At 38.2% G+C, this 72,089-nt stretch overlaps 4 protein-coding genes across 7 annotated transcripts; 2 read left to right on the top strand and 2 right to left on the bottom strand.

Annotated features, from left to right (window-relative positions):
* Window positions 1-2,607: 2,607 nt before the first annotated feature.
* On the bottom strand, window positions 2,608-9,201 carry LOC131684981 (chymotrypsin-like protease CTRL-1). Of its 4 annotated transcripts, none has more exons than XM_058968292.1 (4): window positions 9,100-9,201; window positions 3,993-4,282; window positions 3,552-3,937; window positions 2,608-3,491 (listed from the first exon to the last, which is right to left on the bottom strand). In XM_058968292.1, the coding sequence occupies exons 2-4, from the start codon at window positions 4,203-4,205 to the stop codon at window positions 2,705-2,707; spliced, it is 1,386 nt and encodes a 461-aa protein (XP_058824275.1). In that variant the 5' UTR covers window positions 4,206-4,282; window positions 9,100-9,201; the 3' UTR covers window positions 2,608-2,704. The 4 variants fall into 4 exon arrangements, with proteins under 4 accessions (XP_058824275.1, XP_058824274.1, XP_058824276.1 ...); XM_058968291.1 differs by lacking the exon at window positions 9,100-9,201 and adding an exon at window positions 8,743-8,954; XM_058968293.1 differs by lacking the exon at window positions 9,100-9,201 and having other exon boundaries at window positions 3,552-3,650; window positions 3,684-3,937; window positions 3,993-4,361.
* Window positions 9,202-18,879: 9,678 nt separating this feature from the next.
* On the top strand, window positions 18,880-34,803 carry LOC131684980 (serine protease gd-like). The gene is given in 3 exon segments (XM_058968289.1): window positions 18,880-19,608; window positions 33,232-33,755; window positions 33,819-34,803. Coding segments are annotated over 3 exon segments (1,551 nt in total). The 5' UTR covers window positions 18,880-19,368; the 3' UTR covers window positions 34,606-34,803.
* An 8,279-nt stretch (window positions 34,804-43,082) lies between these two features.
* Window positions 43,083-53,257, top strand: LOC131684979 (serine protease gd-like). Its single transcript, XM_058968287.1, has 3 exons — window positions 43,083-43,705; window positions 51,561-52,066; window positions 52,124-53,257. The coding sequence occupies exons 1-3, from the start codon at window positions 43,487-43,489 to the stop codon at window positions 52,908-52,910; spliced, it is 1,512 nt and encodes a 503-aa protein (XP_058824270.1). The 5' UTR covers window positions 43,083-43,486; the 3' UTR covers window positions 52,911-53,257.
* A 3,675-nt stretch (window positions 53,258-56,932) lies between these two features.
* Window positions 56,933-71,715, bottom strand: LOC131684978 (uncharacterized). The gene is made up of 2 exons (XM_058968286.1): window positions 71,380-71,715; window positions 56,933-57,617 (listed from the first exon to the last, which is right to left on the bottom strand). Exons 1-2 carry the CDS (start codon window positions 71,620-71,622, stop codon window positions 57,054-57,056), a joined length of 807 nt encoding a protein of 268 aa, XP_058824269.1. The 5' UTR covers window positions 71,623-71,715; the 3' UTR covers window positions 56,933-57,053.
* Between the last annotated feature and the right edge of the window lie 374 nt (window positions 71,716-72,089).

The raw sequence follows: 72,089 nt of genomic DNA, 5'->3' as shown, positions 1-72,089 counted from the left end.
TTGTAATTGTTGTCCAAAAATCGATAACATAAAAACAGCTTCATATAGCACACTATAAGAAAGGACTATTTTCATTCTTTACAGAACTGTTAAAAATTCTAAAATCAGCTAGAAAATAACAGCATTGCATTTTTTTTAATGCCGAGAGTCCCAACAAATGGTTTTTGTAATAAATCAAGATTTTGGGGGTATATTAAACTGGCTAAACGTGGATTTATGTTGCATTTAGCCATACAACCTTGTTTGTTGGATTTTTTGTAGCAGTGTGTAGTGCATATTTTTTTACCATGTTCATAAAATTATATTATACATCAGAGCTTACAATCACTTCAGAGCTCTGAAATATTGAAATTCCCTAGTCAGCTTGAAAGAGGAACGAAACTCAATACATGCCCGCAGCCCTGAAGGGAATATTTCAGTTGGTTGAATTTTTCTTCATTCGTTCGAAGCAGTGCATGCATTCAGTTACTTTCTGCTCGAATTCAACTTCAGTGGTAGACTGAATTTTGTTTCTGTGCTACCTATGAGTGGGATTATTGAGTAAAAATACATCAGACAAGAATTACACATTTCACTTATGCTCCAAAATACAATAAATGTCACTTTTTGCCCTTAATTTGTCCACATGTAACAAATAAATACTTTAGTTGGTGAATGAATTTATATTTTCTCTGAGCTGAAGGCATTGGATTCTGCGTACTACTTCCTGTTCCAATTTTGAATCAAACCAGACAAATCTTGCTACTGCGAGTAAAAATAAGAAAGAAAATTTTATTGTCCATAACTTTGTCGAAGACTGCAAATGAGTCCAACTTGCTTAAAAGAAGTTATTCAAATGTTTAATGAAGTGATGTCCGAGTCAGCTTTATATGGGGCCTAACAGCACATGGTGGTGAATCAGTAGTCGATTTCCACGAACTTTATTTTTTTTTGCAAAATAATGGTTTTGTTTAACTGAATGGTATGTTTGAAAGTATTTTAGTACATGATATAAATCATCTTTTGAATACAAAAGTATTGTTTCATATTTCATTGCGCTCATGATATGGTTCATAAAATTATAGAATATTTTTTGTGGATTCGTGAGCTGCTTCATGATAATAAACTTGACTCACCATTCGTGCTGGTGAAACATAAACTATTGTTCGTATATTCGCGAATTGGTTCTTGATTCATAGTATATTGTTCACTATCTATCATGCGTGCTTGCGATATTTAGAAGATCTCCCTAGTCATGTTCACTTTCATGCAATTCTACACACGGTTTTTAAATATTCACGTGTACTATTTCACAAAATTTGGTATATTTTTCGTGGCATCATATTTGTTCCGTGGAATGTTTCATGAAATATTACCTACGTTGGTTTGTCCAGTTACTAGCGTCCAGTCATAGCTTTGAGCAGTAGATATAAGAAAACTGATAGGACCACAAACATCGTTTTTCTTTATGCTGTCTAGAAAGATATAGAAAGCAATGCTGAGGGTCAAAAATACATCAAAGAGTCAAAAATCGTATTCGTGTAATAGTTAACAAAACAAAATACCGTCAATCAGTTACACTTTCATGACCTAGTTCATATAATCACGTTCGTAAGCCCAACAATACATATATTATGACAACGCGAAGAGAAATTACGAATCTTGTAATGAAACTGTTGATATCTTGGATCGTATTACTACACATCTCCAAATCGATAGTAAGCTCAAGAATAAAATATCACGATAGCGTGAATAGAAATCACGAAAAACGTGACTAAACGCCTGAAATCATGAACTTTATATGATTGTCGTCACTTTTAGTTGATATAAATAATACAGTCTATCTCCTAATTAAGAATAAGAATCATAACAAGAAGTAAACATATCCAGGGTACAACCACATTAATCCAAACATACATTCCAATGAACGCCATGTCTGCTGCTAGGAGTCAAGCATTAGCATGTTCGAGAAGTTAGCACAATTTATTACACTGTATCACGACGTCGATGATAAGAAGCTTATTTTTAAATCAAGAATCACAGTACTCAATAAAAATTAAGGAGATGAAGGTAAAACTGTCTAAACTTTGTTCCTTCTCCTCCTTGCTCTTTCTTGAATACTATGGCTCTTAATATCAAACAATACTTCATACCTTCCAATTCCTTGCTAATTGAATGTTGTTATAATATGAAAAAAATTGATCTTCAAAAAATTCTTTGAAAATTTTCAAGATTAACGCAAAAAAAATGTTTCAAAGAAGCCGGCGTCGGCGGTAAAACATGATGATGAGTTATGTTCTACCATAGACCATGCGGTAGACTTGGGTGCAACGCCCAACTCCTACTCTGCAGAAGGCAAAGAATTCTTCACATTTCCTTTCGATCATGCCCATATGAGCCTGCCTAGTTCTAGTTTTCCGTTCTAAGTTTATAACTGATTCGCTCTAGAATACCTATCCGTATTTCAATTTCATTGCTTTCGTTTCTCTTAGTCTCAAATTTGCCGAAAATAGCCAACAAAATCGATACAGTAGAGAAGCCCTAGCACAAGAGATTATCCGAAAACAATGGACTTCAGCGTATTTTCATTATGCATTGTATTGATCCACATACATTGCACAACTTTCTGAATAACAAAACAATTGATCGTCAACATTGTCGATATGAATTGTAACAATTACATTCTCTCATTTGTCCACTTGACACCAGACATGCATTTCTTTCTCTAGCTCATCACACTTTTCATCCAAAACCGGAACGGTGCAATGTCCGTATAGACTGCATACTTTGTAGCATCACACTTGAGCGTTATTTTATCGACTTTACCCCGGGAAACTACACCTCGCAAGTAGAACTGGTTTCCTCGCTTCATTACCAATCCGCTTCCAGAATCTCCGTTGCAAGGTACCGATCCATGACCATCGCCACAGAAAATCCGTGCTGTGCTGGTATACATCCGGGACCAATTTTCGTTGCACTGCTGTCGGTCCATAATTGTGGTTCGAATGTACGTAGGAACCGTGGATGGACCCTGCTCGGTATATCCCCAGCCAGCAACGATACCTTCTTGACCAACGATTTTGAACAGGTCATTATCACCTCGCCACAAACAAATCGGTATAATATAGTCGCTGTATTCTAACGATTCCTCCAAACGAAGCACGGCCAAATCCGCATCGGTTCCGTCATCATCGTACACATACTCGTGGTGTGGTATCACCTTCTCAATAGTAACAAATTCTGCGTTCTCTTCTAAGAAGTTGTCAGTGTTGTACATCCCGGGAACGGCTAGGATTCGCTCCGCTGGCATGAAGTCATCAATCCCGTATACACAGTGAGCCGCAGTGACGAGATATTTCTTAGTGATGATAGTACTTCCACAGATGTACTTCGGGTTTTGCGGCTGCATGCGATCAAACAGCGGCACGATCCAGGGAAATTGGCCTTTGATCACCAAGTGGCCATTGATGGATAGTCGGTTCAAAATAGCTGCTGACGGTTTACCACATGTACTGAAAAAATGTGAGAACACGTTATAGTTTAATGGTGTGAGAATAAGATGTGGAACTTACTAGCCTTTCTGAGATGTCGGTGGTGAAATTGAAGTTTGTTTTACGTATCCTCGACCCAACAGATTATTATTCGGTTGGAGCGCAATTGCGTTGGGTGTCCTTGGCTGAGGGCGAATTGCTGGAGGCACTGACGTTTCATCATTTTTCGCCATATTTTGTGATAATAATTGCGTATACCACGTATGCTTCCAACAAAGTGCTCGTATGTTGCGGCCATGTCCAGCCCGACCAGTGCAGATCGTTTGTCCGTTGAGCACAATGGATAGTATTTGCGGCAACGGATTCTGCATGGGAAAATTTATTCGATATTGAGCGGGTAAACCTCGTATTATATCGACGTACGAATCTGCGCGGGATTTCACCAATGTAATGGATCCAATATTGTTCTGAAATTAAACACTGATGATTGATTGTATTAATCACTATCGTTCAATCGGTTACCAACGGCGGCCGTGCTCCAATGGCAAGATCTACGTTGAGTTTCACTAATTGTTCTGCTTCTAGATTCCTTATTTGAATATGGCCGTAAATTTGGTTTTTTATTTGATCTTTTCGATAGGAAAATATATTCGGGCATGGCGATTGAGGGTATTGCGCTATGGCCGAACTTAACCCTATGACACATATAACTACGACGATAGAATCGATGATCATTTCAGCCTTGTTGATATTTAATCTAGTCTCCAGTAATATGGTGAATCACTACTTGATGTCTGCATTGCAAACATCACCTGGAATAGTTGAATAAACAAAAATGTTAAGAGTCAAATTGGTTTGTTGTTATTTGGGAATTTTGTTATGGTGGTTTACTACGTGCATCATGACATTTCAATACCAATAGGTAGCTCTTTACTAAGGTATCACACATACATATATTTATGTACTATTAGACCTACATGGTCTAAATTACTACTACCCAGGCCCGATGAGAGGGGGGGTCAGCCGGGGCGATTGCCCCGGGGCCCGGATCGTATTTAGGGGCCCGCGGTTTTACCCGGAAGATGGGCGAAAACGTATTCACAAAAGAGCAATAAAAATGGTGATTTATTTGTAATTATTCATTTTATTAAATAGTCATATAATGAAAGCGGAAAAAAATCGAAAGACATTTTAATTTAATAACTTGAGAATTCGAACTCCTGTTGTGGATACCAGAACTTTATTTGATATTTGACTTTTAAAAAAAAAAAAACTTTCGTAAGGGAGTTGTCTACTTTATGTACTAGATCAAAAAAGCCGAGTTTTATTGTTTGAATCAACGGAATACGCGCCGAACAGGAATGCAAGCGCACGGACGTATCCGTCCTCTTCTGCGTTCGATTCTTTGTTGGTGGTACCGGTTGTTGATTTGGAGATACTGAGAACGATTTTTATTGAATGAATTTTTGTTCCTGTAAGACCCGTAAATCTTGCTTTTGAAGCTTTTTGTGGGTTGCCACAAGGAAAGTATCTATTGTTTACGGTTATAGTGGGCGGACTTTTCTAAGCTACTTCTGTGCAATGTTTTCCGTGGTGCAGTGTCTTTTTGCAGAATTTGATGAGAGGTTACATTTTTTTTATTAATAGCCCGCTTCTTACCCCCACAACAAAAAGCTCACAAACGGAGCCCCCTGGTAGTGGACACATCAGTTCTCAGCGTACAAAAAAAGGTCAGCACAACAAAACAAAGTTACGAATCGCGGAAACGCTGAGAACAAAAAAAAACAATACGAGACCGACAAAACACAAAATTTGACAAGAAGCTACGGCGAGTACCCAGCGGAAAAAAATCCTTTTAAGGGTCCCATCGTAGCTTTGCAGGAAGCTCATAATAATTTAAATTTATTTATTACTAATTGCTAGAAAAAATGCATTTATCAATTGTTAACCAATTATAGCTAAAGGAATAAGCTCGATTGGTGGTGAACGAAGTTTATATTAAAAATTCTCCTATTTTATTTTTTTAAAATTAGTTTCAATTTTGCTTGGAAACGAGTGCGATATGTTATTTGCTTTAAATCAGTAGGAAGCTGGTTGAATAACTTAGGTCCGATGAAAGAAATGCGTCTTTGATCAAGGTTCGTGGATACTCTGGAGTATAATAAATGATTGGCTTGTCTAGTGCTGTGAGCTCGAATGCCTGTTGTAAATTCTAGATTATTATGAGCAATAGTATTATGCAAAGCATTGTGGATGTATATTATTGTTTGGTAGTTAGTCAACCCAAGCAAAGGTAAAATGTTATGGGCATTATTATTGTATAACAAAATAGTAGGGAACATAAATGGTTTTTTATAAATAATTTTAAGACATCTGTTTTGAAGCGTTTGTAGCTTTTTCAGATTCGAGATACTGGCACGGCCCCACACAGATACAAGGTAGTTCAGCAATGAGTGGATGTGCGCATAATAAAATTTTAGAAGTACATGCTGGGGAACAAAAGAGCATACTTTACGCATAGCCCCACATAACGATGCAACTTTTCTCTCTATAGATGTTATATGCTCAATCCAGGAGAGTGTGGGGTCTAAGTGAAGTCCTAAATATTTGAAGCAGTTAGTTTCCTGAATTACAGACTGTCCCATTCTTGGGTCTGGATGCACGCCTATAGCTCTTCTAGATGAACGAAACAGCATATATTTAGTTTTTGATAGGTTCAAGGAAAGAAGGTTTTCGTTGAAATACGTCGTTAGTGTTTTTAAATCCGATTCAATGTCGCGTATCCAGGCAGTTGTTGTTAGGGTAGAACAACGCTGTGTCATCCGCGAAAAGACGAGGAGTCCCTTTTAACCCGAGTCTACCTAGGTCATTGATATACAATAAAAATAACAGTGGCCCAATATTACTGCCTTGGGGCACTCCTATTTCTATTGGTCTATAAGAGCTACACGAGACTCCAATAGATACGAATTGGTTCCTATACGACAGATAGCTACGAATAATATGATTTGCTAATCCCCTGATACCATAGCATTCTAACTTTTTAAGCAGGATTGAGTGATCCAGAGTATCGAATGCTTTTTTTAGGTCCAGAAAAAGGGCACCAACAATTCTTTTGCTATCAATTTGACTAATGATGGAGTCAATTAGTTCGGTTATTGCAATTAAAGTGCTGCAGCCCTGTCTGAACCCATACTGGTAGTTGTAAATTATGTTGTGTTTGTTCAAAAACTCGAGTGGTCGAGTGATGAGCAATTTCTCAAGAATTTTATTGAAAACGCACAATGTTGAAATTGGTCTATAGTTGCAAGGTTGGTTTGGATCACCAGCTTTTAAAATTGGAATTACTCGGGCTATTTTCTGGGTACCTGCCGGTTTGAATTATTAAATTAAAAGCTTTGGTTAGGATGTTTGCAAAAGTGGTACAGTTACTCTTAAGAACACTAGCGGGGATCTTATCAGGAACATCGGTTGATCTGCATAGAATAGTTATGTAAATAGGAAATTGTTTGTTGACAAGCATTCTTACCACAGGAAATGAGTTGGTAATACCCGGGAAAATGTTCCTCAAAGTTAAGTGATCCACTTCCTTGTATCTTAACATATTTTTTTATCACCATGTCAGGAGTGAGCGGAGATAAATCATGTAAGCGCACCTGTCTAGAGCCGTTGTATATATATATATATATATATATATATATATATATATATATATATATATATATATATATATATATATATATATATATATATATATATATATATATATATATATATATATATATATATATATATATATATATATATATATATATATATATATATATATATATATATATCCGGAGATGCTGTAGTTATCGTTGGCGGGTGCTTCGCGGAACGAATGACTGTTCTTGGTTAATGTTTGATATGATGTAATTACAGTGTATTAGCTCCTGCCAGATTGAGCACCTTCTGCACTTTAAGCAAGTTGTTTAATTTCTCGAATAGCTGGTCTTATACAACTTGTCTAGAAACCAATAGCAGTACAACTCGGCTACAGTGTGGCTAATTTTTGACGTGTATCTATAGCGGAACGATTTTTAGCTTCGACTATGAGTGAGATGAGAAGGTAGACTGACCTTAATTAACCGGTAATTGAAATGAATATTTTTTGTATATTTGTGTTTTTATAGCACTTTAAAGTATTTTTTTAAAATGCATTGCGTTAAGATAGAACAATAATTTTGGGCCTTGCTAAAGATGTTTATGATATCTATAAGAACCCAATTGTTATGTGCGAAATAAAGAAATCAAATCAGTTCAATTCAGCCACCAGCACCAGCAGTCGGTTGACCGATATACTCGCATTTGTTTTATGTGTGTCTGATTCTTTATTACTGCGTTCTGTATCTTTATTTTGGTCAGTTACTACATATTCCAACAGTGTATCAAAACCGGCTCTTACACTAACACATCCATTGCTTTCCAAAAAAATAAAATGAAAATTCTGATTAGAAAATTTTCTCGACAAACTTATATAAATATAAAATCTTTTCGATTTTATATTTTTAAACGAGAATGACGAGCTATATCTGCTACCTTCTCATCTTGCTTACAACAAAAGCTAAAAACTGATCCACCGCTACCAGTAGATAAATCTACCCGTGTATCGCTTTGTCTAAACCGCAGAAGCAAAATATCCTGCCCCAACCTACTATGTTGAACATGAACAATAATGAGTGTCGATCAAAGTAGAAAGTGTGTCAAACTCTATTCCTGTTTACTTTTCGAGATATGTCCTTAAAATTCACGTGTTGGAGAAGTGGAAAAAATATCAAGTTTACAAATGTAGCTAAAGATGATCAATATCTACACCCTACAATTTCACCATGTTAGACAGCATATTGATTATTCTTTAGACTATTAACCAAGCAGAAGCGTTAGTTCCGCGAAACGAAATATATCGTTGAATGTGGCAACAAGAATTCAGTACCTCTAGCGATAACACAATAGAAGTGCTAATACACGAGTTAGATCCGTGTACCTCTAATAACGTTGTTAACCATTGTGTACATTTTTAACAGGCCGAAAGGGTATCCGCGTACCCGTAACCATAGCAAGTTTAGCAGAAACAGTTTGATTTGAACAGTTGAATGTATACAATTCCTCTAACTAAAATTCAAATAAATAAGTTTAGAAGGGCCCAGCAGTAAATCTATCCTTGGGGCCCGCCGCGACTCTCGACGGCCCTGCTACTACCTACTGTAGGTAGACATGTATTGTAGCTTACAAGACGAATTTTTGACTTCACTGTAGTAGAAACAACAGTGTTAAACATGAGAACATTCTCAAATAACCAAAGCAAGAATTTCAACTGCCCAGAATTGTCTCACAAAATATTGACTAGCATGTACGTTGTAGTAGTTTGTATTTAAGTTTGAAGTAATACAACTTATATAACCGCAATAGTTATGAACTTGCAATTCCTGGTAGCCCGAGGATCAACACAGAATGTTCCATCACGAGCCGGAATTTCAAGGTGGTCTTCATTGGCGTGCGCACGGGGGGGTAATGTTTCGGGATTTTTTTAAATTAATAAGTATGATGTTATAATGTTGAAGACATACGAGAAATATGTGAAACTTACCTCATATCTAATTTTCTTAGGGCAAGCCACGTAATCTTCGAATGCTTCGATAAAAGCAAAATTTGACGCAAGTTTGTTGACATCTGGAATCTATATCGATAACACGATAAGGTTACTGAGAGGAAGTGGTAATTGCAGCAAAGATTCGGTTGCCGACCTAAAAATACAAGAGTGCTGGTGATCAATTTCATTTTTTCTTTGACTAAAATTTATAAACTTTTTATTGCAAATGATTAATGCTGTCAGCAAAGCTATATATGGCTATTTCTATAGGTATTAGATGGAAAACGATAACAAGTGAAACTGTCAACTTTCTTCTTAAACGTAACGGTAATATTATCTTAGAAACACTTTTGGAATTGTATATATGTTATTTGTTTGGATAACAAATTATTCTAGTTCTATCCTTTTTCATTTAAACGACATTAAATTAGTTAGAAATTACTAAGTAGGTTCAGTTATAAAAAAATTTAGCCATGAAAGGATTTGGAATGTACAGTTAGGAAAGCTGTCGGTTCTCATGGTAAAAAGGGACGACTCTGCTGTTACCGTGAGTCATTTTGGTAAATTTGAGCAATTCGTAGCAACTATGTCTAGCTCTACTCCTACCAGCAGAAGATAAAAGATTAGTGCGGAAGATTAATAGCCTGTTTCTAATGACCTTATTACTTCCAATTTTCCGATCTGTATATTGTAAATCCTTGCTCTCACTTTAGTACTATGGCGCTAAATTTTCATAACTTTCCCTATTAAGTAATCTCTAATTTAATGTCGTTAAAAGGGAAAAAAAGGAAATGTGCAAGAACTCGCACTGTTTATTTGCCCCCCATCTAGAACAAAGTTGAACGGCCGTTCAATTCGGTTTTATATTGCTGACACCAATAATGATCAACCGCCGTTAGCTGATTTGCCTGGGCAAGTACAGCTACTTTTTGATGTTGTCGCTGATTTGAGCAGGAAAATAGATGATTTTGCTGGTAAGTCACAACCGATAAAAACTATCTCTGGGTCGCCAGCTTGGCCCCGACTGGGTGTAAAATGCCGCCGGGACACCTGCGACACCTGCTGCTAGTGGAACTAAGCCAATTGATCTAAGCGATTTGTCAGTGCCGTCTATTGTGCAAGCTGCTTCACCGGAAAAGTTGTGGTTGTATCTGTCCGGTTTAAACCCGCTAATTACCGACAGTGATATACAGCAGGTGGTATCACGTTGCCTAAACTCGTCGGACCCTGCTGTCGTTTTTCGCTTGGTTCCAAAAGGAAAAGATATCACCAACTTGACATTTGTGTCCTACAAAGTTGGGCTTGATCCCGGTTTTGAAGGATTTAGCATTGGATCCTGCGTCATGGCCGGCTGGAATGCGGTTCCGTGAATTCATTATGCTGCCAAAAAACTGACTCCCTCGACCGGGTTAGCTGTTCCCTGCCTCGTTACTTCCACCGTCCCCGGACAATGTGCACCAAGCGCGGTTGATGCAAACAACACGATACGAATGTATTATCAAAATACGAGAGGATTAGGAACGAAGGTCGACGATGTATATTTGGCTGTTATGGATGGAAATTATGACGTTTATGTTCTAACTGAAACCTGGTTGAATGATAAGATTAACTCTGTGCAGCTATTTGGCGATTCATTCACTCTGTACCGAGTTGATCGCAATAACACTAATAGTACCCGCTCGCGGGGCGGTGGGGTTCTTGTGGCTGTTTCGAACATTCTCGTCTCTTGTCGGATTGCGGAAGGATTCCGTTCCTGTTCCTGTTTGGAGATTTCAACCAACCCGGGTCCATTTGGACTCCATCTGGTCACGATTTCGCATTCCCCGACCCGACTTCTTCGACCACCACTCCTGCGAGTCGTCTCCTAATTGACGGAATAGCCTTTCATGGACTGAAACAGGTTAGTCTATTTTCCAATCATCAGTGCCGCTTTTTGGACCTAGTTTTTGTCAGTGAAAGTGCAGCACGTGAATGTTCTGTTGTGGAGGCGCCCGAAATTTTAGTACCCCTTGACAATCACCATCCTGCTTTAGAAGTTTTGATGTAGTTCCGCCGATGTATTCCTTACGAGGACCAACCGACTCTTGATAAATTAAATTTTCGCAAGACAGATTATTCCGCTCTTCGACGCTCTCTGATGCGGATCAACTGGAATGAATTGCAACATTTTGCAAATGTCGATGATGCTGTAACTCACTACAACTGTTTACTTCTGGAATGTGTTGCAGCTTCAGTCCCAAAATATCAACCTGCCAAGAAACCACCTTGGTCCAATGGAACTCTACGCAGACTAAAACGCGTGCTTTTACTAATCGACGATGTCCTTTATCAAAGCGATTTTTTTCGCTCGCTATTACCGCAGTTATAACAAGTTTCTCTATAGACGTTACGTTAATCGCATACAACTGAACTTACGTCGGAACCCCAAGGGATTCTGGTCCTTTGTTAACACTAAGAAGAAAAACATCTGCACTTATCTGCTGAAGATAAGTGCAGCTGTTTTGCACGGCACTTTTCGAGCGTCTTCTCTCAAGATTCGGTATCGCCTGAGGTGATTGATAACGCTGTTCGAGACGTTCCTTCTTACATTTTCACCATGGATGTTTTCGTCATCGACGATGAAATGGTTCGTTCGGCTATCCAGAAGACAAAAGCGTCCTTTGATCCCGGTCCGAGTATTATGCCTGCAGCTGTATTGAAAAAATGCTCGGACATCTTGGCTACACCACTCGCGCAACTTTTCAATATGTCGCTTCAGCAGCAAACGTTTCCAGTGAACTGGAAAAGTTCGACACTAATTCCTGTTTTCAAAAAAGGCGACAAGCGTAATGTTGAAAATTACCGTGGAATCACTTCGCTTGGAGTTGAATCAAAACTGATTGAGTCACTGGTTAACGAAACACTATTTGCTTCCTGCCGACACTATTTTGTATGGATAATATGTGCAAAAAACTTCAAGTGGATTCATTATATACTGATTTGAAATCCGCCTTTGATAAAATGAATCACGATATCCTGATTGCTAATCTGAAAAAAAAATTGGCTGCACGACCAGGTTTTGTGAGTGGCTTCGATCGTATCTCGTTCATCGTCAAGTTGCTGTTAGTATTGGCACTGCTCAGTCTGATTGCTTTTCAAACAGCTCTGGAGTTCCTCAAGGTAGTACACTCGGACCGCTGCTATTTTAATGTCGTGGCTGGTATTTTAAATCATGGTGGCAAACTATTTTTCGCTGACGATGTTAAACTATATTACGTAATTCGTGATCAGTCTGACTGCCTGGTACTGCAAACCGTTCTGGATACTTTTAACGACTGGTGTGTGCGGAATATGATGGTTTTGTGCATTCCCAAATGCAGTGTCATCAGCTTTCATCGCACCATCCCTTTTGATTATAATATTTCTGGAAATCAGCTACAACGTATTGACTACATCAAAGACCGTGGAGTAATACTGGATTATAAGCTAACTTACCATCGTCACTTCTCTGCTACAATCGACAAGGCCAATCGACAATCGGGATTCATGTTTAAGATATCCAACGAATTTCGTGATCCTTTGTGTTTTAATGCTCTTTACTGTTCATTAGTGCGTTCGATGCTAGAATTTGGAAATGTCGTTTGGAATCCTTACCATGCTATTTGGATCAATAGAATCGAAGGCGTTCAGAGACGGTTTGTCAGATACGCTCTGCGTTTCTTTCCATGGAGTGATCCGCAAAACTTGCCGCCGTATGAAGACCGCTGTCGTTTGTTAGTATCATACAGTAACAACAAGTTCATAAGGCGATCAGTGCAACAGTCACACGACTATCGGATAATACACGGTTCGATGTGGAATGCCAACGAGCAACAGATGAGAAAAATCAGACTATGAACTTATTGCTCGCACTGGCTATATGTTGGAACAATGTTGTGAGCTGAGAGCCACCGAAAAAGATAATCATGACAGGGGTGTATAAGACTTGAGAATTATGGACTAGCATGTTAGAGTCCGTATAAAATTATATTCAGAAGTTGAAAAACGGCACGAATGGTTGGATGGCCTCATACGGCTTATCTACAGGCTCGACTGTGACAACTATTGTGACATGACGCGCCTCTATATAGTTCTTTTAAGCTACTCTTCCGTGTTCTGTTTAGCAAACAACCCCCATTAACCGAATATTTTGTCAGTGATTACCACAGCGTGCTACGAGAAGACAAACGACGGACCATTACCTTATGACAATACTATTGCGGGCTTTTCATTGAATTGAAGCATGGAGATGTACTCGAAAATTCGATACGATACAGCGTACGAAGAAACGAAACCATAATCACATACTTCTTGGCTTCATGAAAGACTTCGGAATCGGCATCGATCACAGCTCAGTTAAAGATGACAAAATATAAATTCTTCAAAACTACTACTAAATATTTTCTAATTAATAGTAAGATGAAGAAAAGAAAATAGAAAATGGCCCCGAAACATGAACAACGAGTTGTGTGGATAATACACGCATGCTTACTAGGGTGGGGCATTGTTATATGGAAAAACGTAATCATAGATACATCTATCGAGCACAGCACTTTTTTGGTTCCTTTTGGGGTCCCAAACAACTGTGCAAAATTTGGGGTCAATTGGTGTTAACTCGGCGTAGTGCATTGCGTTTGAAATTTGTATGGAGATTAGTATGGGAAAACCTACATTTTTGCATTTTTAATTCTACAGATTACAATTATTCCTATAGTGTGCCAACAAATAGATAAAAGTATAGTCCAGGATATGCTGAACAACTTTGCCGAAGTATGTATGGTGTTAGAATGTCTCTAAGCCATGTTATAGCTGTTCAAAGTTCGATACATCGAATTAAATGCCAAAAATCATTTTTATTGCCAACACTGCCGGTGTACTAATGGTATTTCATAAAGCATTCCAAAATAACATTATATATTTTAGTTTTACCACATTGGTATGTTTGGATGAATTATTCAAAAGCCTTAGCTCAATTTCATGAGCGTAAGTAGTTGAGTAATAGGGCGTAGTGAGGGGTGAGGGGGATGGGGGAGACTTTAATATGTAGAAATTGGAACTGAAATGTTGTCGAGTTGGAATGTTCAGATGAATTATTTCAAAACAATCAACTCGACATTAGTTGATTCAATCTGTAACGTAACTTCTATTGATAAAAGTCAAGGCAAAGGGATACAGTATGTTTTATTTCATCGTTACTATTATGCGTAGGAAATTGTGTAATTGTTTTGAAATAATTCGTCTGAACATTCCAACTCGACAACATTTCAGTTCGAATTTCTACATATTAAAGTCTCCCCCATCCCCCTCATTACGTCCAATTGCTCAACTACCTACGCTCATGAAATTGATCTAAGGCTTTTGAATAATTCATTCAAACATACCAATGTGGTAAAACTAAAATATATAATGTTATTTCGGAATGCTATATGAAATACTATTGGTACACCCGCAGTGTTGGCAATAAAAATGATTTTTGGCATTTAATTCAATGTATCGAACTTTGAACAGCTGTAACATGGCTTAGAGACATTCTAACACCATACATCCTTCGGCAAAGTTGTTGAGCATATCCTGGACTACACTTCTATCTATTTGTTTGCATACTAAAGGAAGAATTGTAGTCTGTAGAATTAAAAATGCAAAAATGTAGGTTTTCCCATACTAATCTCCATACAAATTTCAAACGCAATGCGCTACGCCGGGTCAACACCAATCGACCCCAAATTTTGCACAGTTGTTTGGGACCCCAAAAGGAACAAAAAAGTACTGTGCTGAAAAAACGATCATTTTGCCCCACCCTAATGCTTACGTTGGAAGTTTTATTAATTTTTTTTCCTACAGAAAGACGATTTTATATTTTCTGCTTGATTCTCGGAGTTGCTCAGAAGTTTTGTTTGTTACAGACTCTGCCAATACTATGGACAGAGATTCTTTGAGAAATTGAAAAAATATTTTTTGGTGAAGGGTTTCAGCGTGAAAAAACCACTTTTTTGTGAATTTTTTTTAAAACTTTCCGTGAGGTGAATTGTTCAAAACTTTTGTACAATATAGTATATCATTTCAAAAACATGCTGTAATTATTCTATGCAAAAATCTCGGCGACGAAACTCTAGTAAAACATGATTTGCGGTGGTACCTGCCATTCTAAAACTACTCAACCGATCTCTTTCAAACTTTACATACACATTCTATGTAAAAATACCTAACCCCTACGTCGAGTTTGTGAGATACAAAAAACTTCGTCACCGAGTCGCTTGTCGATATTTTTGCATAGACAAATTACAGCATGTTGTTGAAATTATACACTATAATGTACATAAGTTTTGATAAATTTGCTTCACGCAAACTTCTAAAAAAATTGCAAATAAATGTTTTTTTCACGCTGAAACCTTTACCACCTCCCCCTGCCCCCCCTTAATCAGGCCGACGAGGGTACCCGGGTACCCACAAATTAAAATTCTTATAACTTTAGCTTTCTTTAACCGATTTGGACACTTTTAGATGTTTTGGATTCAAAAGCTCGTCCACTTTTTGGTTCTGTGAAATTGAACCGGATGAACGTATCTGGTTCTTGGTAATCCGGATTTTCCGGAGTAATGTTCCAGTACTAGAGTATAATTTGTAAATTTTAATTATGTCCTAGCAATATGAGTATCAAAACTCTTCAAATTACCCATATTTCCACTATTCCATTGAAATTCACACTGGAACATGCTTCCGGAAATCCGGGGTCTAGAAAACCGAACGAAGTACATAACCCGATTTATTTTTACCAAGTATGAAAGTGGATGAGTTCCTGAATCTAAAACACTTAAAAGTATCAAAATCGGTTGTAAATTATCTCAGTTATTGGCATTTTAGTTTTGTGGGTACCCGGGTACCCACGTCAGCCTGTTACGTAGTTAAACAATTCAGAAACCCCTTCTCACTCCCCCTTACTATATCAACAATATTATCAACTCAAAAGCTTAACTTAGTGAAGTTCTAAGATGTCACAAAGTTTCAATTTCCAGCTATGGATAACACATGGGAATTTCATTAATTGAAACCTAAAAATATACCCGGGTACCGCGTCGGACACATAAAGGTTTAATGAATGAATCAGACTTCCGGTTCTGGAGTTACGGATTGGAGAGTGCGGTCACACAGAAAATTCCCATATAATTTGGTACCACCAGTATGTCCAAATGATGCAATACTTAAAATGTATGCAACGTTACTTGGATTTGCGTGTCTAGATAACTAATGACCAGTCGAAGAAGCTTTGACCATATTGGCCGCCTACGACGGTTCTTGATGCCCCACAGGAACTTGTCCTTCTCTAAGTTAATGTCACACCAATTTCTCAGCGCATTGATGACTAAATTTATAAACTTGATTTCAAATGAAAGATATCACACTCTCATTGACTAATATTGAATTTTATTCAGATCGAACGTTTGGTTCCGAACTGGAACTAGCCGGTCCTCTGAGACCCCTTGCCTCTTTGAGGGTTAAATACACATCTCTTTCTACGGGGTGGCTGACACGATTTCTACAATCTTAACCTGAAATAAAAGCTATAGATTCCTTATTAGCTTCCTTATTTCACTTGGATCGGAGTATTGGTTCCGGAGCTGTGGTCTGAAGAATGCGATTACACATGGAATTCTCCGAAGCCTTTTCCAGATAAAGAAAGGTTACTCAAGCACTCTGAGAACCACCTTCTGAACTGAGGTCCGCAGGCCCTAGTCTCAAATACCATTCGACTCAGTTCGTCGAGATCGGAATGGAACGGGATCAAGAGAAAACTGAAAACACTGACACCTGAACCAATGCACATGTGGCAACAAGATTGAGATCCGGTAGAAGAATGAAGCTGAACTTCGGTTTCCTGATTTACCCGATGCAGTTTATATCTGGTCATAGGTGTTTCAAACAGTACCTTAATCGGTTCAGAACACGTGACATAACCCTTTTATACGGAGTGTGCAAATGTCGAGGAAACACAAGAGCATGTAATCTTCGTCTACCCTAGATTTTCAGCAGCGCGAATGGACATGGAATGTCGTCAGCCGAGCAATGACACTAATAATACTGTCGGAACGTCAGCGAAAGTGACGAAACGAACAGCAAGTATGCACGAAATCGGTGTAAAAACCTCGCGAGGGAGGGATGTAAATTAAGTTGGTCGGCATCTCCGGAAAGGTTTACGTTTCGACAGCGTGCTAACAGTAGCGGATGAGAAAAATACAATATCGAGCAATCGGAGGAAAGTTAGGAAGTCGGTGTCTGGAGAAAGTTCACAGTCGGAGACCACTCTGTGGATGTAGGGTAAGTTAGCCGCTAGGATTTATCCGAGTAAATTCCGACAAAGCATGGAGCTAAATGGCTAAAAAACTGGAGTTGATATTGGGAGAAATTCCGCCGCCAGGGAACACCTAGTCGGAGTAGGGTAGATTAACTGTCGGGGGCTATCCGAGTAGATCGCGACAAAGCTGGGAGATAAATGGGACACAAAGAAGCATCGGTAGCAGGAAAAAATCCACTTCTGGGGATTTCTTAGACGGAGTAGCGTAGATTCACTGCCGGGGACTACTCAAGTAAATCGTGCCAAAATAGGAAGGTAAAAGGCTCAGAGAACAGACCGAGGTGGAAGCTAAATGGCTCAGCGAATGCAAAGAAGCCAAGGAACTCAAAGAGAGAAGCGGTGCAAGAACACCCTTCCGAAGTAACATAGTCCCGGGAAGACGAGGACGTAGAGGATACAAGAGGTTAAGGTTTAGTAGACGTACGTTGGTTTAAAAAATCATACATCAGACTTCACCCTTATTCTTGTTTACGGCGAATGCAATAATCGGTCGAAAGCGATACGAACGAAGACAATGATTTGATTTTGCTGTCGTAAACCGGAATACAAACCTCTTTCGAGCGAATCTCGCATTCGTCGTAAACAAGAATAAGGGCGAATCGATGAACTGAGTCGATTGACGTATAGAACTCGGCCATCCGGGCCCCAGAAACAATCTTGAAAGTTTGAGATAATTTTATACATATCTTTTATAAGGAAGGGAAAACGGTACGTGTCCGACTTTTGGTACGGTATAAATACCCAAATCATCCACACACGCGCGTGAAAAGCTTTCAAGCATGAAAAAACACGCTGAATAATAAACATTCATCTAATTTTTATAAATTTTAATTTATTGTTCTTGAAATCTGCCGTGCATGGCATCCAGAGCGCAGCTTTTAAATTGACACAAGTTGCTGTATTGAACCATACTGAAGTTCAACTATTTTAAAATAGATCTTAAGCTAACTCTGTTTAACACGAGATGGTACGTCGTGGAGCTTACCGCGAAAAATGTTTTTGATTCTGCTCGTAAATTATCATTTCCCTTACTCCCCATCACATACTGCAAAAGGTGTTGCTGCCGTGATGTGTTATTAGAGGTTATAAATCAAGGCACTTTTAACAAAGCTTAGTAAAGCAAAAAATCATATATGATAGCTTAAAATCTTTCCTTTTTGATAGAAGATGTTATTTGTCAAATATTTCCATATTGATTAGAAGAGTCAATACATGAATAGAACCTACACATATTATGCATTTACGTTGCGATTACACCAACGATACGCGATATAAATTTATAGTTCCTACATACACACATACATTTTCTCTCACAATTCAATATAAAAAGATAACAAATTACCGATGAAGATTCGATTGCCGAGAGTAGAAGAAAAACGATCTTCCTTCCAGGTCTCATCTCACTTGCAACGATCAGTGTGCGTATAGATCTGCTAGCGCAAAGATCGGTTTCGTTGCTGTCTAGCTTTTTGCGCGTGACACGGGAGTAGTTAAGATTCGAATCCAAACAATGTTCCCACATTCGTACACGTGCAGTAGGGATCATGCTACTACGTGTGTATCAGAATAACTTTAATGGTAATTCAACACGACGACTGAAAACAAATCGGATTCGTAATTAGCAGGCAGATCACCGCAATACGATACTTTGTGCGCGGTATGCGATTAGTGCACGACTATATCTGTCGGTAGTGATTGTGGTTGAGTGTGTCAGTGTTAATAAGATAAACAGAACAAGTAATATATCATTAGAAGCATCGATTACAAGACGGGGTTACATTCCGCAAGTTGTCTTCCTCACGTGTTTGATTACAATGTGACATCAGTTTTGTTATCAATTCAATCAAGTAATCATCTACGATTCCCGTTCATTGAGAAATCACATTGATTTGTACGACATGGAATCAAATATCTTTACCTGCACGTCATGCCGCCCTTTGGCATTTGTGGCCTACCTAATAGTGCTGCTAAGTCCAAGCCGAGCCCAGTACCTGCAATCGCCTTGTCCCGACATATTCACCTACCAGGCGGATCCTGGAACTAATCAAGTCTTCGGATATATCGAGATCAGCAATCTACAAATTGGACAAGTAGCGAAACTCAACGTTGATCTATCCATAGCGACACGCCTACCACCAGTAAGTTCACAGAGAATCTGTAGACGAAGAAATGGAAATTCCAAGCCACTCATTCCTCTCCGTATGATAATGAATTTAAAGTGAATGAATGTTTATATATGATTTCCCCAGTCGCGTAGCGACAGGCCTATCTCAGTTCAACGAAAAAACCCCCCATGAAGTAGTGTAATGTAATCCTGACTGATAATACGAGTGCCTTACTGCTGTTTGCTAATAAACCAGAAATACTTGCTGTGACATCAACGCGATATCGAAACCGGTTTTACCATCTTAAACGTTTGGAACTTGTTCCAAAAAAAAAATGCCCAGGAAAAGCATTCGCCGTCATCGTCAATAGTTTTAGCAAACATGATAAGGGTGGTCGAAGGTTAATCGGCAAGCATCATTTCAGCACACATGCCACTGCAAATATATTTCAAGCATCTCACTCCATCGTGCTGGTATGATTGTGTAGGACAAACATTCAATTAAAATAACCGCGCGTGATAGTGGCGGCAATTAGTGAGTGTGGGAAAAAACAATCAGATCGTTACGTTTCGTTAGTTTTTGCTTTTAAAGCGATGGCATCCAGCTATACAGTTTGATTACCTCGGTAGAAAAAAAACATAAACATACGAAGTTCGAGGGAGTTGGAATCAAATTCAGGCGAGAACGTTTGCGAAATAACCAGTGCCTTACCGACCAAAATTGATCAATATCGATGTCAGTATAGTTAAAACAAGTAACCAATTATTTTAAATATTATCAAAATGTTTTCTAAATGTCATTTTTATTCGTTTGCACTAAGATAATTCTTTAGAATGGCATGCATTCTTATCATTATTTTTCACAGTGTATATCTACGTATAAACTGATACTTGTTTTCAAAATTAATGTTAGATTTTGGTTACAAATGCAGGAATTTCTGCAATTATCCCAACAGAAATAACAGTGAGATACTTTGCCTAACCACTAATTAACTATAACTGTAAAATAAGTTTTGTTTGTTTGTACTCACATTCATTATTGCTGTTACAACTTGCCTCGGTATGAGGAGAGTTGAAACAAAGAGAACACTGTTGCAAAAACCAATATATTGATGTTTCTTTATTTATTTGTACCAGTTATTCTGATGTAATTTGATAAAGCTTAAACAGAAGTAAGAAATTTAAAAATATGCAATCATCGAATGACAGTTTTTGTTGAATTATCTAGCAAAATCTAAAAAAAATCAATCCTCCTCGGTCTCCCCTACTCATATTGCACATTCATATTGTTCAAAACCTTTATAAAAGCCTCGAGTAATACTACCTAAACTCCGAACTACGTCGGGAACGTGTAAATTGTGCCAATTTCTTGTGATAGATACCGTGTCCTGTTCGAGTTCTAATATGAGCCAGGTCATGAATCTTTACGAAAAGTTTCTTTGTCCTACACAAGTTGTGCAATTATTTGGGAAACGTTTATTTTAGTAAGTTTCTGGTCACTTTATTCATAAACTATCCGGATTTTCTAAAATCCGTGAAAAATGCCTTGAAATTCATAAAAACTCTCTGGATAATTAGAGCTCTGCACTCAGCTGGCTATACTAGCGGAACCATGAGAACTACAAAAAATGATGGGTGGGTAATACCTGGAATATAACAGGAATGTTGTGACTGCACTTACGCGTATTAATTCTAATCTGAACGTTTCAGTGGAAAATTTTCAAACAATTTTTATCATAATTATGGTATCTTTTAAAAGATCTTTTGCGATTGACATTTGTATTGATGGGTGGCCATTAGGGTGTCCCAAAATGACATCATGTTAAAAAAGTCATCGGGCTCACTTCTTAAATAAAAGGTTAGGGTATCAGGACCACTTTCTTCTTCGGAGTGAATTTGCTAAAACGTTCCATACTAGTGGCGAATATTGATTTTTTGAAAAATGAGCCGATTTTGGGTAAAATTTCAAATTCATACTTGTGGAAGTGCTTCTGAACTGTCTTAGATTTTTTCAGATTTTTTTTTATTTTTTGGAGATAAAATGGAGAAGTTTGTGTAGTTAGTTTGTACAAATTTTGAAGTATAAGGGCGGCAGAGCCATTAAAACTTAGTAAAAAGTGTAATTTTTGGTGTTTTTCATTAGTTCTTCTTCAAAACTGGGTATCTACAAATTTTTAAAAGTATAGAGAACACTTAAAATAGTTGAGTCGAATAAAGGGGCGTAATTTTGTTGAAGAAAGTGTATAGACACAGTAAAAGGGGTATGAGTTATATAAGTTTTTGTTATATAACCATCGACATTTTTAGCAATTCATCAAAAATAATAATGTTCCAAAAAATAAAACAATTCAAATGTGCTTACACCACATATTGTTTTTTTTTTGGAAAATAGAAGGAAAATGATTTAAAACGGCGTTTTCTGTTTGTCTTTAGTGCGTCAGGATCTGGTTTAATGAGAATTTGATGATTTTTGTACCGTCAATTACAAAAATAATGAGAACTGAGGCCAAGTCTCTAATTATTTTTAGAAAAGTTAATTCTCCATAATTACTTCTTGGAGGTTTTTTCACCAAAATTATTGTACTAGAAGATACGCTGTATTCTGTTGTAAAACTTTTTCGAAAATACAAAGCCTTCAAAATTGATTATTTCTGAATTGTGTGATCTAAAACGTAATGATAAGTTTTTCAACATTCACCCCACCCTTCTGTATTTTTATTCACTCTAATGTACTTAACATGGGAATGAGACTTCGTATACAAAATCTGAATACGTTAATCAATTCGGCATACAAATATACGCCATAACTTGCCACTAACTTAACATATTTGTTTAATTTTCATGACTTTCAACCCCACTAGGTGGTTATTAATATACTAAATAATTTTAAAAAATCGTCATATGCTCATAAAAAACCGATTCTGATGTAGTAGACACAAGAAAAAAACGCAATTTTTCATTATTTTCCTCCTATTTTATGAAAAACAAAATGCGGACTAAGCACACTGAAATTGTTTTATTTTGTAGAACAGTGTTATTTTTTATGAATAAAATGTCAAAAGGTTATCTAGCAAAAACCTAAATAACTCATATTTCACTAGCCGTAGCTATACACTTTCTTCAGCAAAAATACGCCCCTACATTTGGCTTAACTACTTGAAGTGTTTCCTATACTTTTAAAATTTTGTAGATACCCAGTTTTGAAAAAAAAACTAACGAAAAACACCAAAAATTACACTTTTTACTATGTTTTCAAGGCACTGTCGCCCTTATAATCCACAATTTGTACATACTAACAATCAAACTTCTTTATTTGGATCTCCAGAAAAATTAAAAAATACTGAAAAAATCTAAGACAGTTCAGGAGCACTTCAACAAGCATGAATTTGAAATTTTACCCAAAATCGGCCCATTTTTCGAAAAATCAAAATTCGCCACCAGTAGGGAGCGTTTTAACAAATTCACTCCGAAGAAGAAAGTGGTCATGATACCCTAACCTTCCATTTAAGAAGTGAGCCCGATGACTTTTTTAACATGATGTCATTTTGGGACACCCTAGTGGCCATTAGAGTGGCTCACGGTTGTATGGTTGTACTTTAAAATAATTTAAACTAACGGGCACTTTTTGAGTTCCTTTTGTGGTCCAAACTGGCTATGCAAAATTTGGGAGCGATTGACTCCCCGGGTTTGCGCATTGCGTTCAATGTTTGTATGGGATTTTAAATGGGAAAAGCAATTATTTTACATTTACGTAAATAACGATCGCTATTTCACTCAATATTAAAAATCAGCTTTATAAAACTATAATTCAAACCTTGATTAACAACTTTGCCAAAACGGTAACTAGCTACGAGCTTTCAAAAAATAGTTATAACGATTTTAAAACTTATGGTTTAAACCAATTGCAGAAATTCATTATTTCTTCCAACACTGCCAGTGCATCACTGACATCGACGTTTTAAACTGAAATAAATTTGAATATATTCATCGCAGAGCCTTGGTACCTATGAATTAAATATTCAGAATAAATTTCTGAATAACATAGACATGATCAGAAAATGTAAAGAAGAGGGAGAACCTTAGTATACGGACAAACGACAATATCAAAGGCAAAAAAATAAGCCTGGTCGACACGCACTCGAAATTCCTGAAGTGAAGTGTAAAAAACACGGCTGGCGTTGAAATGAGTTGTACCGCTCTAGATTCTAGTAATTCTGATAGTTAGCACTGAAAGTAATTTTAAACAAACTTTACGTAACAGAATTTTTTTTATTACTTCTTTCGAGTATCAAATCAGAGAAAACATCAGGTTATACTTAAAGAGTAATTTGTGAATGAAATGTATATAGCTCAGTCCATTCTCCTCTCCGGCTGGCAATAAACGAGTGCGAAAGACACCTATCAAAATTTAAACAAGGAAGCAACAATAGTAGCTCATGCAAAAAAGATAATATTATAACGATCAACAAAAGTGCCTGCCAATAATCAATTCAATATCCATTGATTTCCAGTGCTGTAAGATTCGGCCATCTATGAGAAGTAGTAGTGTGTTTATCGAAAGGGGAAATGTGGCTTTTCCGAAGTGGCAAATCGACCGTGGCCAGTTTCATTACATCAAGATCAGTGTATTGTTTATTAATTCGTGAATCAATCGTAAACTACATTACACAAACATTTGTTACTTATATACTATTCTGTATCCTATGCTTATATAGGGTGATGAGCCTATTTGCGCCATGTTTCTATTATCACCGTACCCATTTGAAGCCGTTGGTTAGAGCAGTGTCTGCCATCTTTGTTCAACGCATTGAGTCAAATGGTAGCGCAACAATAGGGGCACTCGATTCGAGCTTTCATTGTGCTCAAACACGAGAATTTTACTGTTTTCAACGCATTTGTGTTATTATATTGGTTCTTAACCACGAAGCACAGCGGTTGATGTCAATTTTTACGCATTCCATTGATTGTAAGGCAAGAAATTACCGAATTAGTGAGGCACCTTGCTTAGTATGGTGAAAATAGGCTCATCACCCTACTATGATTTCGCAAAGAGTTACTGTTTCAAGCTTGTTCTGAGTATGCTAAAGTCAACACTTTCACAATCCTCGTTATACACAGCCTGGTTTAATAGTCTGAATTTAGCGTAATCTGATCGGTGATGACCTATCGCGAAAAAAATTTATATTGCGTAATTAACGAGTAGGAGCATACAAATTTAATTTTAACAATAGGTAAGGCGAGTCAGTACGCTGCATGACGATGTCGTTTAGGAATGAATTCATAGTATAGTCCCGACGAACTTTCTATGTTTAAATGTCTATCAACTTACAACGTGCTTAATAAGATGGAAGAGGGAATGCTGACCATCTTAACCTGCGTAGTGCAAATTAATAATATAATAATTCCTCTAGACCAAATATATGATTTGGACCTCGTTTGGCATCGATTAAATCCCAAAGAGATAGTGCGTGTAGATTATTTGTAGAACCAAAAAGCTCCGAGAGCTGGCATGCTTATAAAATCTTCCGCAACAATTATTGCGTGAACTTCGTTTGCCAAAAAATTATCAGCTCAGCAAGAAATAAATGAATGTACTGGCGACTGCAAAATGCTCTACAAATGTTTAAAAGCTCTTATCAAACCTGAAGATTCAAAGGTTATTTTTGATGGCTCGAAATAGGTGTATTCTGAAAAAGTTACAGCAGAAAAAAGATGAGTGGGTAATGTCAGAGACATCACCGGAGTGTAGTGGAATACATTTTAGACTGTTAATACGAATGCTACATTTTTGACTATCTTCCGGTAGGTTGTATTAAAACCAGTTATTTCGTTATTTCTAATGGAAACACCGAGATATAATATTCAAACACATGTATCCTCATATGGTAACCCAGAAAAAGCATTTAATGAGAGGGAAACAATTTATTTAGCTCATTTTGTACCCTTATTTCGGTATTTCCAATAGAAATAACGAAATAACTAATTTTAATAAAACCTTTCAGATTTTTACTAATTGTAAAAATTGCAGCATTCGTATTAAAAGCTTAAAGTGTATGCTACTTCATTTCGGTTATGTCTCTGACATTATCTACCCATCTTTTTAATCTAAAATAGAAAAATTGTTTTGGAAACCTAATAATTTCATAACCTAAGGCGATTCAAAGCTACACTTTTGTGAATTCCCTAAAGAAAACAAAATTAAGTGTTTGTCCAACGAGCTTTCTGTCCCATTGTTGTAGTAAATTATGGCCCCTTGTTGTGGTTAAGTTGACCCCTACACAAGTGCATTATGCAATACCCTTTTTTCAAAGCGTAGGGGAACATGGGGAGACTTGACCAAGCACAAAATTATATTTTTGGTTATGGTGTCTTCTATTGGATTCCTAAAATTTTTTCAAAAATATGTTTATACTTGTTCCAATTCCTTGAGGTAATTTTAAAAGTTTGGAATGAAAAATCGATTCCTTACAGAAAATATTACGTGATTAATAAATTTGCGTTAAATGATGTAATTTTTTATCAAACTTTGAATGGACAAATCTACTCGACTATTAATTACTATAAATGTACTAATATACCATCTTAATCTTTGTGAAGCAGTGAAATGATTTTACATAAATTGGAGCATTGAAATAGTTATTACTATAATTTGAATGACATTGAACACAATAACTAATGTTGGGGAGACTTGACCAAGATTTTATGGGGAGACTTGACCAAGTGGCAATTAGCTGAAGAAATATACAATATTCCTCATATTTATTATGCTTTGGTATCTACTGTTAATGTTAATCACGCCATAAAAAAATATCAACTCGAACATAAGTCTTTATATTTTAGTATTAGTAAACAAAGTTAGCAATAGTAGGACTGATTTCGTGATGTGTGAACATGCAATGCAAGCAGTGCAGTTAATCCTTAAAAAGAAATGCATTAAAAAATCGAAATTTATCAAATGCTACCCTTTTATAGTTTTACTGCTACATAAAGATCTCGACAATATGGAAAAAAATAATCACAGTATTTTTTATGTCATTATTTTTTGTTATGATTTTTCAAAATTCTCTTGGTCAAGTCTCCCCACGCCTTGGTCAAGTCTCTTCGTAGTGGGGAGACTTGACAAAAAAAACGATCTCAGAAAAACTTTTGTAACTTTTCAAAAATTAAATTAAAAATTCTGCAAAAAATCATGAAGACGCACAATGACTTTGCACATTATATCTCAATGACTTTTGAGGGATTGAAGGCCTTTTTAGAGATCTATGCAGTTTTAGCTGAAAACCTGGAAATCCCCATGTTCCCCTAATATACAATGATTTTGAAACATTGCATATTTTTGCAAAGCGTTATGATTGCGATTACTGGGGAAAATGTTGGTTAAAAGAAATCAATAATTAAATTTTCCTGATTAATGTTCTATAGCGAAGTTATGATCATGTATCCTTAGGGGATGCGTTTTACCCCCTCTTTCCCTAAATAGTAATATGCTCAAATCTTAACCAAGCAGATTTCTTAAAGTGAAATTTTCACAATAACCCTGCAATTGTCACGTATGATAATCGATAACCAATGCAGTACCAGGACATTACTTTTAATTAAGCTTTTCGCTTGTTGAGCCGCGATATTCGCAAACAAAAAAGTAAAATTTACATTGCGTCATTTAGCCGAACTTATAATAAGCCGGCCCTAATGTGGATGCAAAAATCCTGTCATGCATGTTATACAATTAGTCTAGTTTTACGGATATTTATTTCACTGTGTTTATAGCATGATGATATGTAAAACTTTTTCCCAATTTGCCTCGAGGACCGAGTATTTTAAGTTTTCCCGGGTAGTGTAAAAATGATCTATAAACTCGTAAATAAGCATATTTACGAGTTTATAGATCATTTTTCATATCAAATCATCAACAGAAAATCATAATATCAGCATCCACTAAGTCAACACCGTCTCCTTTACACAACGAAACAACCAGTGTTTATCAAATCGTCAATCGCACTCGCACTACCGCTTGCCAGAGGAAACACACAGATAAATTCACTACGGTGCACTCTGGAACACGCGCCGTGGTGAATTTATCTGAACACGCACCTGACGTCACATATGAAGACGTTTTTTCAATAGGTTCAATCTACAAAAGAGAACCTCTCTTTGATTACTTTCTCTTCCGCGAATTACTCGGTCACCTTTCTGATTTGCCTTGAACTGTTTACATAATAAGCTCGTAAAAACCTTGGTCTTTCTAAACATGCTGATAAATGTTTTAAAAGTTATATGGTTTTGCAGTATTAAACGAAAGAGAAAGCGAAAAATAAGGGCTTTCATTTGTAGACCAAATGAAAAAAAAGGCTTCATATATTTTAAATAGCAAGAGAGCGCGGTTCTCTCGCACCAATCCACCCCATCGCCAATCCATTTATTTAGCTCCGAAAGAAAGAGCTTTCTGCCTTTTCTATGCTGTGTCATCGTTGCATCTTCTGTGTATGCATGAAACTGGCACGCCACTACGCCAGTGCATCATTGGAATGAAATGCTATTAGCACCAGGTGGCAGTCATGGGATTTATTACCTACCACCGAAGAATGCGAGCTGACATGAAACGCAGCAGCTGCTACGCTTACAACGTCAGAATACAAACTAACAAATTTTTCTTATGTTCCCTTTTTATACGTGTCGAGGTTCACTGGATGACAACGGGGCAGTCCTAGCAACGCTCGCTGCTTGGTAGAATTGTACCAACCAATCATGGATCAGATAAATACCTGTTTCATAAAATCCATTATTTCAGTTATTTTTGGTAATTGTACATTCTACGGAATTGGATACAAAATTGTTGTACATATTTCGAATCAGATAGCGCAATAATCTTATTTTTTCATCCAGTACAACGGCAGAGATTCACGTTAAAAAAATCGGGTAAAATTCCGGTTGAAAATTTTGAACCGGGGCCCCTATATTGAAACGTTTGAAGTATTCTACTTCAAATCTTAATAAGTTTTTTTTTATCAAAAGCGTTGAAGAGATTCACGAAGCCATTTCACAACCTACAGGGCGTGGAGGAAATCGAGACAAACGAAAATCAGTTTTGTGTTTTCAAGTCTATGCCTAAACTTAAGGAAATTCTCTCGGTCCTTAAAAATTGTTCGGGAACGGACAATGTTACTGAGCGGGTGTAGGACGCTGGTGGATACGTTTAACATAATTGCTGATGAACTTATTGTCATCCAGCACGAACGACGTCCCACGGTAGTACTTCATCATTCACTGGCACTACGATTTCACGATCGCTATCTGCTCGACCGTGTACTCAGGGGACCGAGTCTTCTTCCGACAGGCAATGTCCTCCATCTTGAGGGTTCGGTGAATCAAGGTATGGGAGCAGTGATATTTTCGGCCGGCGTCACGCAAGCTCATTCCGTCCTTGTTGTCGAACAGCTTTTTCAACGCTTCCTTCTTCTTGTTAGTCATTATCTTCGCCGGACGGCCGCTACCGGCCTGCCGCTCCACGCTCAGGGATGCAAGGATCCGGTCAACTACTCACGGGTACGTTTTCGTCTCGAAAATGGTAAACTTTTTTCCACGATGACCATGCGTTTCGTAAAACCTTGCTTGCTGTTTTGAAGCCATCTTCGATTGAACTGACAGCACCCGAGCGAAAAGCAACATGCCACCCATTTCTAGAGAGTCCAGAGAGCAATTCTCTTGGAGAGAAAAAAAATTACAGAAAGGTATTAAAATTATTCTCATTTTTTATTGAACACCCGTTATACATGTATGTCAATGAAAATATATGTACAGTCGTTTAAAATTATGCCACATTTTTACGATACGTACCGAATCTCAAATTTTAGTTTTACGCCTAGCCCCCGTCACATATAGTCATGCAAAGCATTTTCAATACTAAAATGAGGAAAATGTCCCCAAGGTTATAACCTCTATAATCGATACAAAAAAGCTTCTTGTTAAATTCAAAACCTCAGTATATGGACAAATGACAATAACAAGAGCCAAAAAAGCCTGGTAACACGCACACAAAATATTTTCGAGTTATACTGGCGCTGAAATGAGTTGTACCGCTCATATTTCTAGATTCCAGTAATTCTGAGAGATAGCTTTGAAAGCAATTCAAACAAACTTTACATAACCAATAAGTTATTTAATACTTCACACTTGATATTTATTTATTTATTTGCACCAACAGGCCCCTTGGTCCCAATGGTGGTTCCTTATACTAGTTACAATTACAAAATTTACAATTCAACAGGACACAATTTTAACAATACATTTCATACAAAACAAAAATATAACACTTCTTCGTTCGTCATTTGGAAATAAACACTAATAATTGTAAACAAATAAAATAATCAAAACCTTCAATAGTCGTAATGTGTTGTTCAACATCCAGGTTTCCACGTCGTGTTGTTTCGGTTGACAAATTCACGGTAGCGGACGTTTCGAGGCCAAGTAGTCGCCTGCAGGGCTAGTGGCTTCCACTTTCCATCAAGCCCTATCCTGAACGACGCATAATCAATATCGTCGACTGATTTCCATCCGGGAACAAGTTTTTTGATGTCAGTTGTATCAGTTGAATTGAGTCCGAGACACTGGGTAACTAAGGCTCTCACTTCGCTTTCGGTAACATGAGGTTCAATATTCGACAGGAACAAAGAGAACTCCATATCACTTCTATGTGCATTACCGGTTGGTGAATCAATCCGACTTGTATTCCTCGATTCGTTCGGTTGATCCACAGACGAAACCGGGGTAGAATTGAATGGGCATGAACGCTCATACTCGATATTGTTTGAAGATGGGTTCGGCTCTGGCGACTCAGTCAGCGAGGTAGCTACAGTTTCAATAAATGCTTCCAAACATCTATCGCATAACCAGATAATATTTTTGGTGAGTACATTGATGTTAGCCTCGTTCAATCCCACACATTGAGCATGGAATCGTTTACAGCAGCTTCCTTGGCACACAGTAATAATATCGACTTTGCAATCGATCGCCGTATCACACACTTCGCACACCATTCTGTACAGAAAAATAACAATAGCGACGCTTCGATCAGACGAACAATGGCACCTCGATAGTTGAGATAAATCAGACAATTTTGCAAAATATCGTAGAATTGCGTTCGTTTTGCACTTTGACAATCACAGGATATATAACGCATAAAGTAATTGCTGCAGTTCGACACTTTTTATCAACAGGAAAGATAAATGTTTCGTATTAAATTCAACGTATACGAGGAGCGAAAAACACGACCGGCGCACAGTGGTCAATGACTCCTTATGAATTAAACATATTTTTTCCTCATGTAAGATGCAATTCACTTGAATTAACATTAAGGAACATGTAAAAGTATGCTTTGTTCGCCATTCTCCATCTTCTTCAACCGAATTTTACATCAAAAGAGACACAATATTTTGTTTCATATGTCAATGTAAAATTAAATTATTAGACTGCAAAATATGTCGCAATGTTGTTTACGTCTAATGTAATTTTAATTTCTACGAAGTGTGTTCTTTCGAGTAGTGAAAACATCAGTTTGTACTCAAAGAGTAAATTGTGATTAAAAGGTTACAAAGGTTACAAAGGTTTTGTGGGAAAAATGTGAAGAAAGCTGGAATTTATGTAAAGGTATAAAGCAATGATTTCATTACATCAAAGTCATAATATTTTGATAAAACATTTTTCAGCAACAAATAAACATTAGTTTATAAAAATATATTGAATATTGGCGGAGTTTTGGATTTTTCCGTGAAACCTTTTTTTATTTAGGAGGCTTTCGGTTACCACGATGTAAGTCCAAAAGATAAACTAAAATGTCAAAACTTAAAAAATTCCATTAGCGTAGGAGTATTCCTCGTACCTTAACGATTAAAGCGTGTCCCACATCAAATTGCATCGCGCTGTAGAAAATTACCTAGTGAGCAGATCCCTTTTAAACTTTCAGACAATAAAACATAACCCATTAGTAAGCATTAAGCATATTTATTTCATTCAACTTTAATAACTCCACTCATTAGTTTCCGTACAACATATGGCTTCAACTTCTTCTGTACGGACACCCACTTTTTCTTCCTGTATTCCTCAGATTTGTCCCAGAACCCACTTTTTGTTCATGTCTTCCTCAGATCCAGTCAGAAGATCGTAAGGCCCTAGTGTTGCTTCAACAGAGGAAGCAGACGCTGCTGTAGACACTTCTTGAGGTAGATCTCCTCGTTTAGAGTCCCGGTAGTCGCAAACGGCACACTCTATTGCCACATGACCAGATCGCTTGCCAAATAATGTATTTATTGGCAAACGTGTATTTATTGGAAAGACTCGTACAGATTCAACTTTTTGGCCACATCGCTGAGCGAAGCATTGGGATTCCGCTTAAACGCTTTCACTGCAAAGCTCGTGATCCTGATCATTATTAGAACATCCATTCTGAACGCATTTCTTCTTCCGTTCGATGCTCAGAGTTGGGTAGTAACGTTCAATCACACGACTTACCGTTGACTGTGCGATTCCTAGTTGTTTCCCAATGAGAGAATTGAGGATTTTCCAGGTGCTTGCGTAAAATCAATTCGCGGTGTTGTTTTTCGGCTGATGCCATTTATCCCAATTTTCAAAAAACTGACAGCGTAAACAATACACTCTAAACCGAACAGAACACAGAGCCCCTGTGCTTACTATAGAGATATGACTTGGAATAAGCCAGTTGTTTAGCGTTCACTGAAGACGTGTGACTTTGTGGATTTTAGTTCTAACTAGCGCCAATTTAGTGTTGGTTTAGACTTATCTAATTAGCATTAAGTTTGTGTTAGGTACTGACGAGGAGAACCCGAAACACTATAAAACTATACAAGATTTTTAGCTTTAAGTTTGTGATAGATTTTTAGCATTAAGTTTGTGTTAGTTACTGACGAGGAGAATCCGAAACACTGAAAAACCATACAAGATTTTTAGCTTCTTAACTGATCAAGATGAGAAACTTGACCGTGGACTTAACTTCTAAACAATATGTTTTATACAAGTGCACATTTACGGACGTGATTGAATTCAAGCTCCATTTTCACACAGAGAAACTGTTCCACCTCATGCACTATAGAATGAAGGAATGTTTGTATAAAGTCAATCGAAATTTTGTTTTTTCGCAGATGAGGAACTTTTCAACATAGCTTAACCATTTCACTGCGCAGCCGTGGACGATACTATACTGTTTGTTTTGTTGATAAGTTACAAATTGGTAGAAAGGATGCTTGCTTTTTTGATAGCTACTGCGGAACGATTTTCAGATTCTGCTCTATGCAAGGTACACTGGATTTATTTTGCTGGAATGGAATGAGACCAGTTCGGTGCATCTTCTGAACCCACAGAATTAGCTTGAAAATTGTCCAGTCAAAATCTGTTGGACCAAAGCAAAAATTCAAAAGGATCAAAACAAAAAATAACGAATTCAAATTAAATGTGTAGAAAGGTGATCAAAATTGAGAGATAAGGCACTGCATACGACTGCACAAGTTCTTGTTGATGATGCCAAGCGAAAGAATCGAAATCTCACAAACAATTTCCAATAATTCATTATACCATACAATTTAAATATTCCACATAAAAGACAACAAAATTCTAATGTAAATCTTATCTCATTTCAATTTTCTTTTAGAATAACGTTGGATCCATCGCACTAATCAAATCACGTGAAGCCACCTTCAACGATATTGTAGGCGGTTTACCAGCCCAGTATCGGGTCAACTTTCCCCTGCAGAACATCTTACCGACGGTACTGTCCATCGCTCTGAATGGTCAAACCATCTGCACTGGTTCTCGCGCCCAGGGACGTGTCATAACAACCATCAATTTAGAGCACACCTTGTATACGCAGATACAAACTCAAGGTTTGGGAAACAACAATGGTTTCTAGTACCAACAGCCCACCGTAAACAACCGGCCAGTGTACCAGCAACGACCACAAACGCAGTACGAACCACAACGACGTCCACAAACGCAACTTCAACCCCAGCAACGTCCACAAACGCAATTCCAACCCCAATCGGAACCAGAACCACAATGGTACGTGGAGCCACAAACTACTCGCCCGACAATGATTCAGCAAAGGCCAGTATCGCGTCCCGTAGTACAGTCGGAGCGAACCACAGTCGCACCACCAATTTCATCCTCATCCGACTAGTAAGTAAACCTAACTAATCCTAATCTGTTTCAAGCAATAACAATGCTTCACTTTTCTTGCAGCGTATGTGGCAAAGCACAAAACTCCTTAAATCGCCTCTCAATAAACGGTGAACGTGTAAGCAAAGGTCAATTCCCATGGATTGTACCACTGTTCGACAGCACCCAACCCCGTAGTCCAAAGTACTTCTGCGGGAGCACCATTATTTCCAAAAGATATCTAATCACCGCAGCTCATTGCGTATATGCATTGAACGAAGTCAGACCTGCAGCGCAGATCCTGGCCGTACCGGGGATGTACAACATCGACAATTTCTTAGACGAGAATGCGAAAATAGCCTACATTGAAGATGTAATTCCGCATGATGACTACATCGACGATGACGATGATCTGAAAGATGCGGATGTAGCGGTTCTAAAACTGAAGCGAGAGCTCGTATTTTCCGCCTACATTATTCCGGTCTGCCCGTGGCAGAGCGATAACGACCTGTCGAAAATCATTGGCCAGGAAGGTGTTGTAGCCGGATGGGGTTTAACCGAAACTGGAACTACCTCTGTACCTACGTACATCAAGACTACGATTGTTACTCGACAGCAGTGCGTTTCAAATCTATCCCGAACGTATCCGAGCAATTGGCGGATATTTTGCGGCGATGGACGAGGATCAGCGCCCTGCAAGGGAGACTCTGGCAGTGGGTTGGTTATGAAAAGAGGAAACCAGTTCTATCTTCGGGGCATCGTTTCCGTCGGTCAGTTCGACAACAACTCCGGACGATGCAATGTGACGGTGTTCACGGTTTACACCGATATTGCACCATTCCGGTTTTGGCTGAAAAGCGTGACTAGCTAGTAGAACGTTGACTGCGCACACTGGCGGTGCCTTCCAGATAAAGACTAATCGCATTTTCTATGGAGCTACAAGTGAAGTAATAAGATATTCTAGCAGCTCAATGTAAATATTCGTGTCATTAGACTGTTTTTAAGTTATATATTTTTAGATTTGTGAAACTTCTTGTTTGCAAATATATTAAGTTATGTAAAAATTTAATCATTGTTAATAGTGTTTTGTCTGCTCGAGGAACAATACTATTGTGTCCGATGCCCTAATTGTAAAATACCCGAAAAATGCCCTAAAACCTACTAGAATTTACTGCTAAAACCTTTGAATGACAAAGAGGAATCTTACGTCACCAGAGTAGGCTCTGAGAAATCAGGTAAGGAAAGTCATGTACAAAGAAGTGACATTTATCGTTTTACTCGTTTTTGCGTCACGTACATCTGATAATAACGAACTCAAATAGGTAATGAATGGATTATTTCCAAATCCATTAGAAGGTATCCTACCGTTCGATAGATCGTCGATTTTTGATAGGACATTGACTTCTATTAGTTCTATTAGCAAACCACGAATTTTTCAGCCAGGTTTTTTATTCTCTTTTTGTCATGAGACAGTTTTTGTTATAGTAAAACGACACTCTGCAGTTCATCGAAGTTGGCTTGGATTAATTATATAAATAAGATTTCTGACATGTTCATCTAGAGTTCCGTCTTGGAACCTGAGAGGGAAAAACACTCATTAAGTCAGGCACGTAGCTAGAGGAGGGGGGCTAGGGGGCTAAAGACCCCCCCCCCCCCGAAATGTTTTGAAAATAAATTTCAAAAACATTATCATCAGCGACTTTAGCTTGTAGCTCTTTGGTTTGAGATAAAGTTAGAAGGTTGCTGTTTCCAACAACCAAAATCAATGGTCACGAAATTCAGTGTGGTTTATGCTTCTGTCCCAGCCGGTGTGAAGCGAACGACAAATAAAGTTTCTTTTATATTGTGTTCCTTGTCTGAAGAAGACAGGAAACTTCTTGCCCTAGTAATCTGTCGAGATGAGTGAGTCGCAGAAGCAAGAAGTGATGCACCGGCCAAATACTGTGATTAGTGGTGATTCGCATAAGACCGAGTATTTGTGATGAGGAACATTTTCTGAAGGTAAACATGGAGGCCATACTTACGATAGCCACCTTTATTGAGTTCTCCCACCTCAGGTATTCTGCGCTCATAGCGTTCAACAAATTGGATCAGGATCATTGATTTCGAATGATTTAAAGCCATTAAATTTTCATGGTTGTGTATAACAATGCTGTAATTAAGATCTTCATACAAATGGACGGTGAGAGAATCAATGTTCGGTTACAGGATCGGATACCGCTTACTTGCAGATACATATCACATATAGGAGAAATGCAGTACAAAACATAATTCGATAGTACAATTACATATAGTATTCTTTGCACATATCAAAGGCAAACTAGTACGTTCTAGTTCTTTGAAAAAACGTCACATTACACATCACATTATCAAATATGTGGCACATGTTCAGGTAATATTGACAACGGCAAAAGCTGCGTCAATATATCAAAATCTACAGCCAGCACAATCATTGAAGAAATTCACAACAATAAAAGCAACAAGCAAGCATGTTTGCGAACATAAAGGCAGCAACCACGATTATGACACGGAAGTGTTCAATAGCGAGATAGATATGAACGACCCCCTATACGCAATTGGTGAGGAAAAAATATTTCCCTGCTTCGTAAACAGGTATCTACGTGAAATGGTTAAGAGCTTGCGTGAGATCTGTTGGACAACCAGTAAAACTCATTTTATTATTTTTATTGTTGTAAATAGATATAACTAGATATAACTGTTTCGATGGGTGAAAGCATTGAACCGAGTTCACTTATGAATTATTTAAAAAATAGTAGAAGAAATTTAATGGACGACTGAGTACTAAAACTCTCCAAAAGTGAACACATCATCGCAAGTGATTGTCCCGTTTAACAAAACTCAGATGAAATACTCGATATTGGCAACTCTATTTTAAATTAAAATGACAGGTTTTTAAATTGTACCCATTTTGAATTATTGTATAAAGTCTATGCACTTTGTACTCTTATACGCAAATTTTTTTTTCAATTTATTGAGAACGATATAGCTGTGGCGACAGTTTTTGCTTTCGCGTCATTTTAACGCCGCATCATTTTCTTTGGCACACAATTTCACTTTCATGCGAGGAATTAGTTCCGTTCATGTGAGTTCGCAATACTGTTGCGACTAAAATGTTGTGACTGGTTGAATCTATTAGTCCAATAATTTCGATTTTATGTCTTCAGTATATAACAGTCTCACGATCTGTTTTTGTATTCGTTATGGACTAAAATGAGAGATTATCAATAATCACGGAGGAGGAAAAAAGAATCAGCTAATCTAAGAAGCCTCAAGAGCACCTCTTCTATCTTTTATATGCACTCAGAACGAGTGCTTTCGGAATTTCGCTCTGATCCTCTCAATTCGGTTTGAAAAAAAAACGGCATTTTCGAAAACCACGCATTGTAATTCTCTCTCACTTACGCGAGAAGAAGCTTATCCGAGGTCCAACTTTTCCGAGATAAGATGAGTCGCAAAATTCTCCATCTCCACAAATAGCGTGAGAATGATTTTCCGGATAAAATTTATTTGACTTTTTCCTTCTCACCGGAGAAGGTGATAAAATTTTAATTTCGTGGAATAAAAACTTAAAAAAATACACTTGATTACAAAGAAAAGCGGCAAAGAAATATGATAGACTTGTTTTTTCTTTTTTTTTGGAATAACGACAGGAAAGCAGCGTGCGAAAAAAGGATACCGTGATAAACTCATTCTTTCATTCTCCGGCTGATTTATTTATCCGGAGAAATAACACGTTGTATTTATCCGGAGAAGTTGTGTGAGTGCCAATAACTTTTCGTGTGAAAATGTGAGTTTTTATTGTCGCAGTAGCAAACTATCCGGGCGCATTTACTCATATGAGCGATAACTGCAATGCCTGTCGAAAACACATTACGCCTTCGTTGTACGTACAACATTCAACGGTAGGTGGAACAACGTTGATTGAAATTGTTTCCTAAATTTTGGTAAAAGAAACCTGTAATCAAAAAGCATTACAGTTTTCTTCAAGAAGTCAAGCATCTCTTCCAATCTTGATGATGATTGTAAAAAAACTTGAGCTAATGAAAAACGAACCAATTACTGAAAAACTGCTGCTGACAAAAAAATTTGCGAAAGATTCACAGAAATCGGATAAATTACAATAATTTAAAAACATAGAAATCTGAAAGAAAGTCTCTTCGGCACAGGAGAAGCAAGTGCGATGTGTTTTCTTTGATTTGTCGGAAGCAAGTGTGATGCTAAAATTATTTAGCTCACTCATATTTAAAGTTTCAAGTAATTCTAGTGGTGTCATCAATGTTACATTCAGTGCTTCGAAATTTCAAAATCAGTTAACTATTTCTGCTTATCGAAACTGACATTCAGATTCAACGCCTCGGTCATTCAACTTTCCAACTAACTGAAATTTCAAGCAGAATCGAATGTAAGGAAATATAAATTTCTTCACCAACCAAAGCATTCATTTGTTGTTATGTGGACACTTCGAGCATTAGTTAGCTGAGTAATCCATGTCTAGTGCCCTTTCGCTCAATAATCCCTCTCAGAGCTAGCATAGAAACAAAATTCAGTTTGCTTCTGAAACCGACCATATGCAAACCCGAATGCGCTATGTCGGGAGAATGAATGACGAGGGAAACGAACCAAACATTTTATTCATCGCGGCGGGCAGGAATTGAATTTCGGTTCTCTTTCAAGTTCACGCAGGGATGTAATTTTTTTAAGCTCTGGTTACATTTAACAAAATTTACGTAAATTGCAAGATAACAGTAACCAGGGGATTTCCTTTTGATTAGTGAACAGTCCTACAGTAGATAAAATTCCGACTAGTTTAGTAAATTAATTCATTGAAACTTCTCTTTTGTATTTTCTAAAAATCCATGAATTCCGAAATGAAACCTGTAAGCATCGTGTGTTCAAATATAATATTTGCTTAATCTAGGTAAATACAGCTATAGTTCTTATTTTTGCTCTACGCATCTACAAATCTGCCTGTCTAATCAGAAGATTTGGAGCGAATTTCGAAATTCTCTTGTATTTGTATTTGTATTTAAATAATTGAGTCTTAATGAACTATGCTAAAAAGAAATGTCCTAAAGTGGCATGCGCGAAACTAATGACGAAGTCGAAGATGTCGTTATAATTCTTGAAGCGACGGGTCATTTCAAATACCGGTTGTTGGCAGCGTAGTTAGTGTTGTGCATTTCAGAGTGCAGCAGTGTTCGAGAACAAAGGACACGGGTTGGTGCGTAGAGGTTAATTTGTGATAGAAGATCGGGAACATCATATTCAGCCATAAGAAGCTTAGACACGAAGGTAGTTTACGACGCGGGTCTACGATCTTCTAAAGTGTGTAGTCCTAATAATCGACAACGATCTTCGTATGGTTCAGGTTCAGCGGATCGTTCCAAGGCAATTGACGTAACGCATATCGTATGAACCTGCGCTGGACAGCCTCACTTCGATTTTCAGCTTCCCGGGATTCGGGAAATAAATAAAAGAAAATTCCCGAGATTCCTAGAACACATAAGAAAAAATGACTTGTTTTCTTGAAAATAAAATAATAAATTTAAAAAATTTCAAACCTGATTGATTGCATGTATATCTGTCCTACAGTTGCCAGAAGACGTCAATTTGAAGGACTACACAGTATTAAATCGTTTGATATATCATCACTCAGTTTATACAATATCAACTTGTTTTGATTCTTTTCTGGTTATGATTGGAACGATGTCCTGAATGCAGCTGCTGACGTTACTGTCCAAAATTGGAATTCGCTGCAGAGCATTTCGATGGTATGGGATCAATTTAATGCAAAGCATCTTCTTTGGTTACCTTGAATGAAATGATTCAGCTGCTCCAGGGTAGTGTGCGTTTAAGTGAAAGAAGATATTCATCGAATCCGTTCCCGGCACAGTTGGATCAGCATCACTTCGAATTAAGATTGAATCAAAATAAAGCGAATAATGAAGGAACTACGCAGCGATGAGTGAAATCTACCATCGATTTTCTATTCGGGAATCCCGGGAATGCCAAAAGTCCCGGGATGGAACCTTTACTCTGCACAGTTGATCGCGAAACTCCTCCGATTACCCAGAAGTAAGCTGGCCCTGATACCCAGTTCGAGGGCGCTCTTGCTATTGAGCTTTGCCGGGATCTATGCTTTATATGTAATAATCAAACTGCTAATTTTCAGTGTTTTGGAAAGAAGAAGAAATGGCCTTTCTAACGATATGCTATGTTATGTTCTTTTACTAAAAGAACTATGCGGTTTTGGGACAAGAATATGAAAATTACCATTATTTGGCTATTTTTGATTAAAAATATGAAAATTTCTCAACAGTTTTATTACAAAGCGTCTCTGTTTTAATAAAAATTTAAGGAAAACATTTCATTTTGTATCCAACGACCTATTCATGATCAAAATCGGTTGAGAAATGGCAGAGTTATTATTTTTTTCCAAATTAGAAACTTGCTCGCATGAACTTTTAAGAGGACGGTCTCATATAAAATTTTCAACAAAAGATTTTTTTTTCTCGATTACGTATACATTAAAAAGTATGTGTGTAAACTTTGAACATAAAATTGGATAAAATAACGGAAGATATAATTATAGCATCATATAGTGCGAGACAATACCTCACTAATCCCTTAAGAGTTCATGCGAGCAGGTTTCTAATTTGTAGAAAAAATTAATAACTCAGCCATTTACAACCGATTTTGATCAAAAATATGCGGAATTAAATGCTCTCCTTAAATTTTTATTAAAACAAAGATGTTTCCTAATAAAAATGTTGAGCTATTCTTATATTTTTAATGAAAAAAAAGCAAAATAATGGTAACTTTCATATTGTTGTCCCAAAACCGCATAGTACTTTTAACAAATGAACATAACATAGCATTCCGTTGGAAAGGAAATTTCTTTTTGTTTCCAAAACTTTCAAAAAATTTAAAATCGATTGAAAAATTATTACGCAAAAAAAATTTTAGTGTCAATATTTTAGAAAAATCGTTTTTTTGCTATAAATCAAGATTTACATTTTTCATACATTGTTTTGTGTTGCATTTGATGAGACCTACAACCTATACTAGGTCTCTTGAAAAGTACAAAATCACTGTAGCACCGTGTAATCAAACTGCTAGACAGAACGACTGTTTTTGAATATAAAGAAGAGTTGGGCGATCCGACAAAAACGTCTTTCCCACTTGGATTTTTGTAAAAACTTTATAAGTGGTTATGGCGTTTGAATTGTGCAATGAGTCTGTATTCCTATCAATTCTGTATTGTCACTTTAAAACGGATGTATTCAATGTACTCAATGAACTACGCATAGAATATATTTTATCTTCATTATGAACACTGGCGGCTCCAGAGAGGGGCACGCAGGGACACGTGTTGGTTTAAAACTGTGAAATAAATAAACTGAGCAAAATTGTTTACAAACAATAAAAGGTTTTAAAAAGCTTGCAGAGAAGACCTCAAATTTCCTAATTTCTCGCGTATTCCGTTGAACGAGGAATCTACCAAAAACCACTGGAAATGGAACATTGGTCTTCTCCCTTTTCAGTTTAACAAGATATCAGGATTCAAACACGGATGCAATATATAGTAACATAACTGTACACGCTGTTATGTGGAAATTTATCTTTGATACTGAGCGTACTTGAGTCTGATAGCAAATTGAGAACTAAACTTGATGTTGTGATGTTGCCGGCAATGATCACTTAGGTTGATATGGTTTGCGTCGTTTTAACGGTTAAAAGATCAAAATCGAGAGCAAGAAATTGTGTTTTGACATTGAACAGATCTTCTATCAGTGAGAGTAAATTGAAAACTGTTGAAATATTCCGATGATATCAAAATAAGTACTCAATGTATTTGTATTGCCAAAAAAATGAAAAATAAGCATTGAAATTAAGATTCCCGTGAATATAGAAAATGACAGTATAGAGGTAAGGTTATACGACCTATAAACGCGTACCCCCGTTTCACCTGATACTTGAAGCAACTTTTTCACCGAATATGATGCTCTGGTGGTGAGAATGTGGATTGAAAAATCTATCCCTTCTTGACTATACAATGCAAACTCAACATAACTATAATTAAACTAGCCACGCTATACATCTATGATGGGAAGATTCCTATGTGCAAGTACTGTTATTAAACGGTGCATACTGGAAAACCTTGCACGGAAGATGGTCAAGAGAATACATCACAACCGATTGCCAACACATCTACGGCAAATCAATCCAACTACAATCGCCTGAACCACATAAGATTGCCAAATTTGTGGGACCTGTTCAATTGAAAACACAGCATCAAGTACCCCAACATCAATAGCCAGCACCTTCAGCGCGGGTTTTGTGATCTGTAAGTGAAAAAGGCAACTAAAAACAATCGTGAGCACAAACACGGCATTACCAATCAGAGATGGGAAGGCTAGATATCTTAAAAAACTAAATTACATGAACCAATTTTCCGTTCAGTAGAATTTTTAATTGTATATTGAGAATGATTGTCGAAACAGTCTGGTCTGGAAAGGCCGGATGATACATGCAGTATAATTTCGGAGCGAAAGCTCGTTGACCGTTTGCCAGATTAACTGTTTCACAGATTCGTTGAAGGATGGCCAGTTGGTTATGATGAAATGACAGAAATAGAGAGTGAGAGGAATTTTTCTATTATTCTTGAATGTCATTCTTCGTCTAGTTCCAAATTAAGAGAGCATCCCGGATAGTTTGTGGGACGGTAGGTCAGTTCATCATCATTCGTTCGCCTAAAAATTTGTCCCTTGAATTTGGCGACCTGCTTTAGGTGAACTGACCAATTCGTGCATGTGGAGACGCCTATGATTACCACACAAAACCAATCGTTGTAAAAAATCCTTAAGAGCAGTACTAAGTGGTAGGCATTTGTATTTGGATATGGCTAAGAAATTGCGTAAAACGGTAAAACGAGCATGAAAACAGTTTAGTAATAAGTTTTATTTTATTTTTTGAAGATCTGAAAACGATCGGTTGAATAGATGAGTTTTTATTAGGATGCATACCCTGCATAGATACTAACAAAAACTTCATTCTCTCGTAAAATATACCACAAATTGTCTTTTGCTTCAAAAAAGAGAACGAGGATAACAGCTCATAGGCATAATTTGAGGGTGACGTCGTTATCACTTGACACCTACATCTGTGTATAAAGTAGTAAATCCAAAAACAATCATACTCCAACTAAAATCCGACGAGAGAAACTAACAAGAGAGAAAACCTCACTATCCGAAGATCGCTCAGTCGATTATCATCCCCATCCCGCCAATGCAATGGCTGGCCAGGCACTAGTCAGTATACGTATAGATCTGCTAGCGTGAGGATCGCATGTTAGTGCAAATTACTCGCGAGTGGTGATCGCGGAGATCATTCCGCCCCAATACGGGACCTGATAGTTGTGAGCTCGAATAATCAAAATATTAATTAAAAGTGCTGATTAATATCTACATTCACATGACTTATTAACGAGCTTGTTATAATATTCTATAAACGTGTGCCGCAAAGCAAGTGAGACTCGAGACTCGAGAATTGTTTCGATAAACATAGTAGCAAATTAGAGTCTGACTTTCTAGTCAGAACGCGAGTCAATTTTCCGGATCGGATATACCTCTCTACTGAAGTCGCCAGAAACGATGTGAATCTTTTTTCTGCATTAATGTACCTGCTCAGAGCAAGTGAGATTGATTACATCGGATTAATAACGACACGAAATGACACAGGTATTCCATGCTTTGGCACTGGTACTCTACCTGGCAGGACTCAGTTCAATCGGAGCACAATATCTAGACTCACCATGCCCGGATGTATTCACCTACCAGGTTGATCCAGGAACCAATCAAATATTCGGATACATCGAAATCAACAACATTCAAGTAGGACAGGCGGCAAAACTCAACGTTGATCTATCGATCGGAGCGCAACTAGCGTCGGTAAGTCGATGTTCGATTTCAAACATATGTGGGAAATTCCACCAAGCGCATATTTCCCTATGTCAATAAATAAACCAACTCGTTTAGCATGGTATGGTCCGAAGTATGCATTTGCATGCGGCGGCCGTGGCCGTTCATAATAGATAACTTCGTTGGGTCTAGTTACAGGAAAAATCCCCTTTCCGACCATGCGAGCAAGTAAATCACAGCAAAGTGGCTTTAAACCATTTGGTGCTTTACGACTAGTGGGGAAATTTTGAGTAGCACATTAAAACATCGACACCGCTGACGTTGTCGTCTTCGTCAACCGGTTTTGAAATGCTCGCCAGTTGGGGAAATAGCTTTTCGAGACGCAAAATTGTGATAAGCCGGGATCGTGAATTGTATCAGGCTCGCAGTTGATCTTATTCGTTGCCATATATGTATTGCCAAGGAGTATTGTTTTACTCACAGAATAAAACATGAATTTCTATTCTAGAATGTCATTTGATCGTGAATCATCGTTTAGAACCATAACGATCAGGGGGTGATGATAGTTGACCAGTCAAATATTGGATAATATCTTTTATTTGCATAAAATATTCACTATTTGATGAACTGGAGAAAAGCACTGAAACCAATTTTAAAATGGTAGACAAACGAAGCTTTATTGAATTTTTCTTCAAATCGGTTTCGTGGTAGGATAATTTATTTTTTCGTACAATTATTACTACTAGTTTCGGGTGTGTTCTAATTGTTCTAATAATATGGAATATTGTTCTAATAATATCGAAAAGGGTGTACATTTAAAACTGTTCATGCAATGGATTTAAATTTCAGCTAACTTTCTTATATCCAGAGGTATGTTTTACACGGTTCTGCAGTGGTTTTATCTGGACCATTTGTCATATTTGAAACCGCTTATAAAGGGTGGAATTGTCAAACAAAATTATGTGCACTCTGATTATGTTGGAAACTTTCTACACATGCCCTCAAATCTCCTCCGTTACAGAGTTATTGAACTTTTTTCCACTAACTAACACTTGTTTGTCTTATACTGCCTCTAACTCAAAAGTATACTTCGTATTACCGCTCTTTTAGGTCCGATTATAACCTGAGAGAAATTTCCACTAAATGAATACTACTTCAAATCATTCAGTAAATGAAATTTAGTAACCTTTTAGCGCTGAGTAGTTAAGTATCAATTAAAAATTGCGTTTCAAGACTACCGTCATCGGGGGTTACTTTACGCCAAAAAAAAGTCTCGTTAATATCGTTACGATGCAACTTGCTGTTCCCTCACAAAAGAAGTTTCGCTGATTTGACAAGACAGTTTTGATTAACTCATGGAAAATGGCGTCCTTTGCATACCCCCAGGCTTATTATTTCTTCCCACAATGGGCGCAGAGGACGAAATATACCGATGGAAATTTGAACAAAATTAACATATCAGTCAGAGAAATTTTAAATATTTTTATTCAATTTTGAATTATATGACTTTTTAAAAAAAAAATTTTTTAGAAAATTTTTTGAAAGCGACGTGAAAAATGAAATCCAGTTATAGAGCACAAACAGAACGACAAAGTTTTGTGAAATAAAATAAGTTCACGGTAGCTTTTTCTGTAGAATCATACAAAGACAGATGTTTGACGGCGACGTACGGAATGTTTTTGAGGACGGCTTTGTGAAATCAGGTGACGCTGGGCGTTTGAAGGTGACGTATTTTTACGGGAGACTGAGCGTCTAAATAGGTTTACTGAGCAAACGAGTTACTGAGGAGTTGAATGTTTATTACACTTGAAATACGCATATAAACACTGAAAAATGCGGAACAGATTCGAAACAAGCTCGTACGTGTTTCAATGCCGCTCATTTTAAGTAAATATAAGCTTCAAATATTGAACTGTGTGTTCGTGCAATCGATTGACACAAGGTGTGTGAAGGCGATGGATGAAGCAACCACTCAGGAGTCTATATCTCAAGACCAGTATACGAGGTGAAATTTTCGGAGTTAGCTAGTTGGTGGAGTTTTTGGGACCATCCATAAATGACGTAGTATTTTTAAGTGATTTTTAACAACCTCCTCCCCCATTGTAGCATTTCTTCACAAACCTCTAAATACCCCCCCCCCCCCCACCCCCCTGGTAATTACGAAGCTTGACGATAACTCTCCCCCTTGTCACGGCATTTTTTAAAATTAAAAACGATGTTAGTTATTCCCCATCAAAAAAGCTACGTAGCATGTCACGACCCTCTACCCCCCTGTCGTCACTCATCATCACAAAATACAAAATTCCCCCTCCCCCATATAATGCTACGTCATTTATGGATGGTCCCTTCCAAGTGCGGACACGACTTTTTGGTTATGTCCCAAACATTACCCACCAATCTTTTTCCACATGCGAGTGACACAAAGATACTGTTAATGATCAGTTCCATTTTTCCACATTCTTTAAGATAATTGCGGTAGTATCCAGCCTTTCATCGTAGTAAAGATAGCCGGGCACTTATGCATTTTTGCATTAGTACCCCCTGACTCGTCATTCAATATCTTATATATTCCAAAATTTCTGTCTCTTCTTTCGTATTCTTTAAGTTATCACTTTGCGCCGAGCTCTGGGCCCGAGAACTAATGATAATTCTTCTGTAAAAGATCCAAATATCTCGAAAGTTCTCTCAGGTAAGCACAGAACTGTGATATCCTTTCTCAAGCAAGCAAATGACATTGCTGGCGATAAGGCATTTATGAAGGACAACCGCGTTTACATATTCGTTCATATAGTTGAGATCGACACAGTGTGGTCACCGATTCGTGATGATTATGCGTGGCCTGAAGAGGTTGATTATTTCGAGGACCCCTTTCTCCAGTGGCAATCGCGCGGGACGGGACAATATTGTATGTCTCTTCAAACTCGTATTTAACCTGACAACCGAGAAGTCAGAGTCTTCTTCGACAAAATGGTCGGCTGTTTGTACCGCGCGTCATGTTTTGCAAACTTTGGGCAGAAGAGATTCCTTTTAAAGGCTAAAGAATTTTCTTGGGAGGTCGCCAAATGTAACAGCTCGAGGAAGCACAAAGTCGAAGCAAATAGTCACCTGGTAACACAAAAAATCCCAAGTGGCTCAACATTTCAACCAGAAGTTCAACTTATGCTAATTTGGTTTTTAGATTAGAGTCGCTCTAAGTTCGCCCTAATATTTACAAAATCTAAATAAACATGACAGTTCCGAACGAACCTAGAGCGACTATAAAACGAAATCAGCATTAGAGCAGGATTGGTTGGGCTCCGACAATTTTGTTGATCTTTGCTACTGCTTTAAGCCAAATTTACATCTCTCCGATCCGTTTCAGTTCCGTGCACGGACAACAATATTCTTTCAAACAAATCAGATGTAAGCATTCACACTTCAACATATATCTTTCATTAGGGCTTAAATCGCAAATGTAAACAAACTGCGTTTTCTCTATTAAGGCATTATGCGACTAAAATACTACAAGATTGAGGTGAAAATTAGTTAAAATTGTTTATAGATCAATTTATAATTAAAGAAGACAAAACGGCTAAACATACATTTTCTTCGAGATTTAGGCTTAGGCCCTTCTTCTCATATGGAATATAAAGGCTAAACTAACATTTTTTGACAGAACAGGGGCGAATGGTTATTATTCACAAAATTATTCTCTAAACGGCGGTTTTATTGTATAAATTATAATTAATATCTATTGTGATCATGTCCACTCGGTGGTTGCGACTTAAGCCCTAATGAAAGCTCCGTGTCGACTGTGTGAATGCTCGCATTTGAATTGTATGAAAGAATATTAGCGGCCGTACACGGAACTGAACCGGCACTGAAGCGGATCGGGTAGGTGTAAATAGCTTTAACCCTCAAAAAGGCAAGCTTAAATTGTGACTTTATAAAGGAACACACCTAAGATCCAATGAAATCAAAAGCCTATTTTTGTCGTTTTATCAGTGAGAGAATCGAAAGCCCGAAAACGCTCGATATTTTATATTTCAAATTACAAGTTCATTGAAACTAGAGTACTATAACTAGTCGGGCCTCGGAGACCCCTTGCCTTTTTAAGGGTTAAGGAGGTGGCCTATTTTACAGACCACTTTTCTGATCCATTTGTGTTGCAACGAAATTGTGAAAACGAGGGTTGAAGTCGACAATAATTTTCGCTACTTTTTTATGTTTTTGCAGTAGAATTTTTTTTAAACAGGTCCGTTATTTATTCTTCTTTCCAATTTAGATTTGATATAAACGCCATTTATTGTGAATAGATCTGAATTGGGTTGATAAGGCGCTTCTGACACGTTTGGTGGAGCCCCAGTTTTGCGTCGCTTTGGTGTTTACTTTTTCAGTTCGACTTTCGTACAGTAATTTAGTGTGTACCTGAAAATGGAACACTTGTCCCAACTCGTTTTGACTTTTCAGCGCACCTTAAAGGCCAACCGCTCGCTACTGGCATATGCTGTTGTGCCCACTTTGATGCCAATTATGCTAAACTGTTTTGAATTGTTTTTCATTTACAACTATTTTCAAAGTTTTCGTGAGATTCCGCTAAACGAGTGCCAAATATTTTTCAATTGTTCAAACTCTTGTGAGTTTGAAAGGATTTTATCCTAGGGCACGACTTGCACGTTGTGGGAGGTCTACTATTCCTGAGCCATTTTCCTGTAATGGTAGGAAGCTAGATCTGGCTAACCATTCTTTGATCCTTGAACATCTCGATTGGCCGTACAAGTTGTAACGATAATTTCGATTAGCAGCCCACATGTGCAAATCACCTGCCAAACCAAGCATTTTTTCGTAAATTTTGACAACTTTTTACGCTTAAGCTTTTGATTGTTTCCTCTTTCGGTAGCCGTATAAAACTCTTGACCTGAGGGATGCTTGAAATCCGCCTCGGCGTATGTCTCATCGTCCATTATAATGCAAACCTTCTTGGGCTACAATGTTGCGTACAATTTAGCCACTCTTTCTTTAGTCGTGATTTTCGCCTGTCATCACGATTGGGTGTCACTCTTACATTGTACGTTGACAGCTAGGCTCATTTCGTGTCGATACTGAATGATAAATTGGAAAAATGGTTAATTAGCTTAATCCGCATCCGTAAGTCCGATTCATACGAATAACCATCACGAATTTCGTCTTTCATGGATGTGTCGAAGAAAACCGTAGATTCAGAAGTATGTAAGAAATGAGCACGGTTCTTATTGTAAGAAGGAAGGTTAATATTCTGCGCCATGTAGTCAAAATACAGGGACTTGAAACGGGTCTGAGAATTGAGTTCAACAAGCCTCTCGAAATTTTCAGCCACCAATGGGTTCAAGATAATGCTTCGAATGAGCAATCGATATGTGAGTTCCCAAAATCTATTTTTCAGCGGGAGAACGCCGGAAAAGATTTCCAGACTGCATGCACCCTAAAACGATACGCAAACAACGAAACTGAATTCTTTCGAGTTCAAAGAAATGTATGTTCTCAGCAGAGCGAAAGCAGAAGAATATTCCATTACAGACAGTATTGTTGTTTGATACAGACTAATTCGGTCACCAAGGTACCTCACTATGTTCTGATTTTTGTACGGACAAAGTTGACCCTTTGTTGGTACTGCAGTTTCAGATACCCAATGTACCCCAGGTACCTTTTGAGTCGAACCAGATTCCTAGTTACTTTACTGTGAAGACCTGAGCGATAGTTTGACCCATTATTAGAAGCTGTAGTTATGCTGGTTTACGCTTCATAGTAAATACAACTAGCTCAATTTTCTCCGTGGTGAACTCGATACCCAGCTTAATAGTCCAAACAGACAAATTGTCCTTATCTGTAATGATCTTTGTACGTCGACAGCTTTGGGTCCCACAACAGAAACCACACCGTCGTCTGCAAGCTGTCTTAGCATGTCAAGACAAGCATCTATGTCGTTGACATAAATTAGCTAAATCGTGATCTCGCTAAATCTCCATGCGAAAAATACATGTGCTTTTCCGACAACAAGTTTGGCAAAAAGTTGTTTGAAATCGTTAAAAGGCCATACTAGTGCAGCTTCTCAGAAAGACTCTTGACAGAAACCGAATCAAAAGCCCCTTTAATATTTAAAAACACTGATGCAACGCAAGGCAATCGTTCGTCCCTTTGCTTTTGCGGAAGCCAAATTGTGTATTTGACAGTAAGCTATTTGCTTCGGCCTGATTTTTGGAATAGAACAGGATCATTCTCTCGTACAACTTCCGAATACAGGAAAGCATTGCAATCGGTCGATACGAGTTGTGATCGGACCCTAGTTTTCGTAAAGCGATGACACACCCTCAAGAAACTTATTAAATAAATTCAAGAAGCATCTCTTGGCAGATTCTTCATCAAGTGAAATTTGATTCTGTCTCATCCCGGTGCTCAGAAATATTCAAAGCTGTAAAAATACGGTCCACAATATCAGAAAAAAAATATTAAGCCAGCGCTGGTTTCTTTCTGTGGCTGAGATATGGGAACACCTGGGGTTTTTGATGTCTCAGGAAATGCTGGGAACTCCTTTCCTGATCTCAGATTTTTGAGATCGGGAGCGACTTGCTTCGGTTTTGCACCAGTACTTTCTCGAGTAATTATTTTTGGAGGACCTTGAAGTGACACCTTCTGGTCTTTACAACGAAGATTGGGAGAGGAAATGTTCCTCCTTTTTCTATTGTTTCTAAGCACAGCAGAAGATGTTCCCTCCTGGGGTTCATCACAGTTGTCTTCGACAGCAGACAAGTCAGTATAGTTGTTAGGGTTCGATGGCTTAGCTAACTTTAGCATTTGTGTAAAAGATCACTTAGAGAGTCCCTGAAGGGAGCGCTTAGGATTCTCCTGGCGCTGTTTGTATGCGGGATATGTCGGAAGATCATGGGAGTTTCCCCTCAGTAGAGACACTTTTCAAACTCCCCCCCCGGGGGAATCATCCACATGATTTCCACTGCATTTCTCACAACGATCCTTTTTGCTCTGTTGGGAACCTGTGTGTCCCAGTTGTTTGCAATTTGTGCAGTTCAGGACCCGCGGCAAGGAGGAGGTAGTTTGGTAGAACAACGCCGGTGAAGGTCACCCGATAAGAGTCTGATTTGACGTAGTATGTCCTCTTCCGAACCAGCTGCGACTGATGCTGAATGCAAACGTTTGCACTTCAGTATTTTTACTGGTTGGAGCATGAGGTCTTTAAAACAGCCAACCCCATGTGTCAGCAGATCCGCACAATTCGAATCGGAGAATACCCCGGCACATCCATTTGATGGTACATATACCCTATACTCCTTCGTAAAAGGATCGTAGCACAGCAATATCATTTGCCATTTGTCATCACCCGAGGATTATCAGGATGTATTTTCGATATTTCTGGCACGACCGAATATCGCTCCGTCAGAACTCGAGAAATCTGCATTAAATTCAAACCCCCCGTGGGCGAGCATAGATAAACCTTGAGCCGGGGAGCCAATTTTGTTTCGACATCCGTCTCACCTTTACATGAACCACTGTCAGGGGAAGTCATTTTTGCACGGGCCTATTGTCCAGTGCAAGTTGGTATTATAGAAAAAATGGGAAATGTAGTAATATTGTGGTAATTAACTTGTGTATATAACGGTACCCAGACGGCTTACTAGATAAAACACTGCATCACTGCTCACTGGTTGGATAACGGTAAATTAGAAAAAACACAAAAGAAGGGAAAAATACTGAAACTTCGACGAGGCGGAAAATGCGCAAGATAACTATTCTTCTTAATGTTACACTACACGGACTGGAACAATAGATCGATCGGTCTGAGAGTCACAGAACGAATGAATTCCTCTACATGTGACTCGCAGTAACTAAATGTATATGTACTCTCTCTTTCCAGGATAACGTCGGATCCATCACTTTAGTGAAATCTCGCGAAGCAACCTTCAATGACATCGTGCGAGGTCTACCAGCTCAGTACCGGGTCAACTTTCCACTGCAGAATATTCTGCCTACAGTACTCTCCATTTCACTTAATGGACAAACGCTATGCACTGGCTATCGTGCTCCAGGACGTGTCATAACCACTATAAACCTAGAGCATACCTTGTACACTCAGCTGCAGCCCCAAAACATGAACGGCTTTGGATTCCATCGTCCACCCGTTACAAACTCAGTAGGATTTCAGCCTCAGCCACAACCACAATCAAACGTTCCTCAGCCGCAGCCTCAAGCACAACCGCCACTTCAAACCCGCCCCCAGTGGAATTACGAACCTCAAACTTCTCGACCGCCAGTTTATCCCACCAGACCTGCAGTTGCTCGACCTGTCGTACGACCACAAACCACCACTCCCATCGCAATACGAACAACTCCTGCGCCTCAAGTATTAACAACTTCTAACCGGTAAGTGCACATCACCCAAATCTACAATGTACTCACTCATCATCTCCTCTCTTCCAGCGTATGCGGCAAACCATCAAAGTCCTTCCTAAACAAACTATCGTTTAATGGGGAACTAACTGAAAAAGGTCAGTTTCCTTGGATTGTACCTTTATTCGACCGCACTGATCAACGAGATCCAAAATATTTTTGCGGCAGTACGATTATCACTAGGAAACACCTTCTTACGGCTGCAAAGTGCTTCTATTACCTGGGCGAACTGCTCAGCCCAGAACGGATACTTGCAATGCCCGGAATGTACAACATTGACAACTTCCTCGATGATAACGCGAAATTTGCTGACATTGAAGCCGTCATTCCGCATGAAGAGTACGTTTCGGACGATGACCTCAGCGATTCCAACGTGGCAGTGCTACGGTTGAAGAAATCACTGGAATTTTCCGACTACATAAGTCCCATATGCGCCTGGCGTGGCGACAATGACTTGCAAACGATTGTCGGTGAGAATGGCGTGATGGCTGGATGGGGTGTCACGGAGACAGGTTCGACCTCAGTCGCAACATTCATCAAAATGACCGTCGTTGACGGGAAACAGTGCAGCGAAAACTGGTCGCGAGCCTACCCTAGCACGGCACGAGTATTCTGCGGGGACGGACACGGTTCAACACCCTGCATCGGGGATGCCGGCAGTGGATTGGTTCTAAAAAGGGGAAACCAGTACTATCTGCGGGGAATTTTATCGAACGGGCAAGTGGATAGCAATACTCTGAAATGTGACGTTACAAAGTATGCGATATTCATCGACATTGCACCGTTCAGATTCTGGCTGAAGACTGTCACAAGCTAGTAGAGGTGCGATCGCAGAGCACACCATAACTTCAGGGAGTTTGTATGCAGGTTAGGCACAGCATACAAGTTTACAATCCAAATATGCTCACTTGGCCGTTCTGGGCGCGATTTACACATGTGGAACACTGGGTCAATTTAGCTTAAAGTCATCCGGACATAATCAGACTTGCTCTTTTATGATGATCTACCGAACGAGAATTCCCTCGATCACCAACTGAAATAATCATGGTTAATTTACAGAACAATCCTAAATTTGAAACTAAACGTTATAAGAGTGGTTTATCGATAATCAATCTATTGTTACAGAAATTATTAAATAAATACTATTTTTATATTAAATCAAAAGTGTGAATCAGTATATATTTAGCACACCACATTTTTCCCAACATCGCATCGTTCAAAACTTTCAGATGTCCTCAATACAGTTTCAAGAACGATTCCCAAACAAAGCCCTCAAAATGGAGCTCCATAGCGAGTCGTATCGCTTTGCTAGATGGGGGGTGGAGGTAGTGTAACCTAACCCGACAAAGTGGCGATTGACCCTAAAATTAAAACCTCTATAATCAAAATAAAAAAAGCTTCTAGATAGGTTTAAGATCACTCTGGATTAAAATGAACTGTCGAAACAATGGACGTTTTGCCATGCGATGCCGCGGCAAACGTCATAAAAATGCACACAGTGGGACGAAGTCAAAAAAGCCGGGCATTGATATTTGCGATGAAACTGTTGGGTATGACACTTCGATGTCTTCAGAAAAATTTCTTTATTTTTTGAGTACTTTAATATAGTGGTGGCAAGTTGTGTTTAAGGGGGTATATACTCAAATAAAAAAAAACTCATTTATTAATTCAATGGTTAAGTGTCTATGGATAGTTTGTTCCTCCTTCTTATTATAAGAAAAACTTTGTTGAAGATGCAAAAAAATCTATATCTTAAGTAAAAAAACTTAAAAGTGAAACAAAAGTACATATCGAGATACCGCCTTAAATTTTTTTCTATAACTATTTTATTTGATTTTGGAATATTTTGCAATGTTTTGGAAAGTTGTACATGCTTCAAAAACCCATTTTTGGTGGAACATTCCAATTCGCTATTTCTTTTTTTTAAGGTTTTATGAATATTTTTCTAATTTGTCCACTCGTAACTTTAAGTGGCTACAGTTTGCAGAGTAGCAGGTAACAGCAGTTAAACATATAATCTTTTTGTCAAGCAATATATGCCGTATCGATACATGTATCATTCATAGGGGGGTCTAAGGGGATACTGCAAACTGTAGCACCCTTGAAGCCCCCCGCGAATGAGGACAACCCCATGCCGTATCATGGGAGTTAAAATCTCCTAATACTAAACTCCTAAACGTGACCCCGTCAGCTCCAACTGATACTGAATTTAATCGTTTGGAGTCCAGTGTCTTCACTGGCTGAAGCAACGGGTCCAACCACGTGTTTCAACAGATCTGCGCAATTCAAGCTCGAATCGGAAACCACACCATCGATGTCAACCTGGTTTGCTGGTACATACCCGATCAGAAGGAAATAACACAATTATAACTCATGCTGATATTTTGTTACGAAAAATTTCCTATCAAATTTTGTTATAAAGTAGAAACCGTTAGGTGTTAAAATAACAAAAATTCTAACAAAAAATTCTCTACGAATATCACATTTATAACAAACGTTGATAGCAATATAACACGATCATAACAACTTGAGATAGCATAATTGACCCCAACATAGCTTGTATTATTTATTGTATAATATCAACGATGCCCAGTGCCTGATTATTGGAGAGTACTTAATCTTCAAAAAGACAAGCTAGATCATGCCTTCAAGAAGCATTGTCCCTACGAGTCACTGAAATTGAAAGCCTTCTTTTTGTCGTTTTATCTGTGAGAAAATTGATGCCCCGAAAACGCAAGATAATTTCTATTTCTATTTACAAGTTCAATGAAACTCGGGAATTCTGACTCGATGAACCTCAGCGATCTCTTGGCTTTTTGAGGTTCAGCTTTGTTTAACGGTATCCCCAGGAAAACAGATTTCATAAGTAATGAAACTATGGAAGGATTGCACGATTCTAACTTCGCAATTAGTCGATGGGTTTTGAACAAATCCTCCTTCGATGAATTAGCCATCGAAAGATACAATCGCTTTAAGTAGTCATTTTACAGTCAACTGCATACTTTTACTTTCTGTTGCTTCTAGGCACAGCAGAATATATTCTTTTCTGGGGGTCATCGGAGTCGCATTCGTCAGTAGATAAGTTAGACTAGATATTAGTAGTGACCAGTGACGTAGCTTGCTTTAGTATTTTTGCGACAGATCGCTTAGTGCGTTCCTGAAGCGAATGCTTAAGTTCCTCTTCACGCTATTAAGACGGGACATGTCGGGATACCATGTGGACTTCCCCCACAGAGTAGAGCCACATCCACAGTGCCTTAATATTCCCACCGCATTTTCCCCAACGAACCGTATTGCTACAATTCAAACTCGCGCAATGCAATCTCGAATCGGAAATCACACCATCGATTGCAAATTGGTTTGCTGGTACGTGGACTCTGCACTCCTTTGTAAAATACTCGTAATTAGCAGTATCATTTGCTTACCTCAGAATATTTATCACCACCCTAAGTTTCTCAGGGCGAATTTTCAATTTTATGTAGTGGCCTAATAACGCTCCAATATATTTAAAAAAAGTTGTCTTTGGCTCGGAAAAGGCTTACGAAGGGATCGGCTGAGGGGCATGCGTACATTTTCAGCCAAGGAGTCGATTTTATTTCGAGATACATCTCACCTTACGGTGAATCTTTGCCAGGGGAAGTTATTTTAGTACGGGCCTAGAGCCCAGTGCTATATGGTGGGAGAGACAGAAGTGAGAAAGGTAGTAAAATAGTGGTATTTCCTCAAAAATGTAGGCCATAATCGTGGCTTCAAAAAGCATCGCCCTTAAAAGCACTGACATTATAAGCCTCCCTTTTGTCGCTTTCCATTTCTAAATACAAGTTCATTGAACCTTGAGAATTGCAACGTACTGGACCTTAGTAGCCCCTTGCCTTTTTGAGGATTAGCTTTGTTTAACAGTTTCCAGGCGCTTACAAAGCAATGATACCTCACTGCTCGGTTGCTGGAATAACGGCTATTCACCTCAAGGCAAATTAGCAAACTTGGCACTATACGATATAGCGTTACACTGCACGGACTAGGATGACCGTTTAAGTGATCCGAGAGTCACTATACGAATGGAAAACAAACCTAATATGTAACGAAACTTTGAAGTGTTGCACTGTTATAACTTTGTTTTAAGTCGGTGGGTTTCAAACATTTATTCACTTGCCGATTCACAAACACCTGACTGTTATTGATAACTAATTTTTTGTATTATGCGAATATTCAAAGGCAACCGTCACTTTTTTGCTTCAATCGTTAAAATTATTATCAGAGAATATTGTTGCAAAGTTTCAGAGTATAACTAATTAACATCTCGTGCTTGCGAGCTCTTTTTATTTAATTTTTTTCATTCTAAAAATATTAAAGCATATTTTATGAAAACCATGTTTTCGCAATTCCGTGCCCGATTACAAAAAAACTATAAATGTAATGTACACAATTAAACACTTTTTTTAGAAAAAATTGTTGTGCGCAAAATAAACTAAATATGTGTTTTTATTTTGAACACATTTTTAGTTTTACAATTAGTTATGGAATTTGCATTTCGAATTCGTCTCATCAGAATCCGACACTAACTTAGTCACAGAACCAAGCTAGTGCCGGATTGACGCTCCTAGAAACGAAAACACTATTTGTAAAAAGGTACACTGATTAATCTGATGAGAATTAATGAAATCGAAACTTGGTTTGGTTTAGCAAGTCAATGCAATACGGATCCATTAGGCTGACGCATCGAGCCGTGTTAAAGACATTATATAAAAAGACTATATGCTCTTGAGTCCTAAAATGCGACAAAAATTTTGATAGATAAACATTCATTATTCAGAAAAGAAATTTAAAAAGTAAAAGAAACATGTTGTCAATATGAGTTTTTAATGGGTTTGATACAATCTTATCAAAACTGATAATCCTTTCAATGGATTTACTTTCACTTATTCTCCTCTGAGTTTATAATCAACGAAATCTCCATCCGTTAAACTTGCTCCCGGGTAGTCGTATTGACAGAGTAGTGCGTCGTTTTCTGGTACAACGGTTTCGATTCATACTCGTTGTAAGTTACGACCTGAGTAACGTATTTGTACGAGGTTGAGTTTTTGTTAGGACTAATGTCCTGCTCGGTTCGCTCCACGGTATGCTGCTGCTCCCGGTGATTTATCAGTTTAAACTGGTCCGATCCATCCGCTACTGATGACTGGGATGGTAGCGATGGTGGTAATGGTGGAGATAGTGGGGATGATGGTGGTGGTGGTGGAACTGGTCGTGCCTGTGGACTGGTGCGAACGACACCGTTCTTCTTGTCGTAATGGCTCGCCTGAGCATCGGCTCGCAAAAAATGACGCAGGTTAACTTCCGTTACGAAGTTTCCCTTTTCCGAGGGTCCACTGCACAAAGTGCGTCCATTCAGGGTCAGTTTCGTCAACCGAGGAAGTGGGTTCTGGATCGGAAGGTTAACCCGATAGCTGACGCCATATCCACTGGAGATTTGGTCGATCAATTGACGGTTGTCTCCGATCGTTTCAATGGATCCAACGTATTTCTGAATAGAGAAAAAGAAAAGTGGGAATTTATATATTATTATATATTAGGTATTTATATAATTATAAGGTACTGATTTCACAAGTGACCTTAGAAAAAAAATTTCGCTCGTTTCTCAGTTTCAAAGGAACAAGGGGATCGAAAATGTGGTCATGGTCAGAAAAGCAAGCCACCTTTTTAAAGCTGTAGCAAAGATCGTAGAGTAAGCTAGATTAATTTTCATCGAGAAGATAATTTCATGCCGTACCATGAAAATTAAAGTCTCCTTGATGCTTGGAGGAGTTCTGTAATATCACAAAGTTGGCGGTTCCCAACCTAGGTCTAACCAATCCTGCACTAAGTTTATTCTCTAGTTGAAATGTCACATGGTTTTTATTGTTCGTGGAAGCGTTGAAAACTCTTTGTTTCTTCTGAATTGACTAGGTGCTGTTTGCTTCGGATTTGTGGCAGAGCTTTTTCTTGCTTTAGCGGCCTTTCAAAAGAGAAAAAAATATTGTTACGAAGACTCATTTGCTTGTAATTAGTGCAATACTGCATGCATGACGTGCGGTAGAAACAACCGACACTAGTTTGAAGGTCCGGTGCGATTGTCACTCAAAATCTTCGCTGACTGGAGCAAGGGCTCATGGAAACAGACAATCCCGCCCTTCAGTAGATCCATGCATGCCAAGTTCGAATCGATAACTACACCAACGATCTCAACTTTGTGAGCGGGCATGTAAACGTGTTAGTTATTTGTGAAAGTTTTGTCGCCAGTAACGTCATTTGTTTTTTTTAGACAAAATATAAAAATCCTGAGCTCATCTAGGTGAACTTTCGAGATATCTGGCACAGCTGAACATTTCTGCATCTTGCGGAATATTAGAATACTTTGCGGACCATCTTTGATCCGTAATAAGATCGGATACGGTCGAACCCAGTTCGATATGATTGATTTGAAATGGAAGCTTGGATCTTTGGCGACGAATCTTGTCCGATATCCATTGTAGGATTATTTGGGTCAATTGGGGAGAACACTTAATAGTGCCAATATTTATGATCTTGGTTCAGGGTGGCAGTCGATCTCGATGTTTCATTAAATCCTAAGCCATAAAAAACTCGAAGCCAATTTTTGAATATTCTAAGGGTTCTTTTGTGTTTTTTCACCGGTGTTTGCACTTTGGCCGTTTTTGTGCAACCCCTCAACTGCGTCCGATTAAGCTAAACATTTTTTTGTTGAGGTGCATCTGGTTATTAAATTCTATGATCACCTGTTCTCCATACATGCCATTGGCACTCTGCTATATAGTCGTCTGAATAGATGCTTCCTCCGTCACCTTCAAACACCTAGCGTCAACTGATTTCCTAAATATACAGTAAAAGATTTGTAGCAGGAATTTACATGACATGAACGACAGTCCAACATAAAGTAAGTAGAGAGTAGGGCGGCCATTTACATGTACACGAATTGAAGGTCGAACTAAAAAAGAAAGCCAAAGTAAACACCAAAGGGGTGCAAAGCTGAGACTCCGCCAAGGGCGCCAGCAGACCACGGTACGGCTCTGAACATAAACAGGAAATACTTCTGTTGTTCGGTATATGTACCGCATTTTGAATCATACCCTTCTGATTCATTCTGTGGTATAAATGGGCTTCCATTCACAATCGGAAGGGATGCAAATGCGCACTACATAATTTGGAGCATCTCAAATATCAATTTGAGAGGCACCGAATTGATGGAATACCTTTTAACACAAATCTGCATACACTCTTAATGTAGGAAATCGCCCAATATTTGCACCAGCTGGTAGAGAAGAGGTGTTAGATGTAACTCTTAGCTCTGAAGGTATTACGCATGAGTTTGCAAACTGGCTCGTACCAAACAAGCTAGTTTTTGATCAATTAAACGACTCGCTAGATATCATCATATATCGTATTCCCAAATCTACGAACTGGGACCTCTACGAAGCGGGCTTAACGACTAGGTTTTATGGCTATCTTCCAACGATTGAATCTCCAAGTGACTCGGATGAGGTGGTGGATAAAACAAACGCACTCATAGTAGCAGCATGTCCGCTTCGAGTTACGCGTGCTTGTAGAGGAACCTTGGTGAAATATTGAACTTGTTCGACTCAAAAAGTTATGTAGAAGAGCTTGGAATCGCAGACGCAGGGACGGGTCGGAGACATTTAAGTTGGCTCGCAAGGCATACAGAAATGCCCTTCGATCCTCTGAGCGAAGTGATTGGAAAAGCCTCTGCACAATCTCAAATCTCAACGAGACTAGTAGATTTAAAAAGTTACTTTCGAAATCGAAAGACTTTTATGTCAGTTCGATTAGAACTGCTAATGGCGGCTAAATCGTCTGACGAAGATGTAGTACTCAACCGTCTTTTTGACACACACTTTCCAGCCTGTAAGGAGCCATCACTGACCACTGCCCCTAAGCTCTTTTCTGGTAGTTCAAATTCTTGGGCATTTGCTTGTAGAATTGTGACAACTGAATCGTTCAAATGGGCGATTGAAAGTTTTGCTCCGTATAAGTCTCCGGGAAAAGATGTAATCATTCCAGTTCTAATAGAATATGAACACTTCAAACATATTTTGAAAAAGGTTCTTGCTTATAGTCTTGCAACAGGATACATTCCATTAGAGTGGCGGGAAAAAACTGTAAAATTCATTTTCAAATGTGGCCGCATCATTTATGAGGAGGCAAAGAGCATTACACCGATCAGTCTAACCTCCTTCCTTCTCAAATCAGCGGAACGTTTAACCTTCCGGAAGCCGCGCTAGTGCACTGAGTGCACGCTGCTCTGAAAATCTAGCGAAATCATCTTAGCGCACCAGCGGCTGCTCGTTCAGTAGGCCATTTGCGCGACTTCCGGAGGGTTAATCGACCACTACATTCGGGATGTTAGCTTGGACGAGCACCCGCTGCATGGAATGCAACATGCAAATCAGCGAGGGAAGTCTACTACCACCCTATTACATAATACTGTCTACAACATTGAAAAAGCTTTTTCGCAAAAGCAAACATGTTTTTCTTGATATTGAAGGTGCTTTTGACAACGTGTCTTTTGAATCCATTTTGGAAGCAGCACGAGTTCATGAAGTATCTAGATATATCACGAACTGATGCACGCAATGCTTAGCAACCGACATCTGTGCTCATCGTAAGACAAGTATAGATAAGGAAACTAAGTATCTGCGAATGTTCTCAAGGCGGTGCGCTGTCACCACTTTTTAAGGAAGCTTGTCGCCGATGGCCTGTTGAAGAAACTTAATGAACTTGAGATTCGACATATGGTTTGGCTGATGATTATCATCTAATGATCACACGGGTTTTTCTTCAACACTGGATATCTACAATATTTTAAAAGTTCAGTCTACTTTCTACTTCTGCCGCAATCAGACGTACAATCGAGCTAAGTGAACAACAGGCCTCTCGATCTAGTGTGCATTGCCTCGAGAACCAAGGAAATATCGGATTATTCTTGTCATCATGAGTAAAGTTGACGAAAAAGTTCTACTCCGACCCAACGCTGCGGTCGTTGACTTTAAATTTTGTTTAAAACGACCGAGTTTTAGTGAAGTGGAATACCTTCTGAAGGTAAAAATGCAACTTAGGCTTGCGGAAGTCTTGTACCTTCAGTATCATCATCTTCGCAATGTAGTGTTAATATCATTCAACACGTTAGCAGCCGAGCGTTTCGTTTTGAAGAACAACTTAAAACACGTGGTTGGAAGTGACAACGTTGGAATTAAGATTCCCGTATATATTGAGAATGATTACATAGATGTAAGGTTATATGACCTATCACATCGAACCCCTCCTGAGCCAATTGCAAAATGCATGTCGCAATACGGAGAAGTAGAATCCGTTACACCTGATACTTGGAGAAACTTCTTCCCGGGTACTCCTAACGGCGTTTTTGTAGAGAGGATGCGGGTTGAAAGGCATATACCCTCCTACTTGGCAATAAAACTCAAAACTCACTGAACTACAATTATGCAAACTACGCTATGCACCCATGAGGGGCAAACTCCTACGTGCAAATATTGTAATCAGACAGCTCATCATGGACAACCTTGCGCGGAAGATATAGAGGAAAATGCATCTCAACCGATTGCCAACTCATCTACGGCAAACCAACCTAAAACAGAGTTTTCAATACCAATACCTGAACCACAAACGGTGGCCAAATTTGTGGCAGCTGTTCAGACCATAATGACAACCGCAAAAGAATCATCCAGCACCCCAAAAGCAACTGTAAGCAACATCGGCAACGAATGCAGTAACAATAACGACGGATTTACTCTGATAAACAATAAGTGCAAGAAGCAAGGGAGAACATCTGATCCCGGACACAGGACGTGAAAAACAAGATATAATTAAATGACCCCCCTGACGCTGTTTGCCAACAGACCTCGCGAAAGAAGGTCTCTGCTCGCAATAAAAAGTTGCGCGCACGAGATCCAATTAATTATTTCTTGTTTGTATTTTTATTTTTACATGTATTGTAAACGTATAAAAGATCCACGGCTCCGTTAAGCTACCGCTATGAGCCGTGTCAAATAAACGAATTAAAAAAAAATATTTTAAAAGTACAGAAAACACTTCAAAAAGTTAAGCCGAATACAGGGGGTGTACTGAAGAGAGTGTATAGCTATGGTAGTGTTGAAGAAAAGTTTTAATGGCTTTGGCGGTCTTATAATCCAAAAATTGTGCAAACTAATTCACCAAACTTCTCCATTCGGATTTCCAGAAAAATATAAAAATGCTGAAAATATCTAGTACAGTTCAGGAGCACTTCAACACGCATAAATTTGAAATTTTACCCAAAATCAAAATCGTCACCAGTAGGGAGCGTTTAACATGCGAACCATTGGCATAATTCGCAAACTTCAAACAAAGATTTTTCAATTACCACATGGCTACTGTTCAGCGTGCTAAGTATTATTCGTGTGATCTTTGTGAATCTGATTAAGGAATTTCATATCATTTGATATGTAACTATCCTGCAGTAATGCAATTGCGTATCTGTATTTTTGGTTTTCCATACATAGATGAATCTGTGTACAGAGAGCTGAAACTCAAGGATACGGTATTGTTCCTAACCCAGTGTTGTAAAGAGCTATAATACAAATAAGGTATGACAATATCTCTTCGGGGGCATAGTCGCTCTGTTATCTCAATATTCCCTCAGGAGTGTTCATAGATCCGCCTACCGAGAAGTGTCTTTTTATCGCTTGGGAGTGTAGAATACTTCCGTATTGTGGGGGTGGGCATAGCGTAGTTAGTAAATCGATTGTCTTGTACGCAACTTACCTGGGTTCGAATCCCAACCCCGCACATAGGGTTACAGATTTTTCCTTAAGAGATTTTTCTAAGCCGAAGAGGTGAATGACCTTAAGGCTAAAACCTCTATAATCAAAAAAAACTACCGGATTGTCTATGTTCTCTGTGTAATTATTTTCCTTATCCCTAACCTTACAACTTCTCCAGTCCTTCTGTTGCCAAGAGCTTCTGACGAATTTCGCGCCAACTCTAACAAATGTTTTGCAGCACCCTCTTAGATTTCAATGAAACTTTCTGCACATGAGAACTTTGTCACAAAAAGCCACTTTGCATACTTTGTTTTTCCAAAAATGATCTAGACTGTCTTTTGAAAAGAGTCAAACTGTTTTTACCATTTTGTTTTCAAATGACTATAGTCTAAAAATGACAAATCCTACAAAAAATGTTAGTGATTTTCACAAAATTAGTCAATTTTTTTTAATAAAAATATTGAAAAAATTCTTCATCGACTCCAACACTGAAAAAAATCGATTTTAAAAATTTAAAATCGATTTACAGAAAAAAAAACCATCTTTGATTTGGATGAAATTTTGTTCCAAGATAGGTAGTTATGTTTCATACCTACCTTCAAAAATTCAAGTGAAAAGCACTTTTAATGAAAAAAAGTTATTCGAAAAAAAACTTTTCCTTGTCCAAAGTGAATATTTTTTTCAGTGCATTTTTATCGAAAACTAAACCAATTAAAGTCATAATCATCTCAGAACCCAATTTTCCAGCTTCTAGTTGCTTGATATATGCAAAAAGTATCATTAACAAATTTGGTATATTATCTCGGATTGGACTGAAACGAGGCCGAAGGAATTTAGAACACGTAGCGCACGACCAGACAACATGTTTAATATAGCGATAATCGCCACCACAAGCGCGGAAACCTCTCTCCACGACCCCAATACTCCTGAGATGGCCATTCTACGTATAATTATTGTACACCCGAATGAAGTTATGACCCTCATCCATTCTCTTGGACCAAGGTTCTCTGAGGAGAAATAATTAAAAACTCATTGAAGCTACGCGATATTTCATAAATATCACCGTCCAATGCCTAAATTTCCACCCTCTCATTATCATTCTAATCCAAGTCCGCCTTCTTATTACCCAGAATGGAGCACTGAGAAAGAACTGCAACTAAGGTAATCTACTATGATTTTTCAGATAAAGGTACTCAAACACTCCTAGGTTTTCTCCAGGAAATGCAAAGAGTGCTTTCCTTGCTCCATCAAACGGAGAGCCTCCTGTGACTATAACGATGTGGACATGGTCGTTGATAGGTACATATAAAACCATCAGCTTTGTGGGGAGAATGTTGGCAACACAGCCTCTTTTATGATTGAACTCACCACCACTGTCATAATAATTAGCATAAAAGCGATGCATAGCAGGCATAATATGACGAACGTTCCAAGTATTCCAACCACAGAATAAATCGAATACACAACGTAGGCCCTAGCCACCAGACGAAACATTGTTTCTATGATGATCCGTCCGTTAATCCGTCGACGGACCGGTGCCAAAAATCGCGTTTTTCAGCTTTTATCAAGTTTTTCATTTGCATTTGTAGCGTGGCGTATATTGAGAAAAATTCGGGTGTTCCGACGTTCAAAAGTCCCTTTCGCGTACAATTCTAAGTAATCTCTGCCTACCACGAAGTAGGAAACTGTATACGGCTGTTCGCGTCGGGTACTTGTTTCGTCTGACCTTTAATCGTAGTGCAAATGCATTGTGTAAAAACTGGGGGGAAATGTAGGCACTGAAATATAGGGACCCTTGGGGTGTTTGATGTCCCACGTGGAAATTTCTACTAGTTTCCAAGATTACCGAGACCGGGAACCACTTATCTCGGTTTTGTAACAGCACCCTTCAAGGGACACTCTCAGACCTTTACGAGGAAGCTTTGGAGAGAAAACTGATTTTCTTCTTTCGGAAATTTATAGACACATTAGAAGATATTCCCGCAATGGGATGGTCAGACTCTCGCTCTTTAGTGTACAAGGAAACATAGAAATTAGTCGTTGTCGGTGGTGTAGCGCTCTATTGCATTTCTTATCGGAGCGTTCCTTAAAAGAATGTTTCATTTTGTCCCCACATAATTTATATGTGGGATATGTCGAGAGATCATGGGGAGTCTCTCCACAGTTGTAAAACTTTTCATGATTCTCTTCGCATTTTCCACAATGTCCCTTGTTTATACAATAAGTCGCTGTAGGCCCAATTGTTTGCAACGACGGCAGTTCATGCCTCGCGGCACAAAAAGGCGAACAGTTGGGAGAGCAGATTCGGCGAAAGGTTCGAAATGAGGGTGATGGAGAGTAAATTGTTTTCATATACTCCTTGATTTTTCCTAAACGCAGTTGCTTGCGAACCAGAATTTTTACTGGCCGAAGCAAAGGGTTCTTGATGGAGCGAACCCGATACTTCGCAATTAAGGCCCTTGTTGGAGACTACACCACCAATCTCTACTTTCCGGGCGGGTATATAGACAAGATACTTCTTCGTACACGGCCAAGTAGTATTAGGTTAAATCTCGGCTCTTCTTTGCTCTCATTCAAGTTTGTTATGAATATATACCAAATTCGGTACTGATACTTTTTGCATGTATCAGGCAACTATCAGCTGGGAAATTGGATTATGAGATGATTATGACTTTTATTGGTGTAGTTTTCGATAAAAATACACTGAAGAAAAAAATCAGCTTGGACAAGGAAAAGTTTTTTTCAAATAACTTGTTTTTCCTTAAAAGTGCCCAACTTGAATTTTTGACGGTAGATAGACAACATAATTACCTATCTTTGAACAAAATTTCATCCAAATCAAATATGGTTTTTTTTATTTGTAAATCGACTTTAAATGTTGGAAATCGATTTTTTTCAGTGTAGGAGTTGGTGAAGAATTTGTTCAATATCTTTATTCTAAAATTTGACTAATTTTGTGAAAATCACTCCTATAACATTTTTTGTAGAATTTGGCATTTTTAGACTATAGTCATTTGAAAACAAATTGGTAAAGCAAAGTTTGACGCTTTTGAAAAGACTGTCTAGATCATTTTTGGAAAAAAAACAAAGTATGCAAAGTAGCTATTTGTTACAAAGTCTTCATGTACAGAAAGTTTCATTAAAATCTGAGAGGGTGCTGCCAACTCTGAATACGATTTAGCGCGAAATTCATCTTCTATAACATACCTCTAGGATCACTTCACCGGTCAAAAAAACAGCACGATTCTAGATATGGAGAGCTTCATACTTGGATCCAAATAAAAAGAAAACTAACACCAGGCACGTGCGCAGAAAGTGCTCATGGGGAGGGTTTTGATTTTTCTACGTTTCTCATAAATGAAAGGTTAAACTTTGAAGATTTTTATGAGACCTGGAAGGCCGAGTATTGTGTATCAATCGACTCATCTCAACAAATTGGGTAAATGTCTATTATCAAGAAGGGATGGAATTGGTTGGTGGTAGTGTCGGATTGGTTTGAAGTAGTTATCCTACTAATTGTATCTTGCCATCCTCATACATCCGGGGCCACCGTTACACTGAAAAATATTGTTCCTAAAATCTTGCATAGAGTATCATGAATTCTAGAACATTCACATTTTTTTGTTACGAAAACAGGACTATGACCAAAGTAATGTGTTTTATAATTATGTTCAATTTCGCTTCAGTAACGCCCTCGTAACGCTTTTATTAGTGGAAATATTTGTTTTTGTGTTGTGAAATTCAATCACGGTTTCTTTGTCCTTACCAAAACGATTTTCTGTACGTGAACTAGTTCACAACTTTATGATAATTAATCTCAGTTGACTCATGATGTTATTCATAGATATTTCACAAAATCAAAACATTGTGGATATTTTCTCGTGCTCTATTTCACGAAACTCGGAATTATTCATGTATCCATTCGATCCTCGTGAACTAATTCATGATTATATATTAAACACAACTTACCATCCGTGCTCCTGAAATAGTTCCCAAAATCAGGAAATATTATTCATGTACTCGTGAAATAAATCACAAAATTATAAAATGTTATTCATGTAGTGAACTGATTCATTTTATCTAGTATAGTAGTCACAAGTTGCCATTCGTGCTTGTGAAATAGTTCACGAAGCCATCAAACATTATTCATGTAATCGTAAACAGGTTCATGATTCCTAATATATTAGCCACGATCCAATGTCCGTTTCCGTGAAATAGTTCCCAAGTTCATTACATATTATTCATGTATTCATGAACTGGTTCATGATTTCTAGTACATGATTCACGATCTTTTTTTCGTGAAGATAGCCCTAATCATATACAATTTCATGGAACATGGTAATGAAATTTTCATGTGAGCTAATTTCTCAAAATGTGGAGTACTAGTCATGGAATCATTCTTGTTCCGTGCACTTTCTCACAAAATATCCAGCTGACAGCGATCAAGAATTGGTACGAGCTGTAGATATAAAAAATTATTGGGACCATTATCGTTATTCATTTGATGCGGTTCAGTGTGATGTCTGGATAGAAAACGAAAACTGTGCTGAACGCCTCAAATCGTGTTCGTAATATAGTTTACAGAACAAGATCCCGCGAACACTTTTATGATCCAATTCACCTTGTCACGTTACTCCGAGTAAAAAACCGATAGTAACCAAAAAATACCAGATCGTGATAAGGCGAAGAGAAATTACGAAGACCACGATGAAACTGAAATCATGTCACATTACTTCACGTGTAAAATTCGAAAGTAAGGTCTAAAATCATTATTTATCAAGGTATCAAGGTAAGATGAACAGAAATTACAAAATTCGTGACTAAGGTCCTGAAATCATAAACATAAATCACACAACACGTGACAAAAATATCAAAAATCGTCACTAAGATCCTGAAATCATGAACATAAATAAACATGAATCCCTGCTCGTGACTAAAATATCACGACAACATGAACAGAAAATATGAAAACCAAAGTTCCTGCAATCATGGACATAAATCACATTACTCGTGATTGAAATATTCAAAATCGTGACTAGGATCCTGAGATTATGAACATGAATCACTTTACTCATGACTGAAATATCACGATAAAGTGAATAGAAATTACGAAAATCGTGACTAAGATCCTGAAATCATGAACATAGATCCCGCTACTCTGACATAAGAATCCTGAAATCATCAAAATCGGCTGTGAATTCCCAAATTATGAACTAGACTCATAACAAAAACTAAACATGCCCAGCGAACAACAGTAACCCAACCAAACATTCAAGTGTAATGCCATGTATATAGTCGGAGTGAACTAGTTTTGTAGAAACACAGATAGTTTCTAGTATTCATAATTTTAGAAACTTTGTCACAATTTTCGTAAATCGTTCAGTTCACGAAGTAGCGATCATTTTTTCATGAATTTAAACTGTGCTGAGCGCCTCAAATCGTGTTCGTAATATAGTTTACAGAACAACATCCCGCGAACACTTTTATGATCCTATTCACCTTGTCACGCTACTCCGAGTAAAAAACCGATAGAAACTTAAAAATACCATATCGCGATGAGACGAAAAGAAATTACGAATACCACGATGAAACTGAAATCATGTCACATTACTTCACGTGTCAAATTCGAAAGTAAGGTCTAAAATAAAATATCAAGGTAAGATGAACAGAAATTACAAAATTCGTGACTAAGGTCCTGAAATCATAAACATAAATCACACAACACGTGACAAAAATATCAAAAATCGTCACTAAGATCCTGAAATCATGAACATAAATAAACATGAATCCCTGCTCGTGGCTAAAATATCACGACAACATGAACAGAAAATATGAAAACCAAAGTTCCTGCAATCATGGACATAAATCACATTACTCGTGATTGAAATATTCAAAATCGGGACTAGGATCCTGAAATTATTAACATGAATCACTTTACTCATGACTGAAATATCACGATAAAGTGAATAGAAATTACGAAAATCGTGACTAAGATCCTGAAATCATGAACATAGATCCCGCTACTCTGACATAAGAATCCTGAAATCATCAAAATCCGCTGTGAATTTCCAAATTATGAACTAGACTCATAACAAAAACTAAACATGCCCAGCGAACAACAATAACCCAACCAAACATTCAAGTGTAACGCCATATATATAGTCGGAGTGAACTAGTTTTGTAGAAACACAGATAGTTTCTAGTATTCATAATTTTAAAAACTTTGTCACAATTTTCGTAAATCGTTCAGTTCACGAAGTAGCGATCATTTTTTCATGAATTTATGAACGATTTCTTTCCGTGTAGGAACAACTTCAGTGGGGATTGTACTCTAGATATTTTTATTTTGTGTTAATCGTTCATGTTTTTTTTTCTAATGATGCTTTTTCCTGCTTGCTGTCCAACCTTCTTGGTATATCTAACCTGCTCAGGTCTGCTATCGTCACTTTTTGAGACACGAACCGATCCGGAGGTGTCGACCATAATGATTAACATCTCTTTACAACCACCTTCCCAAGATTTCTTATCCTTCTTGGTGCTACTCGTTCCTATTCATTTGCTAGCTGCTGCTAAGAATTTCTCGGCGGCGGTATTTCTTCCGATACCGATAACCATTTTCAAGAGTCATTTGGCTGTCAGTCACTCCGACGGAGAGATCATCGGCTGTAAAATTTCTGCAGATAACGATATCTCGGTTTTCTCTGACATCATGCTTTATCCTTAGATCCCGTTGCTAGCCCGCTGACCGACCTTTGCTGTGTAGCTGATCTACTCACAACTAGTGCTAACATCGAAACAATCCGAAATGTGAACCGGCCCAGAGATGCCGACCAACATAACTTACGTCCCTTTCCAGCCACCTTCGTGGGGTTTCTTCCTTGGTTTTTTCAACGATTTGTTTCAAGAGTGACCGGACTCGAATGACACGGCTCACTTTATAATTTCATCCCTGAACAGGAAGTTAATAAATTTTTAAAAGCAATTCAAAACCCTCATGGGAGGGGTTTGAACTTCTAAAACCCACCCCTTGCACACGGACCTGCCTCTTGATCAAAATGATAAATGAACATGTTAGAAAAGATTCTAATAAAATAAAGCACTGTCAAAAATTGAATTCCCGGCAAAGCCGTGCGATGGGTCAAATTGAGAACATAAAACGTTCCAACTCCGCGAAAACCGCGGTATATGCGCGACCGTAACAATCCTGCCAGTATCAGAGCCGACTTCCGTCAAATCTCGGTAAAAGAATGCTGTTCCGATCAAATTCGCAAGGAAAAATATCCAAGATTGCCAAAATGAACTGATTTGGCTAGAAATTTGTAGATGTGGTAAAAAACTATAAAATTAAAAAGTGTACTAACTGGAGTTTTGAAAAATATAGTCAATGATTTTTTAAGAGCCCATTAGAGTTCGACAACTCATTGATGACTATTTGGTTGAAGTTGGTCAAATAAGGAATATTTCAACAACAAAAACAACAATATCGGATAAAGTGTAGGTTTTGATTATAACCGAGCCAAGATTTTTCAGTGAAGAATTGCATTATCAAAGAAAAAATATAATGAAATATATACGATATATATGTCCGCCAAATCAACGACCTATGCACATTACGTGGGATTGAACATGCTATAAAATATCCCGCTGTAATGCAGCCCGATGAGCCACAAATTGAAATAGATGCATGGAAATGCCATCCGAACTCCTCGACGTTAAGGCTCAAGAAAAAAATGAAAAGCTAGCAAGTTGGATAGTCTAGATCAGTGATTCTCAACCTGGGGTCCGCGGACCCCAAGGGAAAAATATGAATTTCGAGCGCTGATTGAAATTTCAAGTCCGGTTTCCTAACAAACTGAAAATAACATATTGGATAGTATACAAAATCGAGGTTTATCCGAGGGGGCCTTCAGAAACCAAGGGTGATTTCTATAAGGGGTCCATAGTACGAAAAAGGTTGAGAACCGCTGGTATAGATTATAAAAGATCCGAGGAGTATTCGTATCCTGAGAGAATTGCAAGGAATGGATTGTGTTCACTGCAGACGTCTTTATACAAACAAAAGCAATCTGACTTACATCGGCACGGTTCACAAAATGATGTTTAGTGCACAAACGTCGTCGAGTGAAAATATAATCATAATCGAACTTCAGTGAGGTTTCAAAACAACAACAGATCGAATAACTGATTTTTCCTCTGTGTGCATAATACTTGGAAATTACGTGTACCGAGTCTATTCGCATTACTTCTTTCCGGCAAATAGTTCAGCTTTTTAAAGATTTAGCAATTTAGGATTACTTTATTGGAATAAAAAGTATGCCAAGGGAAGCGGCTTCAATTCCGAATCTCAAATTAATAAGTTAATTAACAGCGCACGATGGGAAAAGGAAAATAATTACAATCATTACTCTACACAAGTTAAGAATCAGTAAAGCATGCTACAATAAGTAAATCACTTACCGATGGCAGCTGGGATGCGATCGAGAACGACAATTCCACCTCAGCCATGCTTTTGACCGGCTGTGCCTTCAAGTTAATGAATCCATAATACTCGGATCGGTTTGCGTCGTGCTGATAGGAAAAAAGGTTGGGACAAGGTGACACAACCGGGTAATTTGACGGGACACCGCTGGTAAAACCCCACAACAGCAGAATCAGTGGAAGTCCTAAGTAGTAGCTTGAATAACACGTCACTCGCGACATCGTACACACGTTGCCTGGGGTCGACTGATTTTCAATTGCTTCGCAAATTACGTCTTCCTCTGTGCGGTGCTAGAAAGGAACTAAGATTAGATGATGCTCGTTGCTACCAAGAAAAGTTGAAGATCCTGCTTCGAGAGAAGATACAGTCCTGAGAGAATGTAGAAGACTCCCGCGTGAGCGAAAAAGAAGGCGTCCAAAACGACGCGACGACTCCCAGAGGTTTAATTAATCATATCTGATATTGAATCGTTTCGTTCACGAATCAATCGACTTCTCGACACGTTACTTAATGGTGCGGACGCAATCAAATCCGGTAGTACCTGTGGCGTCTAATCGATATGGGACATTAGCCTATCGGTGTTGAGCGATCCTATTACCACCTGTAGAACGTGATGTGGTGGCTCTCAAGCTGCTGGGGAGACAAATGGGCACTTCTTCTGGTGATAAAACTTTATCTGGCAAGGATA

This window comes from Topomyia yanbarensis, chromosome 2 (assembly GCF_030247195.1).
Source record: "Topomyia yanbarensis strain Yona2022 chromosome 2, ASM3024719v1, whole genome shotgun sequence".
NCBI lineage: Eukaryota > Metazoa > Arthropoda > Insecta > Diptera > Culicidae > Topomyia > Topomyia yanbarensis.
Note: the sequence above shows the minus strand (reverse complement) of the source record. Positions and strands in the feature narration are given on the sequence as shown.

Bases quoted from the DNA above. Each gene is read 5' to 3' on its own strand.
- LOC131684981 (XM_058968292.1), bottom strand. From the start codon at position 4,205: ATGATCATCGATTCTATCGTCGTAGTTATATGTGTCATAGGGTTAAGT. The intron at 3,938-3,992 runs GTAACCGATTGA...GTTTAATTTCAG, and splicing joins TTGGAGCACGGCCGCCGTTG to AACAATATTGGATCCATTAC. The intron at 3,492-3,551 runs GTAAGTTCCACA...ACATTTTTTCAG, and splicing joins CCGACATCTCAGAAAGGCTA to TACATGTGGTAAACCGTCAG.
- LOC131684979 (XM_058968287.1), top strand. From the start codon at position 43,487: ATGACACAGGTATTCCATGCTTTGGCACTGGTACTCTACCTGGCAGGA. The intron at 43,706-51,560 runs GTAAGTCGATGT...CTCTCTTTCCAG, and splicing joins TCGGAGCGCAACTAGCGTCG to GATAACGTCGGATCCATCAC. The intron at 52,067-52,123 runs GTAAGTGCACAT...CCTCTCTTCCAG, and splicing joins GTATTAACAACTTCTAACCG to CGTATGCGGCAAACCATCAA.
- LOC131684978 (XM_058968286.1), bottom strand. From the start codon at position 71,622: ATGTCGCGAGTGACGTGTTATTCAAGCTACTACTTAGGACTTCCACTG. The intron at 57,618-71,379 runs GTAAGTGATTTA...TTCTCTATTCAG, and splicing joins TCGCATCCCAGCTGCCATCG to AAATACGTTGGATCCATTGA.